Genomic DNA, 72089 nt, shown 5'->3' on the forward strand with positions numbered 1-72089 from the left:
AACTTGGGCTGTTTGTCTAGAGCATTCAGTTCAAGAGTACTTCACTTTGTGGTTATTTGGTTGTTGTCTCACTTCACTACGTGTCAATTCAAATCGAAAGATATTGACACCTAAGTACATGTTCTTTCCCTTTGCCCAAAATTTATTTTTACTATTTATCTTTGCATTAGTGGGGGATTGATGAAATTAATCCTACTTTTGTGTAATGCAAAGAGTATAGATACGTTACAAGAATATGAACATATTCATTCTTTCCAAATGAATTCTGTAACATATGGAATAATGATCCATTAATTCCATTAATTCTATTAATGTTCATTAATCTCCATTAAGTCTCCTCTTTGTAATAGCTTTTGTCATCTCCTATATAAATTGTGTCATTGGTGAACATAATACACACAGAAAAATCATCTCTTCTTTAATTTCTTAAAAGCTCTTGTTTTCCTTTCAATTTTTGGGCAATTCAGTTTGTGCAAACTCCAAACTTCAGCCACTAGTGCAAGTGTTTGGAAGTCTTGGAGGCAACAGGGAGCGATCGGGCTAAACGATTTGCACCGTAGTCGGTCTGAAATCGCTTCCAAGACAGTTGCTTGCCACGACGCAGCGTTCATCCTATAAGTTGATTCTATCCTTTTGTTCATTTTTCTTATTGATATTGTTAATATTTCCAATACTTATAACTGCAGCATGCATACACTAATTATGTAACCAAAAAAGCAAAGATAGTCTTTCGAAAAAGAACACCCCTTTTTCCATTCGAATAAGAAAAAAATTCTTTAATGGTAAAACCCTCCCTACTATTAAAGAGAATTCTATTTTTTGGGTAACTTAGGTCATCTAGTTTAGGATGAAGAATTAATTATCACCGCATTATAACCTTTTTGTGTCTTCACCTTCATGTCATCCATTTTATCCCTGGTTGAAAGTTTCACGTCATAGAACTTCTGAAACATCATTTATTTTAGGGAAAGAGTCAAATTTACCCTTTTAAAAAAGAAATTAGTATATGTTTAACTAAAATTATACTTTTCAAACAAACCTTTATGCTGAATATTTGCCCCGCCTTTGGCTAAAGAAAAAAGGATAATAAGTATTTTTGGAACATGCATCTTTAAAACCTCTTAAATAGGAGATTACTGCAAATCTCCTATTTAAGAGGTTGCCTTAAACAAGTAAGCTACTTATATTATTTTAAAATATGCTAACATTGTATTACATCAGGATCATTCATATTTATTTAGTTTGCTTATTTATCGTTCCGCTTCAAATTATCTTGATTTACTTAGATCGCTGAACATCTGTTTTGGTAAAATTTTCATCATATGAGGGGTTTGTATTCCTAGTCATAACATACTAACATACATGATGTAAATATTTGGTTTTAATTAAATACAAAAAGTATATAGGTAACTGAGCCATATTATAGAAATGTCCAACGTAATTAATTCAGAGTAGTAAAATTACATTGTTAGAGGGTAGGAATGAAAATATATCTCGAGACTGGAAAAGGTTATCTCATTAAAATCGAGTAAATTAACGTTTTCATTTTCTCCCATAGTTACGAATCTTGAAAAAAAGTACAAATTTTGCTTAAGGAAATCAAATAGAAAAGCAGATTTTCCATCTTTTTGGATCTTCAATCATCAGCAATTTCTTGGTAAGCTTAAAAATCTGCTTTAATTGTATATATTTTTTGTTTTATAATTTCTTTTCCATTTTGGATGAACTTTAAAATCTCTGCAAATTATTCTTGTGTCTTCTGTATCATGCTATGTTTTAGTTGTTGGGTATGTGTATGTGTTCTTTAAGTCACTAAAAGAAATAGGGACTTGTTGGGACTCGTGACGAAATTTAGGGGCGACCTTATTTGTTGCAACAAAGTTACATTCAGTAGCGATTTTTTTTTTTTTTTTTTTTAAATTGTTTTTATTACATAGGGGTAGGGGAAGGAGAAATGGGGAGGGGATTACAACATGGGGATTCGAACCCTCACTATCAAGGTGAAAATTCAGGTAGCCTACCAACTAAGCTACTAGATCCCTACTTAAAAATTTAAACCATTTCTCGATTTGTGCGTGTCATTCTTGCGCAGGGGCCATGCAAATCTTCTCTGTATCGTTCCAATTTTATCACATGTCCCCAAAGGGACATTCAGTAGCGACTCATGTAGTCGCTGCAAGTAAACTTTTAATGGCGAGTTATCTTGGATCGCCACTAATAGGCGTTACTAATTCTAAAAGACAGAATATTTAAAGACCCTACTAAACTCGATGTGTTTTATAAATTCCCTTAAACTAATAGCCTGTTTGGCCAAGTTTATTTTTCTCCAAAAGTGCTTATTTTATTTTTTATTTTTTTCAATAAGTGCTTATTTTAGAAAAGTGAGGTGTTTGGCCAAGCTTTTGGGAGAAAATAAGTGATTTTGGGGAGTAGCAGAAACAATTTTTCAGAAGTTAAAAAAATAACTTTTGCCCAAAAGCACTTTTTTGAAAAATACTTTTGAGAAAAATACACTTAGAAGCACTTTTAAAAAGCTTGCTCAAACACTAATTGCTGCTCAAAAGTGCTTTTTAAATTAATTGGTCAAACACAAACTGTTTTTCGCCAAAAGCACTCTTTAAAAAAAATATTTTTCAAAATAAGCTGATTTAAGAAGCTTGACCAAATAGGTTATAAGCTGGTCCTAATTACTCCTTATACTTGATTTATTTTATAATTTTTACCCCTCAAATAATAACTGGTCCTAACTAGCCCATGCACTTATCTTTTCTATAATTCAATTTGAATCAAATGTTGTTTGGCGTGTGAGAATGTAAAATAACAGTCATATCATATTAATCTGATATGTAAAATTTTTTAAAATACCATTCCCATAATGTCTAACGATTCCAACAGTTATTTCCTTCTATAGATCTTCTCTATGCCTCCATTAAAATAGAGCTACCGGTTTTTCCTTCTTTTGTTTTTTCTTTTGAGGGGTTAACAATTATAAAAAGGCCAAGTATAGGATCAATTCTTTTCCGCGGGGTAACGATTGTAAAAAAAAGTCAAATACAAAGGGTCATTAGGACCAAATATATAATAATGTAAGAGAGATCTGAATAAAATTTGCTAACACCAAATTTTGGCTCCTTATTTTGGTGGCAACTTGCAAATACTAAAAGAAAATAAAATGGAAGTGCTAATCAAAAGAAAAGAGAAAGCAGAAGCTGTATAGTAGTTTTCTTTGCTCCATTTCTCTGTACAAAGTTTTTCTCCCTTGTCTCTTGAATATTCTTCAATTTTTCACTACTCAAAACTCTCAAATCTTCCTGTTCATACCACAAAATGTGAGCCATATTTTAGAGGCCCAAAAATCCTTAATTACAAATTATCATTCCATCAGGATGTGCTCAAATTCCTTTTCAGTTGTGTATGTATTTTCAGATTTCACCTCCATTTTCTTTAACCCAGTGGATATCTTGAATTCAGTTATTTATGCAGAGAAAAGAGCTTCTCTTAGCTAAATTTAGTTGGGTTTTTAGTTTTGAAGATGTATTCTATTGGTTTTGAAGTATTGAGTTATAAGAAATTTATTAAAGTATTTAATCTGCAGAACATGAGCATTCTTTCTTGAAAGTCAGAAATGGGTCAATCTAGTTTTTCTTTTTTTGCTGCTTTATTTACTTATGAGCATTGTTTACTTTAGCCCAATATAGAGCCTGTTTAGATGGGCTTAAAAAAAAGTAGTTTATAAGCTGAAAACAACTTATAAGCCAAAAAAAATAAGCTAAGCCAAACGGGCGCAATTATTTTTTTGGGCTTATTTTAAGCACAAAATGGCTTATGTTCTTTCTTTACCCAAACGCATTCAAAAGAAGTTGAAAACAAACCTTATAAGTTCGTTTTCAAGAACTTTATAAGCCAATCCAAACGGGCTCATAGTCTACTCTTTGGACTTTATCTATGTTGTTCGGGCTCTTCAAAATTGTCGATGGGTGCGTGTCGGATTGATGAAAATTGCTTTCAGTTACTGCAGTAATTTTTTTTTTAGAATAATAAGTAGATTAGTTGTAGGATGAGTCAACTTTATTTGAACTTTATTAGGTTGTTGAGCTTTTCTAGGCTTTTGAAATTATTCTGCAGATTTTGTATTAATCAAGTTGGCTATTTAAAGCTCTCTTATGCTTAATAAAATTATTGAGAGACATATTTCAATCAACATTTTTAACCCTTTTGCTGCCCCATCTTTTAAAAAACCACACAGATACTCCAAAAGGAGTGTATTTATGAGAATCCGACACGGGTGCGGCATCATTTTGGAAAGACCGAGCAACATAGGTGTGTATGTGTAGAATGGTGAATATGAAGGCAAAAGTGAATGGTTGCATCTCTCCTTCATTGTTAAGTGGTGATAGAGCAGTTAAAATTCCTTATTATATGGGTCTGCGCTTTTCTTGACATTTTTCTATGTTGTCTGATGTAACTCTTTTCGTATCATACTTCTAGCAGTCTTTTCTATCGGAAACAGCCTCACTACCCCACAAAGGTAGGGGCAAGGTTGCATACATCCTACCTTCCCCAAACGCCACTTGTGGGATTACACTCGGTATTTGTCGTTGTTGTTGGACTCTTTAGCAAACTCTCCTTTGAACTAACAAAAGAGATTCAATATACCTACAAGGACATTCTTCTCATTGTCTTTGGGTTTACCTTTCTGGTTCTCTGCTTCACCTCTCTGTGGAGTTATGAGCATTGTTTGTGAGCTTTTCATCTTTGTAATCTGCTTTTGAGGATGTAACTTATAGAGTTATTTGCTGAAGAGTGTACTATTTTCGTTGACCTTGCACTATAAAACTAACTCGCAAAATCAGGAAGGGAAGAATGAGGAACGGAGTTACTATGATCAAGAGTAAGTGGATAACATTTGCATCATAAGTCAATGTTGAGCATGAAACATTGCACTCTAGATTTTGATTTGTAGATGGGAAGCGTACGTGCTGACTACTAAACAGATCAGGGAATTCACAATCTCTTACATTCAATTGGATAATTGCCAAAATCTCAAACCTATGGTCCTTAACCCCAAATGGCCTCTTTACTACGAAGACTGCCTACATGGCCATACTTGAGGCAAACTCCTCATATCACGACCACCATAGCCGTTCATTATCTTTGATTTGGAAAATCAAGGCTCCAAACAAGATAAAATACTTGTGTTTATATCAGCACGTCACGAACCATCATCATCTCAACAGTATTGATCTTAACATTTCTGTCCCTGTACTCTCCTATTTTCTTCTTCAATAGCTTAGGAAGCTTCAAGTTTGGGAGAATATTGATCTATAGCAGCTTTCGAGTTTCTCTTTAGTTGCCATAATACTGTTGAGATTCTTTTTCCCAACCAAAAGGTGCTTGTCTGTGACACATTAAAGTAATAGAAAGCAAAGAATCCAGTTCTTGGCTGCAAGTTGTGTAATTAGTGTTTATCTCATCTATTTGTGTTATACTTTGCATACCCTGAATAAAATGTCCTACTTTCTGATATGCATAGTGATCGTTCCCAAATTGTGTACATTTTTCTAAAGGAAAAGTATTCGCTATGCTACTCCTTTTTCACGGTTGAGTTATCGGAAAGGTTGTTTGATGAATTGGACTTAGTACATTATGGTGGGTTCTACTTTAGAGTGTCTGACAGACTCAGGTTGTGTTGTGACTAAGTAATTCATTCCAGTTTAACATTTTTTTCTATCTGAATTGAAACATATACTGGAAATAAACAATTTAGTCACATTATATACTTGATTTCATTAGTTAGTCCAGCTCATTTTGTTGCGTCCAGAGATTATTGTGTTATTTACAACACACTTACGATCTTGTATTTGTTTTGGTTATAGTTAGCCTTGCACTTTCAATTAATTAATTGATTGCTTTTTTTCCCGTTGAAAAATACAAGTGGATAAAAGTTTTATCCATCCCTATTTTTTTCGTTATCAAAAATAGGATTGATAAAAGTTGGTTGAATATTAGGAATAGAGTTGATCAAATGTATAGAGATGGAATGGAAGACTTTCTTAATTGGGTATTCAGTCAACCCAGGGTGAGCACTATGATTTGATTTCCTTGTAAAGGGTGTATGAACACCGTGTTCAAGATAAGAATCGGTATAAGAGGAGACTTATTGAAGAAGGGTTTCTGGGATTCTTATAAAGGGACTTGCACAGTGAAGTGTTAGTAGAGTTGAAAAATCTAATGTCGCATGTAGTGATGAAGTAGAAGATGATAGCATTTAAGAGGATGATATTAGTGAAATGATTCAAAATGCTTGTGGATATAGGAATGTGGAACACAATGCTCAGACATAACTAAGGCTTTTAGTCAATAAAAGTTGCTTCCTTTTACTAGCTTTTGTTAAAGCATGTCAAGAAAACTAAGGCTAAGCTATACAGAACTACAGTGATTAACAGAGTCATCTAATCATGTTAGGAGATGTTGGAAAAGAATAAAACAGACCCAAGGTAAAAGTAAAACAAGGAAAACAAAAAGCCAACTATGCAAACCTGAATCATCCTCTTAATATGAAGTATTGATGGAAGGTGTTGTTCTTGCTGTCAGAATGCAATTGATGGATATTACCCTGTGTTACCGTATGCATTGCCGACTTTTATTTTGCCTTCTTAATTCTTTGTGCATTTTAAAGAATCTGCACAATATCCGTATAACATAGATTTTAAGAGGTGATTGTTCACCGATTTCAACTAGAATGCACCTTTCTTTCTTATGTTGATTTGACCACGTGAATAGCTACAGGTTCTTGGTGATAATTATTCTTTCTATGACAAGATTCTTGGTGATAGTTGTCATAAGCGATAGTTTTGTTCTTATGTTGATTTGACAATTTGAATAGCAGTTATGTCCGGATAGTTCAGAGATTCCTTAGTATGATTGCTGATTTCTGCAGGTTCTTGGTGATTATTGTTATGATGCCTCCTGAAGGAAGAAAGCGTTGTCAAAATTTACCTCCTGACGTTCTTAGCAACCTTCCTGATAATGTAATCGATGTCATTCTGATGTGTTTGCCTTGTAAAGATGCTGTCAGGACAAGCTTTTTATCAAAGAAATGGAGGTATCACTGGTGTAGACTTAGAGAGTTGACGCTTGGTTCATCTCTTTGGAGAACAAAGAAGGATATTGCATTCCCTACAGAAAAATTTACAAAGATTATCTTCCAGCTTTTGACTCTTCGTGAAGGACCGATTACTAAGTCTACCCTCGACATTGAAAGTTGTCCATATATTGATAATTTCATATATTTCCTCTCTAGGAATGGCATTCAACATCTTGTTCTTCGCCTTCCATACAAATTGCCTTCTTCACTTTTCACATATTCGCAGTTGAGGCATCTAACTCTTCATAATTGCTCAATAGATCTTCCGTCAACCTTTCAAGGATTTGATAAGTTAGTTTACTTGGAACTTCGTAGAGTCACAATTTCTTCTGAATTCCTCGGAAATTTAATGTCTCATTGCCTGTTGCTTGAGCAATTGGCACTGGAAATCTCGGAAATTGTAAACACAACTGAAATTAATGCCCCCAAGCTGAGATCTTTTGATTTCGAGGGCAATATAAGCTCTATATGCTTAAAGAATGTCCCTCTTCTGGAAAAAGTGTCTCTGGTATGCTACGACCATTCTTCTAAGGAATTTGAAATTTTTGGTTTTGGAAAGTTTTTCGACTGTTGTCCTGCTCTCGAGCACCTCCGCTTGAACTACAACTATTCTGAGGTAGATGTTGCTTCACGACTTCATTCTTATGACTTTCACAGATAAAACTTCTTTTGGGCTGACACGTCTTGAATCTTGGTGTTCTTTTCCTAGATCTATGATGATGAACCAGACGAAGTAGCAAGAAGGCTTCCCTTTGATATTGACAGTGTCAAAACGTCTTTACCTGCTTGATATTATGATGTATGAATCATATTCGCTCTCCTGTGCTCTTTGCTTGTTGAGTAGCTTCTCATATTTAGAATATCTCGAAATGCAGGTTTGTAGTGATTTGATTCTTTTCTTTGTTTCCTACTTAGTGGCTTTCTTTTTTTGTACTTCAACTGAGAGTTTGACTTCTTGTTATCTTTCTTAGGTTTCCATCGTAGAAGATTATGGTTGTCCAGATTCCCTTGAACTCGAACGTTTTTCTGATATAGCATTTAATCACCTCAAGGAAGTTACGCTAGTATACTTTTTCGGAACTACACCTGAACTGCAGCTTGCCAAGCTTTTGTTAGCGAAGTCCCTAGTGTTGGTGAGAATGCAAATTGAACATTGGTTTTATGTTGACCCTGTTGAGGCAAGACCAGAAGTAGTGGCTGAGCTATCAAATTTTCCGCGTGCATTACCTAAAGCAGAAGTAATTTTGCTGAAACATTTTTAGTTATTGAATTAGATAGTCGATAGTAATGGTATAACGCTCTGTTTTGCCTTCTTATAGTAGATTAAGAGACTAGTGAATATCTGTTGTGAATATGAACGTTTCGAGATGGATGTTTTGATTAGTCTGCTCCGTTATAACACTGTTATTACCTGTTCACGGATACTTATTCACTGATTTTAGTTTCATGTCTGTATACTGGATTGCGACTTTTCAGAGTTAAAAGTACATTTTCTTCTCTTTTTTGCAAGGCAATTGATTCATTTATGCTCCTAAGTTTAAAGACAAGAAATGATATGTACTTTTGCTGTAAAATAAAATACTTACATTTTTTTAGATATGAAAAAAAAAAAAAAAAACACATGTTGTACTTTTTGATTTGCGATAAATGAGTCCATGCCTATTAAGAAGACTATTTGATAAGCTCAAAATCTATGGCAAGGACTCAATATACAAATTTCCTTACCGTACAAGATCGTTGTGTTGAAGCGATCTTATGAGGACATGATTCAATATAGTCTTATAATGGAGAACGTAACAACCAAAATAGGATTCATGCGTTGAAGGGAATATAGGAAATGATTTAATTTAGGCAATAGCCTTATAACGGAGAATGTAACAGCCAAAATAGTATTCATTCCAGCTGGAGAGTGCAAATCAGCTATATATTTTACGCGAGTTTGCCGCAATGCTAGAACTATGGTGAAATTATAATGAATGCATCTATTGTCATTGATGCGCAAATAAAAATATCAATTAGTAGCAGTTGAATTCCTTCCACAAAACAATTTGTATAGAAAAAAACGATTTTATAAAGGTCTCTAGTGTTTCTTTTAGATTTAAAAAAAATAAAGCTTCTACGAAATTTGTTTTGTGCTATTCTATACTGATGTCATGCATTTTATTTTGGCTTTGTTTTATGTTCATTAGCAAACGGAGGGTGCTGTGCTCCTTCATTTTGCCCTTCATATTCAAAATCTTTAAACGCTAAATTCCATAGGTTTTTGTTCGACCACAAAATTTTAAAAAAAAGCCCAACACTGCTCTACAGAAGCTGAATTACTTGCCCACATACTTATGCCTTTTACTACTTGACATAAGTATGCCTGGCTCCTATAACTTGAATTCATAAGTTTATGCCGGATCCCAGATAAAAGCCGACTTCATTTATCCCCATCGGCATAAACTTGTTAAGGATTTACTAAACTTATGCGTTCAAGGTGCTTAAGCCTTCTTTTTCGTCAAGATATATATGTATTTTTTCAAGCATATATACCAAAGTTACATGGAAAAGTATTATCTTGGCCGTAGATCTAACTCCATTTTCCTTTACGTGCGGACCAAGAAATATTTTCCCATCTTTATTTTGAATGCTCCATCACAAAAGGATTGTGGCAAATTGGTACACTAGAAGAATAGGGGGCTGGCAAATGATCTCACACATTCTATAAGTAGTCTCCAATGAATGTTTGGCTTTGGAGAGAAAATTATTTACACTACCAACCAAGAGAAACATAAGAAATACAAAAATGGCGAGCTTTGTGAATTTTTTAAGTGTAGTTGATTCATACCCTATTAGTTTCACAATGATGAAAACTTAGAAGTTTTTTGGATGGAATAAAATAGACTTTTCAAAAAAAAAGTTTGCCTTATAAGGCAAAGGGTCATTTGTTATGTCAAAAAACTACCTTGGGCAGATTGCATCTTTAACTTTTTCTTAAAGATTGTATGGATCCGGCATACACTCCCCTAGTCCTGCCTTGCGAAATTATTTTTTTTATTTTATGCTTGAGCGGGGTTCGAATTATGTATTCGCTCATCTTTCCAAGCAAAGGGCAAAATTTAAAGACCACAAATATGAAGGGCAAAATTTAAAACACAAATTTGAGTGGCAAAATTTAAAGATCACCCCAAACGAAGGGCAATCCGTGCAAAAAAATGTTAGCAAACGGAGGGTGCTGTGCTCCTCTTCATTTGTTCCCGTTAACGACCACAAAGCCCAACACTGCTCTTGCTCGCTACTTGCCCACTTAAATTAAAAATGATTTTTTCCCAAAGCCGACTTCCTTTATCGAGCGGCTCTCTGGTTCAAGGTGCTTATTCTCTATCTTTCTTCGTAAAGCAGAAGTTTTTCAAGGTTACTCTTGGCCGAATCTAACTCCATTTTCTTATCAGCAGACCAACTCTGTTCAAGAGCAAATTGGCCACCAAATGCATGTACTCTATAAGTAGTCTCCAATGAATGTTTCTTTAGAAAATTATTTACACTACCAACCAAACATAAGAAATACAAAAATAGCGTTTGTGAATTTTTTCCCCTTCATACCCTATTAGTTTCACAATGATGAAAACTTAGAAGGCATGAAATAACTTAGGTTTCCCTAACGGGTCATTTGGTCAAAAAATTGCGCAGATTGTCCTTTTTTTGGGTGGTCTTTAAATATTGCCCCTCATATTTGTTGTCTTTAAGTTTTGGCCTTCGCTTGAAAAATGGCCTTATATCTGAGGTTCTGGGTTCGAACCCCCGCTCAAGCATAAATTAAAAAAAAAATCACAAGGCAAGGCTTGAGTCGCGTGTATCTCCGGACAGATACACTTTTGTTAAGGAATAACCAAAGTCATAACGGCATACTTATGCGCTTATGGGCAAACTTTTAGTTAAGCCTTAACTAAAAGTCCGCACAAGGCCGACCTTTCCTTAAGACATAGTTTAGTTATGCCTTATGAGGCAGACTTTTAGTTAAGGCATAACTAAAAGTATGCCCCATAAGTCATAACTTTTCCTTAAGACATAGATTTTGCCTTATAAGGCAAACCTTTAGTTATGCCTTAAGGAAAAATGTTCCGCCTTATGGGGCATCCTTTTAGTTATGCCTTATGGGGTAGACTTTTAGTTAAGGCATAACTAAAAGTATGCCTCTAAGGCGGAAACTTTTCCTTAAGGCATAAACTTTGCCTTATAAGGCGGAACTTATAGTTATGCCAGGTCCGGCATAACTTTAGTTATTCCTTAAGAAGTGTATGCCGGGTCCGGCATACACACGACCCAAGCCTTGCTTTGTGATTTTTTTTTTTTAATTTATGCCTGAGCGGGGGTTCGAACCTAGAACCTCATAATTTCTACGCGAAGCTCAGGATTGTAACGCGAAGGGCAAAAATTAAAGACCAACGTTTTGAGGGGCAAAAACTAAAAGACCATCCCAAAGGAAGGGCAATCCTGCGAATTGCCCTCATTTGGGTAAGGGAACTAAAACATCTTTTTTGGGTACACTAGAGGCTAATAAATGTCAGTCTCTGTGTGCCAAGCCCAAGAATCTGGACAGTATCTTTCTAAACTAGCAAATCTTTTTTCGGTTTTCATATGCTAGAAAATATGCACATTTATTTGCCCCCTAGATATGTATGTAGTAGATTCCTTGTTGGATTCCTCAACCATATAATAGTGCCACCATCATTAACGCTATTGTCGCTTTTAATAATTGAAACAACATCGGAAACCCAATGAAGTCACCAATTTTGAAAGAATTAGACCTTGAAACACGTAATTGTGGAGCTAGAAGCTTTCATATATAAAAATCAAAATTTGAAAGTGTCGTAATGTGAAATGAGGGTGTTTTAAATATCTTGTTGATTACACTTGTGTGGAGCTTATATTAAACTTTAAGCTCAATTGGTGTTGGTTTAAAGGTTATGAGTCAAAATTTTGAGTTGGTGCATCGAAGGCAAAAGAGTTGAAGAGCAGTATATATTCCCATCTATATTGAAGTGTCCCGCATGTACATCTCTTGTATATTTCCCCTGCATATTTGTGTATCTCATACATGTGATATTCTTGAAAATGGTGTGTGATATACAATAAATATACACGATACACACATGATATGTATTATTGCAGCGATGTTTTTTAGGTGGACTTCATATTTGAATTTTGGCTCCAATCCAGTCCACATCTAATCTTCCTAAAATATTGCATATAGTTTTGTTCAGGTATATCCGACGAATTCCAACTACAATCACTCAAAAAACTAACTTTTAAAGAGGATTGTTAGGTAGTCGCTAGTAAATATCTTCGAACTGTTGCAATTTTTTAAATTTTCCCTAATTTTTATCACGAAAAAGATTCATTTTTTTTACCCATAAAGAAAGGTTGGGCAAATATATACACGCACCAAAATTTCTCCTCCTCTTCCTCCTTTAATGCTAAAAAAATCCTAGTACTCCATCAGGATCTGTATCAAAAATCTTGGTGATCACCATAACATGTTGTGCTGGTGAATCATTACACAACATGTTATGGTGATCACCAGAAAATAGGCTAGAAATCTTGATGATCACCTTAACTTGTTGTTAATGCAAGTCTCCAGACGACCCACCGGGATTGTGTGTAAGTCTCCTGACGACCCACCAGGATTTTGATCCCAATTTTAGTAAAAAGCCTATTTTTGCATAATTTTATTTATCGAGGTTAAAATTTAAACGATGACACTGATAGGGAAATTACAGCCAAATATCATTCGGTCATTACCAAAAAGAGTTATGCAACTAGTCCTGTGATGATTTGAGTCAGCAACAATCGGTCCAGTGATGATTTGAGTTCCCGATGAAAATCTCTATGAATGAGGAAAGAGACAAAGAGTGTTGCATCCAGTGACTAAATTCGTCTTTATTTTGGGAGAAAGTTATTTCGGGTACTTTGTATAAAAATGATTATTTGCATCAAAAACCCCAGTTTAAAGGATTTGGAATGCCCAAATGGAGTCCAAAAGTGAACCACCTTACCTATGCTGATTATATGATCATTTTTACATCAGCAAACGTTATTTCTTTACAACTTATAGTGGAAATCCTGAAGAAGTATGAAAAGACATCTGGGCAAAAGATCAATATGGAGAAGAGTTCAGTCTATATGCATAGAAATGCTCCAGGAGACATTAGCATTACAGTGGAGATAGCAACTGGTACAGCTGGAAAAGATTTTTCTTTTATTTATTTGGGGTGTCCTATTTATCACTGCAGAAGGAAAAAGGAATTTTTCAATGCTTTGCTCATCAAGATTATGAACAGGCTTCAGGGTTAGAAAGGCAAAATATTTTCTTTTGGTGGAAGGGCAATTCTTGTTAAGCATGTCTTACAAAGCATGCCAGTACATATGTTGTCTATAGTTAATCCACCACTTGGGGTAATTAGACAAATGCATAGGATGTTTACACAATTTTTTTGGAGCAATACTATTGGTGGTGAAAGTAGACACTGGGTTTCATGAAATCAACTTTGTGTGCCAACAACAGAAGGGGGATTGGGCTTTAGATCACTTCATGATGTTTCCCTTGCTTTGTTTTGTAAATTATGGTGGAATTTCAGAACTAAGCCTTCACTATGGAGTGCTTTCATAAGAAATAAGTAGTGTAAAAAAGAACATGCTGTGGTAGTTCAATGGAAATATGAATCTCAAACTTGAAAAAGAATGTTAGAGGCCAGAGACTTCATAGAACATCAAATTTGGTGGCAAATAAAGATGGGGAATTCACAGTTCTAGTTTGATAATTAGTCTGGATTAGGGGCATTATACTATGTAATACCGGAGGACATATATGATGATAGAATACAAAATGTTCATGAGTTTGTGGTTCAAAGGAATTGGAATAATGAAAGGTTGTCTGAAGTTTTAACAAAGGAGGTAGTTGAACACATAATAACTACAATTACTTCCCCCCCCCTCCCCCCGCGAAATGGAAAGAGGAGCTGATAAACCATGGTGGTTGTTAGATAGTAAAGGTGAATTTTCAGTAAGATCTGCATGGGAATTTGTCAGGCTAAGGGGACATGATTTGGATAAATATACATTCATGTGGGTGAAAGGTTTGCCTTTCAAAAGCTTGTGGAGATGGTGGAAGTATAAATTACCATTGGATGATGTTTTGAAGAACATGAATTTTAATATGGTATCTAGATGTTGTTGTTGTTCAAATCCTAAGGAAGAAGCAATACAACATCTATTCATCACATCTTATACAACTAAAAGGACTTGGTCATATTGTTATTCTGGTGCAGGTATTAATATAGAGGGATTATCACTACAACAACTAATTGTGAAATGGTGGCAAGCACCAGTGACTAGTAGGTTGAAACAAATATATTATGCAGTTCCATCAATCATTCTTTGGGAATTATAAGAAAAGAAATGGTATTAAACATAGGCAAATAAGAACTGGGAGCAAAGTCATATACCAGGTGTTTGCAACAATTCAGAGGCTGGTTCAGATGAGGAATCCCTCAATTAGGAACATTCCTAACAGATAGGGTGAGTTGATTCAAATAATGGAAAGGAGGAGGGCAAAGCTAAAGGTAACTACAGTACTTTGGAAATTCCCTCAATTAGGGTGGGTGCCTATGGATTGTGCTTAAGGCATGCTAAGGGAGATCTAATACATGCACAGGCCGAGGACATAGAGTATAATACTAATATAGAGGCAGAGGCGTATGTAATTCATGAAGGTTCAAAGTATTGCAAAGGAAATGGTTTCCACAACATAATTATCCAGACTGATTCAGAATTGGTTTAGAAAATATTGGCTGAAGGTTGGAAACCACCTTGAAATATTGCTAGTTGGGTGGATGAGGTAAAAGACCTAAGTAATGATATGGATGTACTTTTTACTCATACTTTGAGGGAGGCAAATAAATTGGTACGATGCATTAGCCAATCATGCTTTGGATAAAGGATCTTTTCATTGCCACAATTTTCAAGATTTGGAAATTAATACGAGAAGAATTCTGAATAGTGACAAGAGTCAAATATTCTATTTGAGAATCAGGAGATGCTAATGGTGGAAATAGAAGTTGATTGGGGAATAGGAGATCCTTACATTCAAATCCTTTGGGAGGAGAATGTGAAGGATATTTTTTCTAATTGTTTGCTATTGTTTGCATCGGAGGCATCACAAGGCAACAACAACACAAAAACAGACATAGACATGGAAAAGCAATGAACACACGAGTCCATTCTAACTTAGAAGCAGGTTTCAGCAACAAACAACAAGGACAACTTACACATAGCAAATATAGTCACAATATTAGCTTCAATTTTAATATAGACATGGATGTTTTATTTGTGGTATTAGCATCAAATGGTGCTCGTTCAAATGGACAAACATCAAATTTACACAGATTAAAATCAAACAGTGCATGTGATATATACGTTCAACACCAACATCACAAGAGAGGACTAAATTGCAATAAAAGACTAAAAGTAGGGGTACAAGGTCAACTTACAAGTTTGTGCAGAAGTGGAAGCATCATGAGAAGGTCAGAGTTAGCTCGACTGAAAATTGAAGAAGCTGATTCCATCACACAAATATGGAATTAGTGGAGATCCAAGCTCAACAAACATGGATTCAAGTCATGCATGGCAACAACAAAGCAGAAATCAGCTGGAAATTTTAAAATAAGAAAGAGAAATGAAGAACTTCATATTGAGTCCACTTACCTGAAGATTTTGCTATCCAATAATGGAATTCTAGTCATTCACCAGCGATGCACATCAGATACGGGCCAAATAGGAGCTGAGATTGACACGATCGGCTCAGATCATCATGGTAGCATCGGCGGCGATGGAGAATTAGAGAAAGAAGCTCCAATGAAGAGAGAGAAACACACACGTAAATTTATGGCATAAAATTTATTGGTTGGCAAGATCTATATTTGTTTGTTTTTATTTCCTTTTTTGTATTTAGACAATTTGTTTTTTAATTAAATAAATAAAATTCCCAATTGGGCAATTTAATTTTAAAAAAAAAGTATAAAAGAGGATTAAAATTTGTTTTATTTATTGCCAATGTATCATGTAGTGTCTGTTTTAGGCATGAAATAACTTAGGTTTCCCCTAACAGGTCATTTGGTTAAGGAAATTAAACAATTTTTCTTGGGTACATGGGAGGCTACTAAATGCAAGTCTTAGAATATTTCATAAGCTATACTGTCTATGTGTACCAAGACCGAGAACCCTATATTCTTGATAGTATCTTTCTAAAATAGCAATCTCCGGCTTTTATTTATTTGAAAATCTACAGATTTATGTGCCCATTCAATATGTGTGTAATAGTTTCTTGTTGGCTTCCTCAATCATATAGTATTGCCACCACAGCCACACCACCATTAACGCTACTGCAACTTTCAATATTTGAAACGCCATCGAGAACTCACTGAAATCACTGATCTTTAAAATGGACCTTGAAGCCCATAATTGTGGAGCTTGAAGTGTCATATGTAAAAATTAAAATTCAAAAAATGTTGATAATTGAAGGAAAATCTAGTTGATAACACTTGTTTGGAGGTTATACTAAATTTTGAGCTCGTTTGGGGTTGGTATGAAGAGTTGGTGCATTGAAGAAGATGAGTTGAAGTGCAATATATATTCCCATCTATATCTAAAGTGTCGCGCATGTACATCTCTGTATATTTTCCCCCCATATATGTGTATCTCACATATATCATGTATATTGTGATATTCATGAAAACATTGTGTGATATACATTATTATATACACGATATACACACATGATATATATATTATTGCAGTGATGTTTTCTAGGTCGATTTTGTCACGACCCAACCAGAGGGCCATGACGGGTACCCGGAGCTAGCCTACCGAGCACCACTTGTCATACTTCTTCCAATCTATCTCGGTGGACCACTTTTCTAATTATCAAATAACTCAACCTGAATAATGCCATTCTCAACAATAAAACTCGTTACGAAGCATTCTTCGATTCCACCTCAAACATATATATGAATAAGCCTGCAAGGCTACAAAATGATATACAGAATATACACTAATAAGGTCATGAAATATCTACTATCCACACATGTCTACAAGCCTCTAACTGGAGTACTGAAAATCATAAGGACGGGACAGGATCCCGCCATGCCCAAATATAAACTCAAAAGAATATACCAATAAACTGCAACTCCAGAGTAGTGGAGTGCTCCTGTATATCTGCTGATAAAGCTCATAGGGATCTGGACCCTCTCTCTGTCTAACTGCAGGCATGAACGCAACGTTCACAAAGAAAGGACATCAGTACGAATAATGTACTGAGTATGTAAGGCATGAATAATAACATAATAAAGAAATAAAGAAACGTGAGATAAAGAGATAACCTGAAACTGAATGCCTCTTAAGGCGGAGCCATCCATGCTAACTTTTACTTTTAAAACAACATCATATATATATATATATATATATATATATATATATATATATATATATATATATATATATATATATATAAATTGCCCGACCGTATGGGTACGGTGTAATCATCATTAGCCCGAGTCTGGGCCTCCCGCGTCCGGGGTAACCATATCATGCCCGCCACTAGCGATGTCTGCCCATTATCCATAAGCCGCCCACTACGAGTGGTGTCTGCCCGGCCAATTAGGCCCGGTGTAATCATACATAAAAATAAGCATGCATGAGAGCCCAATTAAAAGCTACAATTCCATCGGAGTGACGTAAGGTCGGTAACCTCCGATTATCTTATGGAATAATCATCATCACTATATCTCATCCTAAAGGAACAATTCCTAAGGTGAGATCAACAACAACGAATGAAATCAAGGAATTCATGAAATAACTCAATAACCTCACAATAGCCTCAAAACCATAATCTTTGGAATTTCTAGCATTAAAACCATCATCATCATGTTCAACATGGAAAACATCTCATCTTTGGTATCAGAAGAAGCTTTTAAGAATCATGAACTTCTAACTTTTGGGCATAAGGAGGTTATGGGAAATATGGATGGAATCATGCCTTTGAAAGAAAGGAACTAGCCTTAAGATACCTTTTGTCTTCTTAATGACTGAACGTTCTCCTTCCAAGCTCGCAACTCAATATTCAAGAGGATTTGTACTAAGGTTAGGTCATTGAAAGAATGATTAAGTTTAAACTAAAGCAACTAAGGGCTAATGGAATTTAGGCAAAGATTTTTTGTCTCATTGACTTTCTCCATATAATAAACAACTCCCGAACATCAATAGCAACATCCATAATATCATAATCAAAGGCTTTTTTCAAGTTAAGCATTGTCCAATCCTCAAAACTCCTTTTTAAGGTCATTCATAACAATAGCTACAACACAACACCATATTCACTTACATACAATACTTCCTCAACATCATTAGTACCCCCTTCAATAAGATTATACTCATAGCATACTAAGAATCATGACTCAAGTTAATTTACTAATAAAAAATATCACTAAATCCATATTTGAGCTTCATCTTCTACTTTCTTCCCTCATCCAAGTTATTCAACAACCAAATACTCTTAATAACATGAAATAGATGTAGATGTAAAACTCACCTTTTATTGTATAAGGATGAACTTTGGGTTAATGTATTTCACTTGAATGGTACCCCAACTTCAATACCAAAGGAAATCTTGAATTCTACAAACCCTAGTGAGTCTCCCCACACTTGATTCTCTTGATTTGGGTTTGTGTTAATATGATAGGGGGAAGGTTCTAGAGCTTTCAAGACTTGGGGAAAATGTGGGAAATGAAAAATAAGAACAAGGGTCATTTATATATAAAAAGAGAAAAAAATGACCCGATTCGATTATACGGCCACTTATACGGTCCCTATAATTTTATACGGTCCGTATAAATGGTCGTATAATCCCACCATGGGATAACCCCTCTCTGGAATGGTTATACGGACCATTATACGGACCGTATAAGTGGTCATACAACCCATTTTTTTCCGAACTGGCTCTCGTTGATTCATTTGACTTCCAATCCTTGTGGAACGTTATTGGCACTTATATAACACTTCATTACCCATCTAAGGAGCCCTATAGCTCCTCCACGAGACATTTCTAAATAAACATTAGCTTGATTGATGCGAAACCTTACCAAACATAACGAACATCTCACTTCCTTTGACGAATTTAGTTCCACCGAGTCATGCGACTTCAAAATCTTGTAGTACACACTTAAAGCTATCAAATACACTCCTTAACCTCATAAGGACTTCAACTTTACCTTAACCGTGCGTTAGTCTATTTACAGCGCAACAACTCGAAATTCCTGAGATGTAACAGATTTCACATCTGAATTTGAGTCCAAATTAATATATTTCTAATCTTCCTAAAATTTTGCATATAGTTCCATTCAGGTGTTTTCAATAAATTTCAACTATACTCACTCAAAAAAGAACTTTCAAATAGGATGGCTAGGTAGTCGCTAATAAATATTTTTCAGTTGTTGCATATTTTCTTTACTTTTCCCTATTTCTAGTCATTTAATTTTTTATCGCACTAAAAAAATTGTGCAAACATATACATGCACCAGAATCTCTCCTACTATAATGCTAAAAAAATTCAAGCAAACCATCAAGATTTGTGGGTAAGATCTAGTGATTATCGTAACATGCCGTTGATAGAACCTATGGGTTCACACTTTGATAGTTCACAACCTAAGAGTCTACTAAAACAGTCTAAGGGACCAGGTCCCTAAACTGTTTTCACAGATAATGATAGAAAGTAAATAAGGCAAATAATTTTACGTGAAAAATTCCTTACTCAAGGGATTAAAAATCATGACCTACCCCAGTAGGATTTCCAACTTCACTAAACCGAGCAACTTCAGATTACAACCTATTGCAACCTAGGAATTAAACTCTTAATCCCTCACCCTTACAATAACCCTATTCTAAGCAACTCTTGACTACCTCTAGCCAAGTAGACTAATACACCTTGCCTATCCCTAGATAAGTGTACCACTCAAAGGTTAAGTAGGTAAGAATTCGAGAATTCAAAACAATACACCTAGACTAACTCTAGCCTAGTGTACCACTTAAAAGCTTGTGAAGATAAACTTCTACAAGCGTTGCTCTTGAGATTTCAAGCACCTACAAACAACTTCTTAAAGAGAAGAGTAGGTTTATAATTTATAGAACAAAGGAACAAAGACTCGACAACCTAAGGACTTGAAGCATCTTCTGTTCGGTGATCCGGTCCTGTGGCTTGTTGAGGCTTTGTTCTTGAGAGCACCTTGAGAGGGGTGGCGGCTGTACTTGAGAGAAATATAATTTTTAGATTTGCAAGTGTTAGTCTTTAACCTAGCAATATGTTGTATATGTATTAGGGAGCATGTGAGAAACATGTGACCATGGATAGGGACCCTTCATCTTTTCATATTGGTCTTTAGCTACAGGTTTGACCTCAAGACGTCTTTGCACTGCACTTTGCGGTTCTGCCACTCAAAAACGGTTGTCATGTTTCCGTTCATGTTTCGTATAGTACTCGGGGACCTGATCAAGGACCTGGTCCTGGCGTGTTTGTCAAATCATCAAAACTACAACATGTCATAACTCATCAATTTCCCTTTTTTTGATGATGACAAACTTGTAATTGATGTTTCCCCTGAGAAACGGGTTCCTCTTCATGGAAAACTCTAGCATGGTGAAAGATGCAATTTTTCAGTTATACCTGTAAGACCAGGTTCCCCCTGCGGACTAGACTATCAGTCTTCTTGTTTGAACCTTTCACAACCATGCAATATTCAACCAACCATATCAAGATCATTTGGGACTTCCCCCTGCGGACTAGACTCTCAGTCTTCATGTTTGAACCTTTCACAACTGTGTAATATTCAGCCAAACATATCAAGTTCATTTGGCATCTCCCCACGTGAACATGGCCTTTAACAACTAGTAATCAAAGAAGTTCGGGATCTACATTAGTTAGTTAATCAAAGTAATGGAACTTCAATTTGTCAAAGTAATGGAACTTCAATTTGTTTTTCACCATTTCCCCCTTTTAGCATCATCCAAAAGAGATATAAGATAAGCACAAGCCTAAAGAAGTTCAAAGACATCAATTTAGGCCACTTGGGCAACTAAGAGTGAGCAGTAACAAAAACAACCAGAACAATATGAAGGAGAAAGCATATGCACAAGACAGAGTAATTGACATTGAGATTTAGCAGTAAGTTTAAGCATAAATATACAAAATAAAGTTGCCATAGTGCATATCGTTACAGGCCAAAAAGAGATTTTACAAGACTAGGACCGTCTTTTAAGCAAGAGAGGAAAAAAAAACAAAAGGAAGGGTCCAAAAGGATCGAAGGAGAGGGATTATGGGTTTGCAAGTTTGATTGGATTGAGAGCTTTGAGCATCATGTACATCCTGGCATCTGCAGCTCTGTGATTTTCCAAGATCTGCTCCTGAAGTTTTTCAACTTTTTGCTGCAGATTTACATTTTCATCCCGTAACTTAGCAACCTCTGCTGTCTGTATCTCTCTAGGACCAGATCCTCCAGCCTTCAACTTAGCATTTTCTGCTTTCAACAAGGCATTTTCAACCTGCAACCTCTCTATTTCAACTAACATTTTCTCATTTGCCTCAAGGAGACTCAAAATAGTAGAGGTGCTCCCTATTCCCCCTTTCTTTTGCACAATACCACATTCCTCCAATGTGCTTAAAGAGAACATCTGTTTCTTTATCCCTTTAGTGGCTTTCCCAGTAGCAACCTTAAAGTGATCAAAAACTTTTGCCAAGAGGAAATCATAAGGTAGACCATGCTTGCCATCTTTTTTATTCATGACTTTCATCATTTGCTCGATCATGATCGAGGGTAGACTGACTAAGTGTCTTTCATCCAAAACCTCCATCGACGTATCCCTCTTAGATGCAATACACCTTTTCTCAGCTCTGGGCAGTACCACCTTGTTGACCAACTCAAAAAGAAGCTGATATTGTGGCTTTATTTGCTTCTTGTCAGAGTATCGGTGGTCACTTGCTCTCTAATCTTGACTATGAAACTTTTGAAATCATCTGAGGCTTATATTTTTATCATTTCCCAGCCTTTTCATTCCCTCAATTGGGACAACTAGAATCTCTCCCAACTGAGTTTTATCCAAAGTGAAATCGACTTTTCCAACGTTGCACACTAAGGTATAGTTATCAGTGTCTTTGCAGATTTATAAAGAAATTTGCTACCTCTTTCTCATAGGCAAAAGCAGGCCTTGTAAATAGATGGTGCCATTGTTGAGCTTTTAAGATTGCCATCAATTCATTCAATCCCTGATGTCCAACTACTTCAGGATCAAGCACTCTTCCAAGTAGCACCTTTTGTCCTTTCAGATTCTTGATTCTCAAAATCTGATCATTTTTCCTAAGTACTCCCTGTTTTGAAGGAACAGGTCCTTTGCTGATTTCCACCTTTCTCCTTTTGGATGGACCTGTATCCTCAATTTCAATGCCTATCCTTTTCTTCGGAGATTTAGAGATTTTCTGAGACTTGTTCAATTTAGCAGTATCTTTCTTAGTTCGCAATTCCACCTTCCTTTTAGAGCTTTTTCTTTTCAGGGGAGACTCCTCTTCTTCCTTTTCCTGAGTCTCAACCACATTCACCACATCTTCTTTTGTCTCTTGACCTACTTAATTTAGCCGTTTTTACCAATTTTCTTCTATTCTTTGGACTCTTCTCTTTATCAGTCTTAAGAGTAGAGTCAGGTTGTGCTTGAGTTCTGAGTTTGATAGTGAAAGGTTTCTTGCTAGGCTATGAGAAGATTTTCTTTTTAGCAATATGCTTACTTTTGGTAGTATTTCCCTTCCCAAATAGTTTTGAGGTACCAGGTTCTCTTCCTGGGCATCCTTCTAGAGGTACAACAATGGAGGACAGGGGTACAAGATCTAAACAAATTTTCCTTCTACCGGGACCGTGGTCCCTTACTCACATACTGTTTCACCACAGGTTCCTCCGTTCCACTTCATTTTCTACCAACTTTTTCTCAATCTCTCCAGATTTCTCCTGTGCTTCCATACTTACTTTTCCAGATTCCCCTTCAATCACTTCTTTCTCAACAATATCACTTACAATACTTCGTAAAATGTCATCAAGGTTATCACCAGCATTATCTAGACAAACATTCACATTTTGACTTCTCACTTTAGCAGTATCACTACCCACATTGACTACAACATCTTCTGTATTTTTACTGGATTTTTTTACTAACTCACTTTTATTTGTTGCATCACCTGACACATCCCTTCCTATTTCAACCTCGGTATCCAAGATAACATCCCTTACAGACACCTTCACCTTTTTTTCACAACTACCAATCACAGTATCAACATTTACAGTACTTTCTACTTCTTCTGTAATGGCTAAGGGATTGGAATTTCCTGATTTTTGAGGTTGTTCTTCTAACACCCTTTCCTCAGTCTCATGCATCAACTCTTCTAACCTATAGACTTCAGCACCTTTGTTTTGACTTGACACCTCTATCCCATCATCATTATCAACTGTTTCTTCCATAAGACCAAAGAGTTGGGAGGTAGTAACGGTTTTGGCAATGATGTCAGAGTTGGGGTTGTCAGACAAAGAGGGTTTTGTAGATTTAGAGATAAAAACTTTTGATTTTTGTTACTCTTAAGTTTTAGAGGGACCAGGAACAGTTGGTTTAGGTGAAAACCCATTGGTTTTTCGATAGTAGAAATGTGACATTTTTGAGAAAGAGAGGATGATAGTAGGTCTGTTAGAGTAGGTTCTTTGGAAGGTGAGAGAGTGGGTTTGATTTCTGTTCCAACAGAAGATGAGGACTTAAGGTTCGACATGGTCTATTTTTAGCAAAAACATGGAGAGGAGAGTGGGATTTGATGGAGTGTAAGGGTTAAGCGATTTATGTGAGAGAGAAGAAAAAAGAGTGTAAATTGGCTTATAAGGGGAGAAGGAACCGATTTCTATTAGCATGATCAAAAAGTACTTTTACAACCTGGTCGGTTCAGAGAAAAAGAAACATTTGGGCTTAAAAAGAAGCGAGAACTAATGATGACATGGAACTTAGGCAAAATTAAAAAGTATGTAAATGCTTGAAAGGACTACTAACCTGAGCCATAGGGACTCGATCCCTCGAACCTTTATAAAGCGCAAATTTTTTAGGCAAAAACTCGAAGAGTGTAATGTCTCCAATGTTAGGTTGTCCTGAAATTGCCATGTGAGCATACCTGTAACGGTATAAGAATGAGTTATATATCTCCAAAAAACACTTCATGCATTGTACCTCTTTTCTCAACATAACATTCATTAAGGAGCCGTTTGATGATTTGGAACACCCACAACTTCAACTGACTCAATCTATGTAGCTCAAACATCGTTTCAAGGATTTAGAAGACATCACTGATTGCATATGCAACTCCACTCCATGAGTGTATGTTTGTTTAAAATTCATAGAGAACCCAGTTCAAGGGACTTGAGCATATCCAACAAGCTTAAGTTGTCTCTAGACAAGGAGTGGGGACCAGGTTCTTCGATAGTTTAGGACACAGTTTTCCCTTCTTAGATATATTTAAAGAAGACCCTTTTGATTTGAACTTGGTTAAATTTTAGTATGCAACAGCACATAGCGCAAGGGTAGTGGTTTCTAGCCTTTGGATACAACAAAGACCTACTTGACACTTCAGAGATTTTAACATCGTCCCTCCTAAACCTTTGTGCAAATCCTTGATTGCACTGGAGTAGGGTCCCTTTTGATGGTTTACAAGTTTGCAAACACAGAAGATGATTTTCCTTATTTGTCATCCCTTGTTCAGAGCTTTAGTCCATGAGCTGAACATCCCTCTCTTCTCTCCTCTTAAGTCATCTTTAGGAGGAACTTTTGATGTTCAAAGTGCTTGCCTTGAGAAATGAGGAACCTTATCAAGCTGAAGTGATAGCTTAGGGACCTCAGGTCCTATTTACTGAGAGGACTGGGTTATTTTGCATTTTTTCACACTTGGCTGTACCTTTTTCATTTGCTATCCTTAGCTTGAGTTATCATCTCAGCCTTACGCTCTGTCCTCCTCTGCTTTTGTGATATTCGTTCATTTTCAGAGGACTTTATTAAGACATAAATGTCCAAGGAGCAGTTCTTCATACCCTTAGAGTTGTGCCCTTCTTAAGTCTTTCTCACAATCATTGAGACAGAAGAATTTGCACTCAGATCTCTTTAGACAATTCAGCTAGGACCTTTTTGCACTAACCAACTCACAGTGAGTCCTTAGGAACAGGATCCCAAACACACATTTCATTAAGCACAAGCCTAATGAAAATACCACCTATCATCAGCAGTGTCTTGACATATCTTCATGAGTCTTGTCTTTCTTTTCCCAAAAGAGAGTGTGAGGAGTTCCAGAGGCAGAGCACACACAGATTACCCTTGTCTTATCTTCAGCACACCACTTGTTGTCATTTGCTGTTGATATCATATGGACCTGGTCCTACACATCAGTTGATTCATCAGAGAAAAACTAACACATTCAATTCTAGTGACACGCCTCCAGCACTAGTATCCTTCTCATTTACATCATTGATAGGGACTAAGTCTCCATCTGTTGACAAGATAAGATTAGCCATATTGAACTCTCCGTAGCTAACCCAACTTAGTACACTTGCAGTTCAACCCTTCAGCATGGCATGCACATTCAAATCCATGAGAGAGTGTCTTTCCGACTTTTGCTCACATAAAGAGTGCGTTATCTCTTTATGTTACCACTCGACAGACTCTCACCTTTCAAGGCTTTGAGTGAGAAAAGATTAACTATCTCTTCAATTTTGCGCTCAGAGCTGTAACATTCACCAACACGTTGTTGACTGCTCCTTTCTCACTCCAGCCCTTGCATCCAATTACTTATAGAACTTAGGAACCCAAACCAATTTGGGTCCCAAGTAGTGATAAAATGGATGAACTAGATGTCTCTTCACCTATGCAGGTAACAAGCTTTTCTTTGTTCGAGGACCAGGTCCCTATCTTCTTGGTTTGCTTTCAACATCCTCTCTGTTTCTTTGTGCAGACTAAGCTTTTGCTTTACTCAAATCCTCATAATGACTAGCATGATCATTATGAGTCCAACGCCAGTTTTCAGATCCAGAGATGCATTTTTCCTCCTTGTGATTATCATCTTCTGATCTAGCTATAAAGGAAAAGTTAGAGTTATATCCTGAAGCTTCATTATCAGTATTTATCATGTATGTCTCCCTTGCATCCCTACCATATTCAGATTCATCTGAGGAGTTTTCCCAAATAGCCAAAGCTTCCTTGACCCAGGTGTCAGCTTTCGTTTTTGAGTTGAGCTTGTCCTCAGGGACTTGGTACTTCTTTCTTTCTTCTTCGATTTTTCTGCCGTTGCTTCCTAACTTTAACAAGCCTTCAGTGATATGCATCATTTCAAACTCGTCTCCACTTGAGTCACTTTTCTCTTCTGATTTGACATATTTCTTCTTCTTCTTCTTCTTCTTCTTCTTCTTCTTCTTCTTCTTCCTTCTTTGCTTCTTGTTTTCTCATTTTTTCCTTTTTAGCTCATAAATCTTGAGGTAATTGATTAGCTCATCGAGTGTCAATTCTTCCAAATCCATGGATTCAAGGATAGTGCAAGCTTTCACTTCCCATGTAATTAGCAGCGCCCGCAGCAGTTTACGAACCAAGAGATGCTCCTCAATAACTTTATCAAGGGAATGAAGTCCTTCAATGATAGAGGATAATCTAGTGTAAATATCATGAACATATTCACTTTCCTTCATTTTGAAAAAATCATACTTTGTGGTAAGTGCCTCAATTCTGAGTTGCTTTATTATATAAGATCCTTCATAGATATTCTTGAGAGCATCCCAGATTTCCTTTGCTGTTTTGCAAGCAGCAATAAAATTATACTCTTCTGACCCATGACTACGAATAAGGATTTTCTTGGCCTTGAGATCCTTTTGTACGGCTTAACTGTCGTCAACCCCCCGGAGTTCTTTCTTTATTTTGGATGTCATCTCTTGACCCCTCGCAATCCTTGGCGAACGCAGGGGGCATCCCAAATAATGTACCCCATGGTCGGGGTCTTGGTCAAAATAAAATCCTGCGTTTTTTACTTCCACCGTTCATGAATTCTCCGTTGAACCTTGGTGGTCTTGTGATAGATTCTCGCTTTCCGTATTAGACTAGCCATGACAAGGATCCTTTTTAGGTGTTACCCTTTTAGAAAGAACACCTTTTAATACCCAGATTAATAGAACCTATGGGTTCACGCTTTGATAGTTCACAGCACGAGAGTCTACTAAAACGAGTCTAAGGGACCGGGTCTGGGCATTTCACGAGATAATGACGAGAAAAGTAAATAAGACAAGTAATTTTCGTGGAAAATTCCTTGCTCGAGGATTAAAAATCACGACCTACCGGTGGGATTTCCAGCTAGCCTAAAATCGAGCAACCGGCTTGATTCTGTTTTATTGCAACTGGAATCAAACTCTTAATCCTGCCCCCTTACAATATTACCAGTAAAGCAACTTGCGACTACCTACAGCTAAGCAAACTAGCCACCTTGCGCATCCACTAGACAAGTGTGCCATTTCAAAGGTTAATTCGTAAGCTTGACCCTGCTTAAACTTAAAGAATTCAAAACAATACACTAGATAACCAACTACCTGAGTGTACCATAAAAGCTTGTGAAGATAAACTACTGGCGATACGACGCGAATTCAAGCACTACAACAGCTTAGAGAAGATTTACGATTTATAGAATAAAGGAACAAAGACTCGACAGCCCTAAGGGCGGAAACATCTTGATTCGAGGGGATACGGCACTGGCTTGTTGAGGCTTTGTTCTTGAGAGCACCTTGAGAGGGGTGGGTGCACTTGAGAGAAATATAATTTTGATTTGCAAATGTTAATCTTTAACTGCTTGATATGTTGTATATGTATTAGGGAGGCATGTGAAAACGTATGACGGCGGATAAGGACCGCCGTGCTTTTCATATTGGTCTTTAGCTGGGTTTGACCTTGAGCATCTTCTTGCTTTGTCTTCACTATGATTCTGGGTCGGTCAAACGGCGCTGTAATTTCTCACGCGTTGTCGTGTTTGTCCTGATACACGGGGGACTTGAACAAGGATCTGATCCTTGGCGTGTTTGTCAGGCTATTAGAAAACTACAACATGCGCCTTTCGTCAGCATCATCTTTGGTGAATTTTTACACAACATGTTACGATGATCACCAGGATTAGGTCGGAAATCTTGATGATCAACATAACTTGATCTTAACGAAAGTCTCCTGACAACCCACCGAGATTTTACTTCCGATTCTAGTAGAAAAACTATTTTCCCACAATTATTTTACCGCGTTCAAAATCTAAACGGTGACACTAAAAAATCCTATTTGTGCAAATCTTTATTAACTGAGCCAAACTGGCTCTCTACGACTGTAGATCCATATATAACTCGTAAGTCGTGAATAGCCCATTTATAGCCTTACTAAAAATAACTCTTACCAGCCAAACAGTTAAAGCTTCCAAATCAAGAACCAAACAGTTTTTTCTCTGTAAATCATTTCTTCCATCAATGGCATTTCCTCTCCATTACGTATGTTTTCTTTCCCTTATTTCTTATAGTTTAATTACCCCTGAAAATCTTTAATTTTTTCAAATGAAGTGTACAATTCTCACAAGATCTAATATCTATTGATTAGTTGATCACAATGCACAATTCTGTTCAGTCTTATATGGATCATTAATTAGGATGTTACTAATCTGGGGTTGATTAATCATCTAAAAGAGAGAGAGAAAAATGAAATCTTGGGAAACTTTAGTTGATCTAGCTCATCATTTTTTTTTTAAATGTTAATCATTAAAAATAGAGAAAAAAATGAATTCCTGGGGTAATTTTAGCTGATCTAGCTAGTCATTTTTTTTAAAATATTAATCATAAAAAAAATAGAGATTTGAATTCTTGGGGTAAGTTTAGCTGATCTAGCTCATCATTTTTTTAAATATTAATCATTAAAAATAGAGAAAAAATGAATTCTTGGGGTAAGTTTAGCTGATCTAGCTTATCATTTTTTTAATTATTGCACCTTTAGATCACAGTGGCTACAGATGCATATGTATGAATACATAGCCTTTTTGTAATGTATTTATTATTATGTGTCATTTAGCTGATTAAATCTTTTTTCTTTAATGAAAAATTTGGCTGATCAAATCTTGTGTAATTTTAGCTGATCTGAACTCATCATTCTTAACTTGATGCAAAATGACAATGCACTCACCATGAATTTGTGAAAAAGGTGTGAACTTAGCATAAATATATATTTTAAAACTGTATGTATATAATTCAACTAGAAAGTAGTCAGTGCACCAGGTCAGCGTAAACTTCCATCTGTCGTTGTAATTTAGTCTAACAAAGAATGTAAATTGCTGAAGTTGGAATCTGCGTAAAATGGGTGAATGATTACTCATGGTAGAATGGTCATATGATATGTGTAGGGTTCTTGCCCTGTGGTAAAGAATATACTTCTTTTGGATTCCGAAGGAAAGCGTGTAGCAGTTAAATACTACTGTGATGACTGGCCAACACACAGCGCCAAGCTTGCTTTTGAGAAGTCTATTTTTACCAAGACTCAAAAGACAAATGCTCGAACTGAAGGTACTGGTGCTCACCCTTTTGGTTTCTCTTTGATCTTTATAGCTGGAATTGTATTTACCTAAATTTTCTTTAACCATGGATAATGTGTTTTATGTCCACTGGATCTTTTTGTTTTTTTGGCTGTGTTCAAAGTTTCTTAAGGAATAAATACCGTTCTTTTGTTTATTTGTGTACTCTGGATCTCATTTTTTTTATAGGATTCTCTACTTTTAATTGATTTGCAGCGGAGATAGCAATGTTTGACAATAACATTGTTGTCTATAAGTTTGTGCAAGACCTTCACTTCTTTGTGACTGGAGGTGATGATGAAAATGAACTAATTCTAGCCACTGTTCTCCAGGGCTTCTATGATGCAGTTACCCTTCTACTCAGGTACCATACGCCAAATCTTTATTCATGTATTTTTTAATCTTTTCATATGTAAGTATATGCTGTCTAACCTATTATGCTTTGTTTCAGGAGTAATGTTGAACAGAGGGAGGCCCTTGAAAACTTGGATTTGATTCTTCTGTGCCTTGATGAGATTGTGGATGGAGGGTAGGCTACATAGTTCTCCAATGTGTTCTCATTTTTCCAATTTTGCTTTTCCTTTCTCCAATTTTCCACAAGTGCCATCATACTGCTATAGAAACTCTTACAAGTTATCCTTTAGCAATTTTATTTTGTCATTTTGTGCTGCTTAAGTATTGCATCCTCTGGGAATAAGTATTTGCTTCAAAACTTGTCTTGCTGTAAAGGGGGCTGCATCCTGGAATAGGTTGAACAGCCAGTACAATAGACTAGTGTTAACTAGTTTCCATACTTTAGAATTTGTGAGGAAATGATTTCCTACCTTTAGCAGTATTTGGAAATGCCTTCTTCCATGGCTCAGATGGGATGCTGAGCCCAAGGAAGGTCTTCTCTTGAATATGAGATAATGGTGAACAGTGCAGATCAAAATATGTAATATGCCAGTGGAAGCAAGTGTTCTTGCAATTTCCTGTGTTGTACTTTACCAGAGTATTGTTGGGCTAATTCAACCCAAGAAAATCACTTAACATGGAATGATATTGTTACTTCGGTCAAGTCCACACGTTTTTTCCGAAAAGGCCGCACACCATTAAGAGTATCACTATACTTTATATATGACTTCTTTCTTCTTATTAACTTCCAATGTGGAACTTTGTTCGCACACACGACAATCACCCCTCAAATTAAGTTCCACATGACCATCACCACGATTCTTGGGCTTATGTGAGTGTGCCGCACTCACACCATCCCAGTATTTATGGCCATCAAAGCCCATAGGCCTTTTTTTGTGTTTGCGTCTCTAAACTATGGGTAAAGGTACTAAATCGACCTAAAGACGGGTAAAGGTAGTAAGTTAATCCCTCCGCCGTCTTCATATTCGTCCTGCCGAATCATCGACTCTGATACCAATATGTTGGGAAGAACAAGTCACTACAAATGCACAACAAATGTAGCAGTGGAAAGCACTGAAGTGTCGGACCAATCTGTTGGGAAGAACAAGTACTTGCTGCATATGCCAGTTTGTTGCTTCTCTTGGTTCAAATAGACTGGTTATTTGTTTCGCTGCTACCTTTGTCATGTATCTGTAGTGACTTGTTCTTCCCATTCAGTATTACTGCCTTTAATAGTTTTGCAAATTTTTATCTTCTTTTTGTTTGCCCTCCCAAAAGAAAGAGATGGAAACAAGGGAACGGGTAGTTCAGCTGAATATACTTCGCGAGGCTTTATCTTAATCAGACTTGACTGTTATACTCTTCCTTCATTGCTTTCTGTGGGTGGGTGGGTGGGGGAAGCGGGGGCTGAACCAGTTGGAGCGTGTGTATTGGTAATTGGCTAGTAAAGTTTTGAGTTTTTTGTTAGATTGTTTGTGCCTACTGCCCAGTGTAACTACTCCTTTGTACTACAATCCAAGTTTTACACCCCCCTCCTTGTTTCTATTTCCTGTTTTAGACAATGGACTAATGGAGTACTAGTGGTTTGGAGAAACCAGAAATTCACGTCAGAATTATAGTAAACGCAATTTGGGTCTATGACCCTCCGCCTGATGAGAAATTCTCCTATAGTGTTTTTGATAGAGGCACAGTTCTCTTGTTAGATAACGCTTGTATATGAGAATAATTAACATTTAGTTTATTTTTCAAGAGCATATTCTATGAATCCTATAAAGCTACGCCCTCTTTTTCAAACAGAAGCTCTTTACATAGGGTTCTTTTACCTTTTAACTTTTTGGTGTTTTGGAATAATTGGCAGGATGATTCTTGAAACAGATGGTAGTGTCATTGCTGGCAAAGTTGCCAGTCATAATATGGATGATGGGTCACCCATTTCCGAACAGGTAAGCAACACATTCTTAGTATTTTCTGAATCATATTTTAGACAGTATTCAACCTTTAGGAAAGGTGCAGGTTTCTTGCTGGTTGGGCAATAGTTCAAGACATCTGATTCACTGAGCTTAGTTAGAACATCTTAGGGGCCAACATATTTGAAAGGGTTATTTAAACTTCCCCAAAACCCTGCCAATATTATGAGCCATATTTATAACTCTAATTACCAGAAGAATAAAGAAAAGGCGAGATGATTATTTAGGTTGTATTCATTCAATCAATCAACTTTGCGTTAGTCCGAAACTTAGGTTGTATTTGTTACCCAATCTTTCTAAGGAGACTTATCTAACTTTTCCTTAGCACAACCAAAAGTTAAAAATTTATTTTATCTTCTTTGTTTGGAAAAAAGTCTCTCTTGATAAAACCAAGTCCAATGCAAAGTTTTCTTTATTTTGAATTGGTAACTTCTCGTGAATATCTCATGCAAAACATCGGTTGAGTTATTTCTTTGGCCAATGAACTCTTGGTTTCTGAAACCTCTCACAAACTCTAGTTGAAAATGTCATTGCCTCTTTTTATTTTGAGATACAACTGATGATGAGAGCTTTTGGTTTCTACTGTTTATCTAAAAAGGAACCCCGCTTTTTACATATTAAAAGAGCGACGTTCATTATACCTTAGAGAGATCTCTTCGCATTGTTTTGGGCGTAGATATTAACCTGCATTTTGGTGTATTCTATAAATTTTCAGACAATCAGTCAAGCTTTGGCAACGGCTCGTGAGCATTTGACAAGATCACTTCTCAGATGAAGCATCACAATGCTTGTGAAAAGAGATGAATTGAGCTTCATTCTTTAGAAGTGTCGTCCCCAAATTTTTAGATGTTTTTTCCTTAGGATGGAAATGTTGTCCATCCTTCGAGTCTATTCACGTTTTTATTTCACAGAATGTCCTCTTTCTGTTAATTTTAATTCTTTTACTCCAAAGATTATTTAGCTACTTGTAGTAGGTCAGCCATTCCACAAGTTGGATTTGTATTGACTTGTGATAGAGGCTTTGAAAATTTAATACATTTTTGTCGCAATGCTGGATTTTCATTTCCGTTTCTGTGTTCTTGTGATAGAACATGAATGCTGACAGATGATTCGTCTTGTTTTAATAAAACTTTGATCTGAACCAGAAATTATGGAGGTTTGTCATTTTTGGTGAGGTAATTTGAATCACATGAAGAAATGACATGGCCCAAGCCGTAGATCATAAAAAAAAAACAGAGGACATGAAGCAAATGATATGTTAATTAAAAAGAGTCCAAAAATGTATCAGTCCCCCATTCATTTTAAAAAATTTACAAGTTTCTGAGCAATTTTGTTGAAGTAGTTTCAACGCGTTGCTGCATGTTGACGATTGAATATGATTCAGTCTAATAATGCTATTTGTAGTGAGTTGTAGCGATTTTCTGTTTTCCATGTAAAGTTCTAATAATGTTTAGTAGCATTAAAATCTCTTAACATTCAAAGTGCTTCCGATTTATTTATCTAAGTACTCATGAAGTGTTGAAGGATGGTCAAACTCATACTCATTCCATTTACATACTGCCTCCGTCCCAATTTATGTGATGTAGTTTTACTGGACACCGAGTTTAAGAAATAAATGAAGACTTTTGAATCTTGTGGTCTAAAATAAGTCAAATATATTTGTGTGGTTATAAATAATCACGTTAAGCGTAAAAAGTAAAGTTTAAAATTAAATTATTATCAAATAGGGAAATAAGTCATTCTTTTTGGGACTGACTAAAAAGAAAAGTGCGTCAATTTGGACAGAGGGTGTATCAAACATAATAGGCTACTATTCTAAGCCAGCTTCGCTTCTTCAAGCTCCGCCTCTTATTTCAAGCTAAAATGCTAACAAGTGCATTAACACGCAATAGCTTTTGGGAGTATATTTCTCATTAACTCAATGAATATATCTAAAGTCACTTCTCTTTGTTTTGTAACATAAATTACTTAATTATTCATTTATTTATCTAATACTCCTACACACCGGAAGCTAGGATAAAGCCACCGAAATACAACTTTATATATTAAAGATTGTCTTTGTCTATTTTTTCCTTTCTTTCTTTTGTGCTCAAGATGGGTGAGTGCATGAACAAATGGAGAATACATTGACGGACAGTTTAATTAGAGACAGCAACGTTAAATATAAAATTAATATTTAGTAATCTGTTTGTGTAAGCATGAAGCTGGAATAGCTCAGTTGGTTAGAGCGTGTGGCTGTTAACCACAAGGTCGGAGGTTCAAGCCCTCCTTCTAGCGAACCTTTTAACTTTTTTAAAAAAACTTTAGCAAATACAGTATCTTCTTCTTATTCTTCATCTTTATCCTTCTTGTTCTATTGTTCTATATTAGGTTTCACACATGAGGACTTCCTTATGCGTCATCAATAATTAGGGGTGTTCACAGTTCATTTTGTATCGATTTTTAGTCAAAATCAAATATAATATATTTATCGGTTTGATTGTTATCGGTTTTAGTTCAATTATTCAGTTTTTAACAGAACATAGATATATCTACCCTTTCCTTCTTTTTTTCTACTATTATTTCTTCACATTAAACAAACAAATAAAGTGATAAAAAATTTATTAGATAAGTGTAACATTGTTTTGTTAAAATATACTCAGAACAAGTCAAATATATTTAACTATAGAGTATCTTATGAAAATTTCTATTGTAAGTTAGAATACTCAAAAACTGAAGATTCTTGAAACTTTATCTCCTATGACACAAGAAACTATGCCTTGTACCGCATAGTTCTGTAGGACAACCTAATTTGTACAGAACTATGCCGGACAAGGCATAGTTTTGTGCAGATAGCTTAATCTACAGAATTATGCCGGATAAGTTATAGTTTCTATGTAACTTTACTCGAATAGACATACTTTCTATAAACTTATGCTAGATAACTTAATTTCTAGATAAATATGCTGGACAAAGCATAGTTTCTATGAAATTTTGCCTTGTGAAATTGTTTTGTTTTTACTTTGCTAGGGTTCGAACCTAAAATCTCTAATTTTGTAGACCAGCGAATAAAGGTACGTTAACCTACAAATTCTTATTTAATGAGAAGTAGGGGCAAAAATTAAAGACCAGTCCATATGAAGGGCAATCCGCGCAAAAAAAAAAAAAAATACAAACTTTCAGATCCTTATTAACAACATTGCGCCGTAATTTCCGTATTATTTTACACAAATCAAAGTATGAAATAACAGAACATGTATGAGCAATACCTAAAGCACATAAATGATAAGAATGTTCGCTGCATTATCTCTTGTTAGTTAATTTTTCAACAATGTTTGTACTATTAATTTGTGAAGTTAAAAGACAACGTTTAAATAGCTTTTTCATGTTTAGAAAATAAAGGGAATATTTATTTATCTCATATTTTATTGTACCCCAATCTAAATTTTCCCATGATTGATAGTACTTTATTTTGGATAAGTAAAAAAATAAATGATCCTAAATTTTGGTTTGAGTTTCAGATAAAGTACGCTAGTAATTTTTGTACATCATGCAAGTGAGGTGGGACCTTAAGATAGCAGGGGCGAAAACAGAAATAATTAATTCACAAAAGGGTATTAGATAAGCAAAATTTCTACAAAAATGTCACCGAAATTTATTTTTTTTTTAAAAGGAACTCAAAAATGAAATATAAGTTATAATAGTCTTTCTCCTCCATATATAAATTACAAAACCAGAAAAAAGATTATCACATCTCATTTAATACAGTATATAACTTCCATCAGTAAGTTCCTATAAATATAAACATAAAAACTTGCTGCCACAGAACAGAAAAATGCTCTATAAATATGACTTAGTTCCCATCGTATACGTATATCCAGAATTTAGATGTTGTGAGTTCTGAAATGTATATCTAGTTCTATCTATATTTGTTTTTCGCACATATGCAGAGTTCGACCCCAAATCATTGGGTTTTGTCGAACAAGCGAACCCATTGTTGATCGGCCACTATTTACATCATTTTGTCATCCCCATTATCCTTCCGCTTTGATGCAGGAGTAAGATTATCATTCGCCTTCCTTTGACCTGCCTCTGCCAGTTGTCTAAGAAGGTTGGTGACTGTAGGAATGAACTTTGTCGCTAAAGAGAGAAATCCAGGAAGCTGCCAACACATGTATCCAAGATCAGTTAACTAAAAATATGGAAGTAAACCAATCATATTTATGTACAACGTGTTTGCATTGATTCACGTATAGACCCCTTTCGTCCAACTCTAAACAGTTAACTAAACAAATGTCGCAGAATAGAAAGGAAGGTAAACATGTGTCTTACCATAGCAGACTAGATCAAGTATAATGAACTAATGAATTGAGACGTTATTGAAAGATTACAACTTATTTGTATTGGCAATTCTAGTTTTGCATGAACTTTATCAAACAGACTACTAGAAAGTCAGTTGCAACAGAAAATTATATGAACTGTACTTCAGGACAATGGAGGAAGTTAACAACAATACTCTCTATATCAGCAAGATGGAGAGATTCGTAACCGTTATTTAGTTAAACTGCTTCTTAAACAACAAACTGAATTCTTAACAAATCAGATTCAATACTTACAGCACCATTGCGAAATTCACCAGATACGTCCAGTTGCACCCAGAGGGCTTTCACTAGTAGGAAGGCAACAAATATGACTCCCAAATACAAAGGATTTCTGAAAAGAGTAAAAACCAACATGAGCTATGGGATCACGGTGGATACACCTCATTATCAGGTGCATATAAAAGCCTATATTCATCAAACTACGGGGTATCATGACTAAGGGTGTCAAAATTAGTCCAAATTTCTTGACCCGCCCAAAATTCACAGGTTAGGGAGAGGGACATAATTCAAGATGGGGCAAAATATGTTGAACCTAAATCGAGCCATCTTGGGGTTTGATATGGGCTAAAAGAGTATATATTAACAAGTTAATTTCAACCTCCATTCAAGGGGTAAACTAAAAGTGAATAAGTTAATCTCTAGAACGAAAAGGGAGAATAAAGAATGAAATAAATGGATAGAGAAACTTCTACCCGATTCTAACAAGAAACTGAGAAGTGGTCTTAAGTGGGGCAGGTTGGGTTATGACCTGCTACTGAATAAATATTTGACCCAACTCATATTTACCCGAGCATTTTCAACGAATTGGTCATAACTGTACTGCTGTTTTGACTTACACAATCCTGGCCCTCTCTACCCATTGACGCCCTTACTCTTTTTCCATTTTTTTTTTTTTTTTTTTTTTGACACACTTACTCATGATCCACAAGTAGGAAATGATACCTCAATAGTGTCATGAATTCATTGAAACCCAGAATAAGCAAGGCGAGAATTGCCCATGGAGGTGGTAGCCAATTATTATTTCTCTTGCTGGCCTCCTGAAAGTTTTTTTAAGAAAATAATCAGAAGCTAAGCACAAAGGGGTCCGTCATTATTACAATCCTGAAGAGAAAACTTTATCTTGATTAAAGTATCAAATAGAGACGCCACAACACATGCTAAGAAAAACTGCTATGTTAACATACAATTGACAGGCTCAGAGAACCGTTGGAATCAAATTAAAAGACAACAGTATAACGTGAGTTGAAGCTGGAACTTTTCTTAAGCTAGTGATTACACCTTTAAATTGTTTGGTGCAAATGTACTGAAAAGTGTTGTCAAATGCAAAAAACATAAAAAAGAACGAAGGTTTGTTGGGACTTCAAATGAAAGAGCAATTAATGTGTGCGCTTTACTTAAAAGGTGCTAATTCTTTGGTACACGAATATCAAATCTCTGATGTTTAATGTACAAAATTGCATTAAATTTATTCCTAATCCCATTCTTTAGTATGTTCCCCTTTCCCAGACATCCCCATAAACCTTCTAGTTATTTGGAGTTTTAAATCTTCCATACTGACAAACAAATCAAGTATACAAGGAGTGAACTCCTAAAAAGCACAGAGATGTCTGCAATATGTAGGATAACGTGCCTGAGCAGCAATGGCTTGTGTAACAATATATTCAGTCTCAGTGTTAAATTGCTTCCACAACGATTTGCATTGGATTGGTGTGATCAAAGTTTTTGATGCAGAAACCTGCACAATAAAAAGTTAAACCATAAGATAATATATGACAGGTCCAACATGGAAGAGAAAAAGATTACTCAATAACAGTGTAATTTCAAGAGATGAACATCTGCATGCATCTTTCTGATCTTCCAGGTCTAAGTACCAAAATGTGAAAGGTGAATAAATGCAAATGTTAGACCAAGTAGCAAGGTTAGCATAGAAGGGCATATATAGTACTGCACTGATAAAAATTGATAATTTAGTTGATGGTTCAAAGAAAATATTCATATTGTAACCTTTTTCTTTGACCATGCTTCTCTTCTTGTAAATAACTTCTAAGAAACCATATTATCAACTAAGCAAGTTACCTCATTCCAAGTGCTAGAGGCCAGAGGATCAAGCGACTCGGTGCCTTTTTTGGTTGAAGCACCTCCATCCCCAAGAGCAACAGTCAGCATATTATCTATGCTATCACGTTCATCTTCCAAACGAATTGCAGCCATAACTGACAGGAGCTTCAAAGACTGAGGAGAGCATTAAAAAAAACAGAGACTTATGTGATATTCAAACCTTAAACAACACCCGAGAAAAAGAAAGATTAATTCAGTCATACAGCTGATCTGGCAGTTTTGGTAATAGCTCGAATATTTTCCTTTCCGGTCCAAATTCGTGGCATTGAATCAGAATCATAGCTAAATAACATTGTAAACCTGCCATGATTTTTATGTCAGTAGCATATATTTTATATCGAAAATATTCCATGTCAGAACTCCAGAACAAGATGACCAAATATCAGTACCTGTCCTTCATATGAATCAAAACCCTTCCAGCTTCTTCCTTTGCCTTTGCTTCAACTACTCCACGTGCATAATCCTTCAATCTCAAGACCATACTATCCTTTGTTTGTTCATCCATTTCAAAACCAGAAAGTGCAGCCGAAAAACCAGTGAGTGCTGTGTCAGTCTCACGCTGAAGCAGTTTTCTCATTGCTGGCCACGTATCATCACAAGCTCCATCTAAAAGACCCTCAACAGGTCCAGCTAATGCATCATGTAGTTTTGTCTGGACAAAAAATCTCATTCAGTGTCAGCATAACTATATCTAAAGATACAGTCAATCTCAAAACGATCCTTGTTATTTGTTAACATCTAAGATCAAGTTGTAACAAAGAAATATCTATTGATATCAAGAATGTTCTCCGAGCCATTCAGCTCTCAGATGGAAATGTATCATCACATTGAAATTTTTTTCCAGGCAAATGCCAAATTACTTGGATCTCAAAATCCCAGTATCAAAAATTAGCGAACGATCCAACCGAGTTTTAGTAAATGTTAATACGTACTACAAGGGCTAATATACAGTTATTGAACTTCATACCTCATAGAGAGTATTAACTTCAGCCAGCTTGGAAGTACGAGCGTCAGCGATATGAGCATCTATATCACGCTTGAGCTTATCCCTAACTCTGGACGAGTCCCATTTTGCTTGGTCAATAACAGCATCTGCGAAATAATGTATAAAGTATACTAATTTCAAAAAGCAATGTGTGGGACTAAGCTCAACATAATACACTAAGCAAATATATCAGTCACCAATGTTTGTCTTAGTTCACTCTGATAACTACAAGCTCAGCAAGGTGTTAAGAAAAAAAAAATGAGCACTTCGCTAAAGCGTGGTCAGTACTGACAGATAATATGATCTTGTCTATTGAACAGAATAAATAGAGTGGGGTTACAGCAATGGCAGGTTATTCCTGTACCTGCACATTCTTCATCAAACTGGGACATAAAAGACCCACTGCACTCACGAGCGGCCATTGCGAACCCTATACCTCCCTTTAGTTCCTTATCAAATGCTTCTTTGAATCTTTCTAAAGTATCAGATCGTATGCGTCCCAGCATAGATTGGTAGGCTGGTTGGACAAGCTACAACAGAGAAAAAGGATGAATCACGAGGTTGGTTAAAGAAAATATCTCTTCTTGGTTAAAGAAAATGGCCATCTCAAAAGGGGCATGAGCCACGATGTATGCAGCGATACCGTGCGGTACCGTGCATCAAGTTGCATATTACAGCAATTATCACCATAGTTTCATGGAAATCTTTATTGTATAGGTATAATAACGATTAGTTGATACATCATTATAAGGAACAAACTCCAGTTAGCTATATACAACCACCACCACTACACAACTTAGACACCTCAAACCTAACAAACGTGAATGTAGAAAGCGCACATACTGTCGAAGTCTTTCATCGAGAATTTTCTTCTTTTAGTCTCTAGAAAATTTAGTACATTAACAAGCAAAAGCATGCTTTCCATTTCAAGCATTCGTATCCACACACAGCGACATTTGAATGTAGAAACGATAGAAAATTATTAGGAATGCAGATGAAACTCATGGAAGAGTTTTTGAACTTTTATGTGAAGTTTTCTCTATCAAACTAACCTATACAAGTCAAAATGATCATCTTAAACGTGCCTAGTCAAGCACCGTCATAAAAACTGAAATGGTGGGAGTATAAACTTTTCTAATGGGGAGGGAAAAAGCAATGACATCAGCAGTCCACAGAGTAACTGCTATATTGGCACTGAACTAGAAAGGAATCCACCAAGTTTTGTTGGTCAAATCATCAAAACTAGAAAGGTGAGTTCAGTATTTATAAATTAGTACAGTGAAACAGGTTTTGGGGAGAGCATTGTCTAGCGCACTACCTGAAGCAATTTCTCTTCCAACTGCTTTCTCTTTGTAGATCTCACTCCTTCGTCAAAGAATGTAGCCTCTGCATCATATCTGAAAAGAAACAAAATCTTATACTCTGGTACATATGTGCTTATTATTTTCAATATGCATACAAGTTCGTAACATGTATATCAAGGAAGAAGAGCATAGAATTATGCATATACGAGACGTGATTCTGCAGAATTCCAGAATGATGCACAGGCCCAGCTTTGCATATAGCTTTAACTGTATTGTTCGTGATCCAACTAATGAAGAAATGAGAGATAGAGAAATTTGTATGGCTGAATCTATTCCATCCCAAATGTAGATAGTGGATACGTTGTTCACTGAATTATAAATGGAATGGCCTAAAAAGCGTGCCAAAGTTAACCAATACAATTTACACCCACATGTTTCTTTAGTTTCAGAATTATTCTTATAAACTGTACAATTAATTGTGATAACAATTAGCATTTTACATTTGAACAAAGATTTATAGATAATTTGGGATTAATAAATTAAGGAAACTCCCTTAAGGGAAGATAACAAGTCAACCTGGGCTCTCTTTTCTTTTTTATGTTTTTTTGGGGGAGAACGAGATTGGGCTGGAGAAGGTTGGAGCACTCTGGGCAAGATGGAGAAATAAAGACGTCAGAAAGGAAATATTATGGGAGTAGAGTACTATAGGGGTGTAAAAAGAATACGATGAGCTTTAACAACAGTTTTCAAAAGCATAAAAAATGAAAATACGACTAGAAGGATCCTGGAGAAGGGAGAAATGGAGCAAACACAAAGTGTGCATTGTGGAAAAAGAATACAAAAAAGTAATCTTATTCCACTTCAAGCATAATCGAAGACTAACATGCAGAATAGTTGGTTGGAGAAGATGAAAAGAAACGAAGAGAGAAGAAACACTGAAATGCATTCGTCAATCGGCTGAAGAGACATAGAAAACGCTTGGTTGGATTGCAGCAATGCAGAAGAAATTCCCAACTTAGCCCCTATCTTTTGTAAGATTGGTTGGGATTTCTTTTTCTCCTTAGCCCGAAGTATTTACTTATAAAACTTGTCATCTCTCTGCCTGGGAGCACTCACCTTACTTACCTAGCTCGCTTAACGTCACCTCACCTTGCTCTTCTTTAAGCAACAGAGTGCTCACTTTCTAGAACACTACTTTCAAAATTTTATTGATGAGATTATTGGGAATTAGTAAAGGAGGACTGTATGACACGCTTCACATAATTTACTCCTTTAACTAGCAGGGACGAGGCAATAGTATGAATTTTGATGTCCAACTTAACATAAGGTAGAGTTCATAATGAAGTTTTTAGACAAATTTTAGTAGAAAAACTAAGAAACGCTCAAGGAGAGGATAAACTCAAAGAAAAAAGCCCTGGTTGTTGTTTGGTAGCCAACTCGGAGAACCTTATACTCATCCAAATATTGAGTTGTAATGAGGGGTTTGTGGATGCAATTACTATCCAGTATACTTGTTTAGTATATATAATTAATGACAGGATACAGTCGAGCATTTTTGTAGCTGAATATTATGAATTCACATATTCCCTTATAAAACTACACTACATATATCCAATTACACCTATTACAACCATCAAACTAGGATTTGTTCTATTTTCCTTAAGAAAAGGAGTAGCAAGAGCAAATGGTGCATGCAGGAATGGAGGGGGTAGTATCACCAAGTTGTCATCATTATTCTAGGAAGGAGAAAGGAAAATGGAGGTTAGAGGAGGAGAAAGTTTTCCACCGCCAAGGGAAAAGATAGTGGATAGAAGGGCGGAAAAAAGAGAGAAAGAGAAACAGCTCCTCTACTTATATCCTATGGGTAAAATCATCAGTTCTATGGGCTAATACGGAGGGATCTTAATGCACCCAACCACCTATGGATTAATTTGTCCAATAAAGTCAAATGATTAATCCGCTTAAAGAGGACATCCAGACAAGAAAAAACATTAACCGAAGATGGGTTACTCTCACCCAGTTTCATATTACATCGCTAATGGCACCTTAATACTTATTACTCCAACACAATCCACCAAAAGCTATTCCTCCTACTTGAATCTGGTTGTAAAAGACGACCATTCACAACTGCTATTTTTCCTACCTTATTCTAACACCCAAAATGAGTAGCTCCCCTACTACCTCAACGAGAGGCCTAGTCCACCATCAATCTAAAAAACTAACCAACTCCATCAGCCTTTCCTTCTTAAAACCCCAATACAAAGCTAATCATCAAACTGATACAAACAGGTAATAGGAAGACACGACAAAATTCCAGGCACCCCTGCCGAAATAGTAGATTTAAATAAACAGTTACAGAAGCCAATACTTGTGAGTCTTTCCTTTGTCCTCAACTCTCTTTCACATTACAATTTCCTTCATACGTTTTTAAAAGTATACCAGGTGTGGATCCAGGCCCCTTTACAGTGAACTGTACCAGGCAAACCCAAAACCTAAGACAAACTATCAATAACACAATACCATAGCCTTAGTAATAGTGCGGTATCAAACACAATTTTGTGGTCCCCTCTTACTGCAAGAGTGCTCGAGTGCATCCTTCTGGAGGGAAGAAAAGAGAACATTAAGAAACATCACTATATAGATATACTTCCCTCAGACATAAAAATACCCCTTCCAAACGTCACTTGGTATCTGAAACGTAACCCAGCTACTTTCATGTGTATGAGAAAGAAGGAAAAAGGAAAGATATACGCATAGAGCTATAAAGCACACATTATGAGATAGTATTCTTACTCCGTTAAACAAGTGTTCAAAATTAAGCTAAGCTTCTTCCCAAAGCCCCCCACAGGATGAGATTGCACGGCCTCTTTCAATTGACACCACTCCTATAACAAAAGATTAATTATTACATGTAAATACCAATGTTCAAATTGGTTGATGGAAAAGAACATATGTATTTCACCAAATATTTAAAACAATTCAAATACCTCATTTGCAATGAAAGATTCATATTTTTCATGGGCAATTTCCTCACAGCGTACTGTAGCTACCATAACCTGTATTTAGTTTAAATCAAGCACATCAACAAGGATATAGATGATCAACTGAATTTTCAATTGAGCAAATTCAAGGTACATAACCTTATGAGCAGGGAGGTCAAGGTCCCTATTCTCCTTTATAACCTCCCACATATGCTGCGCACTAAATGAAAAGCCTGAAGCAGGAACAACTCCACGTCTATCTCCAGCAAGACCTCCAGGTGCAATAGAATGAAAGAATCGCTGTCTTAGACTAGCCACCTTTACAAGGATAAACATAATCTAGTAACCCAAAGCTCAAACAAAAGAATCGATTATCTAAGAACGTTGACAAACACTATACGCCCAAGCAAACAGATTTAAAATTATAAAGAGAGGGGGGGGGTGGGGGGGGGGGTGGAGAAGAAGACCAAACTAAAGGGAGCTAAATCGATCAACTAATTTCCAGTAATTGATTTGTGTCTACCTGCTCTTTAAATTGCTCTTCCTTCTCTTCATAACTAGAAAGAGCAACAACCTCGACCTGGACATATCAATCAATTTCAGTACATGCATATGCATAACAGAAAATCATGCAACAAGAAATTTATGAGAGATCTTAAATTAAGAGACTCACATTAAAAAATTCACTTAAAGGTGTTTCTTCATGAGCTTGCGGCTTTGGGACGGAATCCCATATCTTCATCAAATAGAAGCGAATAAAAATCAACAATTGAGTCTACAATAATATGTATACTATGAAAATCAGGGATATGATACCTTCTGAATATCTTCCCTTAAAACAGGCTCCAAGTTTTCAAGCGGAGTCTACAAATACATTGGGAAATCAACCAGTTATATAATCTTTTCAACAATCATCAGATACAATCAATGTCGGAATATCTTCAAAACCGTATGTGAGAAGAAGGAACCTACCCTTGTTTTATCGCGTATAACAAACAGCATTGTCGTTTTACGAGGACTAAATAACCGCATCATAACCTGGTAAAAATAATCAGTAAAACAGTGATTCAAATATTCAGACAAGGTAACACCTTGTATTATACCTGAAAAACAGTCTTCAAAAGAGGCTTATTTGCAGCTTGCTCACGGCCAATATCATGACACCACCTGAATTTCAAACTTTTTAAACAACTTGCCCATTTGTTTTTCTTTTTCAGGTTTTAATTTATCTAGTGCATGTAATTCACACACTAAAAGAAAACTTACATATTGATTAGCACTATATCAGAAACAGCAAGTGCAAATAGAGCAGTTTGCTTCTCAAATGTCGTGTCATCCTATAAAAAACATAAAATCTGAGTGAGGTAGGCAGCACTTGATGAGCATTAATAGTGGGAAACTCGGTGGCTACAAATCAATCGTAAAATTTGACAATTGCCAAAATAATATAGCTAATAGTGGATCCATTATCCATAGACAGATTCTATGCATAAGTAAATGATCATTGAGATAGTCATTTCAACGAACCTCTCCACGTTCTCTCCCATCGGTGCCCTCCAAATCCATAACAAGGGTGCACGGCTCAATCCCAACACACCGAGCCATCCAGATACCTTTTGTGGTTTGTGACCTGAAAAGAATATCAATAATGCTTGCTTTTATAGGATACAGAGAATGACTGTGATAAGCTAAACGACTAACCCATACCTTCCTTTATAAGCATCCATCTCTCTAAAGTTAGTACTGAATAGATGATTTAACAGTGTACTTTTCCCTGGAATAATCTCATTTGAAGTTAGGAAGGGGGATAATAATGGAGTCATTTAAGCATAAGGACAGACAGACCACCAAGACAAATTTACATTAGTTGATTACAAATTGATAATGGATGTAGAAAGAATTAATACCGCTACTTTGTGGGCCCATAATGGATACTACAGCATATGAAAGACCACATTCTGCCAGTTTAACTTCCTTTATGAAATTTTCAACTCCAGCAACATTGAAGACCCCATCCCCATCAATGAGATGGGTGGAACAACATTCATCTTTTTTATCTGAAAGCATATGTTATAAAGTAAGCAAGAACCCGACTTTTAAAAGAAGCCTTAGATTGAACCAGCATCCTTTGTTTTTAAACAAATAAAACCCACAATGTATCATAATTCTATATAGTAAGATAGAAAAGAGATCACATTTCATCCAAAAGCTGAAGGCCACAGAGTCAAGCTTCTTAAGTAAGAAGGTACATCTATCCATAAATAGGAGAAAAGATCATGCTATTCTACATTAGTTCAAATATTATAAACTAAAACATGTACATGTCCACTAATAATTAAAAACTAATCCTTTTGGTATCAAAGTGATTAAAAGTCCTTGCATAACAACATTGTACTATGATTTTTAGTGCATAACAATTCTTAAATGATCATCCCTAAGTAATTAGTTCGTGAACTAAACCACCCTCAAAGCATATGGTGAGCCTCTTCCCAGGCTAGCATGTAATGACAAAACGAAAAACAAGTCCAAGAAACAACAACAACAACAACAAACCTAGTGTAATTCCACAAGTGGGGTCTGGAGAGGGTAGGATGTACGCAGACCTTACTTTATTAACAAGTCCAAGATTAAACACTAATTAATTTATCTTCAGTGTTCAAATGTTCCCAAGTGAAAACATGCCAAGATGCAATTCATTTACATTAATTAAATCATCAAACTAGGTCCCTCCAGGGACATCCCATAGAACAAATCATCAAATTGAACATATTTCAAAGTTAGTTACATTTTGCCACAAGAACATCAATAATTGAAGGAAACCCACTAAGTCTGACAAACGATCAAGAATTCAAGATCAAATTGACATAAATCAATTATGCAAAAATACCAAGCAAGAAATAAAAATTTAATCTTTACAGACAGAGCACATTTTCCGGGGGAAAATGCTAATAATAACGCAAAAGGAATTAAACAAAATGCAAAAAATATAATGATAACTAGCATCGGATTATATATCATGACAAATTCGAATTAATGGCATCCAAAGTAAAAACAGATCATTAAAATGGAAATTGTGAATATTGGAAAAATGGAAATGAAAAGCAGATCATCAAAAAAATGTTAGGACATACCCATGTGTGAAAACTCAAAGCTTGATCAATGCCTGTAGATTGGAAATTTATTTACAATTATATGATCTATGGGTGTAAGGACAACAAAAAATTTAACCCATATTGAAATTGGTTTAACTTTTGAAAAACACAATATCCGTGTAACGATCCTTTTGGTTTCAGAAAAATAGTAGCACTTTTTCTATGGAACTTTTGAACAGGTCCTGCATGGATAACACGTCGTCTTAGGGAAATATATATATTTCCCTTTTCTATCGGACGTGACATGTGACATGTGACACTGACACCCCATATGCTTCAAAATTAGTTAATCGAATGTACTTCGTGTACGGAGATTTTTTGTGCCGATTTCTGTTAATAAAGTAAAATTGGAGAAGGAAAATGATTTTGACCCGTTATAAATTACTCCCTCCGTCGTAATTTGTGTGATATAGTTTGACTGGGCAAGGAATTTAAGAAATAAAGGAAGATTTTTTAATCTTGTAGCAATTAAAATAAGTCAAAGATATTTGTGTGGTTATAGATCATCTCGTTAAGCGTGGAAGGTAAAATTTAAAGTTAAATAGTTGTCAAATAAGAAAATGTATTATTATTTTTGGGACGGACTAAAAAGAAAAATGTATTACATAAATTGGGATGGAGGGACCATTATAATATGTAATTAATTAGCACTAAGCTTGGATTGTCTAAATATGATATTAGTGTAACATATCATTTGAAGATTTGTCGGTCTTCCTCTCGTTACTCTTATATCATTATTCGGATTAAATCGAAAAATCAAATCGAGCCAAGTCAAATTTTAATTTGGGTTTCATTTTTGTTTTTGTTTTGGATAAAGAAATTTAAAAAATTGATTTTTTGGTTTGGTTTCGGATTTAGAACATAAAAACCGAAAAATCGAAAAAACCAAATTATTACTTTAGGGAGTTTGAATTTGAGTGTTTTTACCACTTTCAAGCTTTCTTACTTAGTGGCCTATTTGTATTAGAGTATAAAATGACTCGTTCCAACTTTTAGGTTATGAACATGTATTTATATACTATTAAATATTGTGTTTTTAAAGTTTTATCTGTGACTTATCTATCTATCTATCTATATCTATATTATTATAAAAGCATGAATATAAATGTTGGTTGACCAAAATATCCTTCAAATATTGAACGACTTTTATATCCTTTTAAGTTGAAATTTTCTCTAAAACATAATTTCATATTGGATAAAATGGTAACATTAATTTTTTTCTTACAATCTAGGACTTCGAATTCAACTGAAAAATAAAAATCCTAAAACCAACGTACTCCCAATTTCCTTTTTTCTCTTCTAAATTTGAGTTAGTAGGAGACAAGGATTCCTACTTAGTCATTATCACATAACTATTGTTAACCAAAACAAATATTTCTTTGAACTCTAAGAATTAGCAAGTTCAAGAAAAATGAGACTTAAAAAAAAAAAAAATCCCTAGTTATATTAATTACTGACGTGATTTTTGGTTTTTGCTTCCTGTTAATATTTAACATGACTTGTTTTGTTTCGATAAAAACTTAAATATAAGGGTTGAGATCAAGACAACATAGGAATGCAACTACTTCTAATTTAATTTCTTGGCAGTATTGTCCATTTATTAATATTACCTTTTCATTCTAATCTTCTTATTGGGTATGGTGATCTCTTAATATCTTTAGCTTACACCAAATAAATTGAATGACATAGAAATATAATATTGGAGAGCAAAATTTTGCAACTGTTCTAAGAGACCAGAGACGAATAATAATGTTGAACGATAAAAATATCCGTAAAATATTGATCGATTTAAGTACCCTTTTAGTCTAATTCCATTATATTTTTATTCGCTATTTTGGTAAAACAAAGTTATCACGGGTAAAACAGAGTTTGAAACAAAAATTGCTTCTCAACTTCAATCCTAATTTTATTAATTGAAGACTCTTAAGCGTGTAATATTTGAATTCCAACATAGACCGTACGTTAATAGGGTTTAGGTGTTAGTTTACCTTTTACCTCTTATATTTCATATTAAAAATAAAAAGTGTCATTAAACTAAAGTATTTATTTTAAGACAATGAGTAAAACAAACATAACAATGTTTGAATAAAATTCTTAATCTTTAAAATTTTATCCGATATGTAGGACTTTGAATTTCTAATCAACTATTAACAAAATATTACTAATTAAGCTACATAATATATTGGAATGGGTGGGGTTACTTATGGGCTGGGTCTAATATCTATGTGGACCAATCAATCAGTGCAATCTATTTAATTAAAATCATACATATGATTTTTTATAATCCTATTAAAAGGAGGGACATTTTAAACCGTAAAGTCAATTGGGTGCAAAATAGGTGGAAGGAGGGACAATTTTAACCTGAAAACTAACGTTAAGCGCAATAGGGGTCCAATAGGGGGAGGAGAGCAAATTTAAACCATTTTCAATACGTTAGGGACATTTTTTACCATTTTCATTTCATGTTTAAAAGCATTGCGCATTCGTAAAAAGAACGTGTGAAATGTTGATTTGATAATATTGATGGATTTTTATATACGACTTGAAGAATTATATAATTTTTGTAAGAAAATTATTCCGTATTGGATAAAATTGATATAATTATTTTTTAGAATATATATAAGCTGAAAATTTATTAATCTAAAATACACATTTCATAATATTTGACGCAAGATATATTCGTGCAAAGCACGAACATAGAGACTAGTATTAAAAAATGTGTTTAAGAGATTTGACTTGATTCCTTCTCATTAATGTCTATAATATTTGTTCTTTTTCGCCATTCAAATATAACTATCCGATTTTGTTAACTATCTTATATGAAGCAACCGAATAATTATCAAACCGGAAAAATCGAACCGAAAAGAGAAAAATTGAACCCAACCAAACTTATTTTGGTTCGAATTGGATTGCTTCTTAGAAATTGAATACTGAAAAACCGAAATCGAATAATGTAAAACCTAATGCATACCCCTACTCTAGTATGTAAGTCTGCACGTTTCGAAATTGAATGAATAAATAATTTTATTATTGTATTTTAACTTAAATATCAACTTTTTTTTTTTTTAATCATTCAAGCATACTGTCTCGACACACATCCCACAATAACATAATGATATTTTCGTAGCTTTAAGTCAAAAGAGTTATTTTAAAATTTAGGAATCAATATTGGAAATGACTTGAGATTTAACTATCTAACACTGGTATTCCCACAATTCTTTTTAACACATTTCATTAACTTTGAACAAGAAAAAAGTTTAATTAACGAAAATATAAAGGAACAAAGGGAGATAATGAGATTAACATCTTGTTTGAATGGTTGTTGTATATTATTTCATAGCATATCGGATTGTATCATACCGTATTATTTTCACTTTTGATACAATATTTGGATAGATCGTATAGTTTTCATATTACACAATGCCACACAATAACAATTTGAAGAATTAATTTATAATACTATAAAGATAAGCAAGTAACAAGATAGAGTTATTATAAAAAAGAGTAATGTAAAAGATAAAATCGGATTATTAAATAATAAGCATAGATAAAATAAGAAGAAGAAAAATAATATGTGAACACACTAAATTAGTTGTTACATAAAATAAAACTTGTCATCCTTACTAACAATACGATATATAGTAAATTTTAAATAGCACTCAAGATAGATATCGCATTAAAGTAATATTCCTTCTGTCTCAATTTATGTAATACACTTTACTTTTTAGCTTGTCTAAAAAGAATAATACATTTCTATCTTCTTCTTTTTCTTAACAAAATTAACTTAAAACTTCTTTTTTACTCTTACTTAAATGATATATAAAGACGCAAATATTTTATGTCACCACAAGTTTCAAAAGTTTTCTTTCTTAAACTTTGTTTTTAATTAAATAATATCACATAAATTGGATGGAGGGAGTAATATTAAACAATTTAGATTAACACGTAACAACTCTCCAAACAAGCTTGTAAAGAGGTGTAGTACTTATGAAAAACGGTGAATCTTGGATTATGCATAAAACTTTCTCCTAATTGCACTCTTCTGTGTGCAGGGAAAAGAGAAGCATGGAGTTTCATATGGATCCACAAAAATCATGTATTTTCATCTCATTCTTGTTCCTCGTCTCGTCTACGCATTCATTCTATCTTCCTGGTGTTGCTCCTCGTGATTTTCAAACTGTATAAATCCTTCTTCTATCTCCCCCCTTTATTTGCACCTGATTTGATCATTTGTGTTTTCCTCTTTATTTGATATTTATACGAAAACCAATGCTATTGGGATCAGCTAGTAGTACCTGTAATCATTTCTTGAATAATTCAGGCATTTTTTTCATTTTTTGGGTGTCCATTAATTTCTATCCGTGATCATTCCTTGAATAATTGAGAAAATTATCAGTTTTGGGTGTACATTAATTTCTACATATAATCATTACATTAGGAGAGGTAGAGGTAGGCCGAAGAAGTACTAGCGAGAGGTGATTAGATAGGACATAGCGCATATTCAACTTACAGAGGACATGATCTTAGATGGGAAGGTATGGAGATCGTGAAATAGGGTAGACAGCTAGTAGGTAGGTGAGTGTTGTTTTGCTTTTCTGTGGGATAGGCTTGGTGGTAGGGTGGAGCACGGCATCTGTCGTATCTATTTCTCTTTCTATACCAATAGTATTAACATTATTCTCGCAGTTTATTGTTCTTCGATTTATGTTACCACCTGTTATCGCATTTTTTGCTGTTGTTACCGTTTCCTGTTTTGTATGATATGTACTGTTTTCCTTATTAGTTGACATGTCCTCTTCATTTCCGTATTTTCTTTTCAAATACTTTGAAATGCTTTTCTTGAGCCGAGTGATTTGTTGGAAACAGTCTCTCTACTTCCACGATGTAGGGTAAGGTCTGCGTACACCCTACCCTCCCTAGACCCCCTGTGGGATTACACTGGGTATGTTGTTCGTAATCATTACATTTTTCAGTATTGGGTGTCCAGTAATTTCTATCCGTAAACATTTCTCAAATAATTGAGGCATTGTTCAGTTTTGGGTGTCCAGTATTTTTCTACCCATAATCATTTTCTTGAATAATTGAGAAATTTTTCAGTTTTGGTGTCCATTAATTTCTACCCATAATCATTTCTTTAATAATTTGGACATTTTTCAAATTTGGGAGTCTATCAATTTCAAAGGTTTATACATTTTTGTGTTCTTGTGAATCATACTAGTTTGAATCTATTGATTAAGCAAAAATGTTTGGCTTGTAAAGTGGATGTGATAGTAGTGAATGAATTCATCTGGAGGTTCATTTGATAATTTATATCCCTGTTGATAGACTAATCCCTGGAAAATAAGTCACATTTGATTAATTTTGCTGAAGTTGAGCTCAAGTTCCTCTGGATAGGCATCTCCACTGCCTTATATGATGTCACCACGACTCTTTGTTACAACGAAGGCAGTTCCAGTATTTAGAGGCTATGGATTGCACTTGCTACATATAAAATTGTATTTTAAAATTTTCTTTAAGTTTTTTATTACGTGTATATAGACCAAGTTTGAGACAGTGAATGCATGTGTATCTATTTCCTATATGCTGATTTCCTCTGCCTTTTTATTTTGCGTTGGTCTGCTTGAATGAATGCCTTTGGCAGAATACATTTAACTCATAGCAAATGTGTTATAAGATTTTTTTTTTTTTTTTAAAAAAAAAAAAAACGGTCTCGAACTTTGAACTTTGAATGCGTGGCATCATCCCGACCCTTCAAAATTATTTTACCCTCAAATAATTTTTTTACCACTAAAATAACTCAATCCGAGCAAAAAAAATAATATGATAATTTTTTAAAAAAAATAATTTTTTTTAGAATTTAAAAAATTATTTTTAAAAAAACAGTGACTATTTTTCAAATTCAGTGCCCGAAAAAAAAAAAAAAAAAACAGTGACTAATTCAGTGTGAACTCAACAGAAAAATGTTGTATATTCTGAGCCCTTCTTGGCGTTTCTTCTTATTAAATCTGCTCGTCTTGAAGTGATTATATGTTTATCTATTGGTTTATGTCTTGAAAATCCTATGCAAGAAATATTGGGCATTGCAGTGATTTGATTGTCTCAGTTTCATCTGTTTGTTAACATGTTGTACTAGTTGCTGGAGTTGAAACATCCGAAAGAAGATCACTCGAAAAGATACTATTTTCACTTTATTTGAGAGTTGCAATATGTATAATTATCTAACAAGGCTGTTCTTATATATGTCTTTGCAGGGTGATTCCCTTAATATCAAAGTAAACAAGCTGTCATCTACAAAGACACAACTACCATATGACTATTATTACTTGAAGTATTGCAAACCTACTGAAATTTTGAATAGTGCGGAGAATTTGGGGGAGGTACTTCGAGGGGACAGAATAGAGAATTCAGTTTATAATGTAAGGATATGCTTTTTACATCTAGATTGAAAATGGCACTAAAAATGTTTGTTCATGTACTTAGTTACTTACCAGTAAACAAGCTGGGTTGTTTATAACTTGTGAATTATTCACAGTTCCAAATGAGACAAGAACAGCCATGCCAAGTGGTTTGTCGACAAAAACTTGATGCTGAATCTGCAAAGAACTTCAAGGAAAAGATTGATGATGAGTACAGAGTCAATATGTAAGATCAATTTAGTTTTTTTTTTTTTTTTTTTTTCCCCAGTTCAGTCCCGCCATGCATTATATTTTTGCTCATGTTTTTGCGCTGCCTCCAAAATTAAACTTTGATTATTCAAAATAATTATGCAGGATTCTAGATAACCTTCCTGTTGCTGTTCTTAGACAAAGGCGAGATGGAAGTCAGTCAACTACTTATGAGCATGGTTTCCGTGTTGGGTTCAAGGGAAATTATGCTGGGGTTAGTGCAACCAATGAATTACTATAGAATGATGACATAATCCTTGCTAAGTAATCTGACCCTTGATTCTTCTTCCAGAGTAAAGAGGGAAAGTATTTTATCAACAACCACTTAAGCTTTCGAGTCATGTACCACAAGGATCCTGAAACTGATACAGCTCGTATTGTTGGGTTTGAAGTCACTCCAAATAGGTTTAGATGCAAACCTCTTCCTTGCTGTTTGTATTCAAATTGATTATTCCTGTTCTTCTCTCACTTGATTTTTCTTGACAGCATTAATCATGAGTACAAGGAGTGGAATGACAAGAACCCTCAAGTGACGACCTGCAACCAGAATACAAAAAATTTAATTCTAGGTGGTGTTATACCCCAAGAAGTAGATACGGATAAGGAAGTTGTATTTACCTATGATGTTTCCTTCAAGGTATTCTTCTTATTGAACCGTTATCTGTCCTACATCAAGCACGAAACAATTATTTAATATCTGTTTTCTGCAGGAGAGTGATATAAGGTGGGCTTCTCGTTGGGATACATACCTTCTCATGAATGATGATCAGATCCACTGGTTTTCCATCATAAACTCCCTTATGATTGTCCTCTTCCTTTCTGGTATGGTTGCAATGATCATGATGAGAACTTTGTACAGAGATATTGCTAACTATAATCAACTGGAAACACAAGATGAAGCTCAGGAAGAAACAGGATGGAAACTTGTTCACGGAGATGTTTTCCGCCCTCCTATTAAGTGTGGATTATTGTGTGTTTATGTTGGGACAGGTGTCCAGATATTTGCGATGACACTAGTGACAATGATCTTTGCTGTGCTGGGTTTCTTATCACCTTCTAACCGTGGTGGACTTATGACTGCCATGGTTCTGCTCTGGGTCTTCATGGGCTTGTTTGCCGGCTATTCTTCTGCACGTCTTTACAGAACATTTAGGGGAACGGAGTGGAAGAGGATTACTTTGAGAACGGCTTTTATGTTCCCCGGTATACTTTTTGCTGTCTTCTTTGTGCTGAACGCTCTTATCTGGGGAGAGAAATCTTCCGGAGCTGTGCCTTTTGGAACTATGTTTGCTCTTGTGTGCTTATGGTTTGGAATCTCAGTACCTTTAGTGTTTGTTGGCGCCTACATCGGCAATAAAAAAGTGGTCATTGAAGAGCCAGTTAAGACAAACAAAATACCTAGACAAATACCGGAGCAGCCATGGTACATGAAACCGGCCTTTTCAATTCTTATCGGTGGCATTCTTCCGTTTGGGGCTGTTTTCATTGAGTTGTTCTTCATTTTGACTTCCATATGGCTGAACCAGTTCTACTACATCTTCGGCTTCCTTTTTATAGTTTTTCTGATCTTGATAATCACGTGTGCGGAGATAACAATGGTTCTCTGCTACTTCCAGTTGTGCAGTGAAGATTATTATTGGTGGTGGAGAGCTTATCTGACTGCTGGATCCTCGGCTTTGTACTTCTTTCTCTACTCTGTTTTCTATTTCTTCAGCAAGTTGGAAATTACGAAGCTGGTTTCAGGCATCTTGTATTTCGGTTACATGTTGATTGCATCGTATGCATTCTTTGTGTTAACGGGAACAATTGGTTTCTACGCTTGCTTCTGGTTTGTCCGGAAAATCTACTCCTCTGTGAAGATTGACTGATCAAGAGATAGCTCATAAGTTATTACGAGTGTAGTGACAAAAGGTCATGTTGATTGTTTTGTATGCCTTCTTGGTGTTAACAGGAACAATTGGCTCCTCTACTTGCTTCTGCTTTGTCGGAAAATATACTTGTTGGTGAAGATTGACTGACTATAGTATGTACTGGTATAGTGAAAGTGGTCTTACTTCTGATGATTTTGATATGTAGAAAGAAAGTCGCAAAGTTTTTTTCTTTTTTGTTGCTTCATAGGATAAAGGCTGAAATTTCCAGCCTGCCAACGACCATTTTGTTTCCGTTTTTAATTTATTTTGCTGGTTACATTGTTGAAACATTACTTGTACCTTTTAGCAATACATCTGATGGAATGTTACCAGAAATTTTGTGTACTGCAAGCTTGGAACACAGGGCTATGATTGAGCATAGTTTAAACAATCTTGCTTAGGGATCTCTTTATGTATGAAAGCATCTAATATGGTGGGATATATAGTAAAAAGTTTCTTTAACAAAATACCTAGGATCTATGTGCTTGCAAGCCAAACAAGTTCAGGTTTCTTATACTTTGAGCTCGAACAAAATTCAAGTAATCCAGCAGCAGTTTCAGTTTGCTATGAGCCCATATGTTTGGAATATTCATTGTTTTTTCCTAATAAAAATTCTCCTAAAAGCGATAAAGTGTCATATTTATATTTAAAGTCGAAATGTAAATACATGAAGGGGACATGAAACCTTATCTTGAGAATGAGCATACCAACTCGGATGAGTTATAATTATGTCAAAATGAGTTCTCAGAGTCTTGATGGAATCAGAGAAAGAGATATTAAGTGAACTTTTAAATACAAATACAGAATTTGGGTCAAAGTTACTGATTTATGTCGAACCCGTAGACAGGCTTGTAGCTCCATCCCTGGTGTAATGTCCTAATTTGGAATTTGAAGTCCATTCATCCTGCACCCCTACTGTTTGTTATTTTCACTTGGCACTTTGTAAGAAAAAAGACCTGGTAGTTCCATTAACTCCGCAAGCTTGTTTATTGCAGTATGGCTACACAGCCAGGGGCGAATCTACATGTAAGTGAGGGTGTTCACCCGAACACTCTCGGCAAAAAATTACAATGTATATATAGAGTAAATTTTCTGTATTTATGTGCATATATTAACTTTTGAACACCCTCGGCAAAAAATTACAGTGTATATTTAGCTTCTTCTTTTTTTCCGAACGCCCTGGATGAAAATCCTGGATCCGTCACTGTACACAACTCACTCTTCTTCTTCTTTTCATTTGGAGAAAAAGTCATGAATAAGGTGAAAAAAGAAGCAAGAAGGAAGACATTAGTAAGATTTATACCGTGCATTGCAGTATGTGTAAAGTGAAGCTTTAGACCCTTTTCTTTTCCATTTTCACTCTAGGAGAATCATAGTAGCTTCCACTTATCTCATGTGAAACACATTTAAGGTGCACTTTCGGCACATGATTAAGGCAGTATTTCATAGTAGTATGTCTACTTGCGAAGCTGTCAAGAAGCAACACTTTCAACAGGCAACACATGCATGCAGAGGAACAAGAGTGAGAAGAGTGAGAAAACATAATTGAAAGAGCTTGATGGTATTGCAACATCATAAAAGCAATGAATTATTGCTTTCTTACGTACATGATACATTGTAGAATTTTGAACTTCATGAAAGCAAAATGCTTTCCAAGTCTCTAGCACAAACAAAATTTGCACATTTTCTTGATTTCTCATCAAGAATCGTCCCGATGTGCACTTGGACAAAACCTCAAATGCTTGTTTTACAGTAACTAAAATGTACACAATCTTTCACCAATCATCTTCGCAATCAAGTGAACTTTGATCAAAGAGGTGTGTTGCTTAACTGTACAACTTCACCCCCAAGCAAAGCCAAAAAATGGTGGTGCCGATTTATGCATGGATGTCTAGTGGCTTGTTCGAAAAATATGTTTGAAGGAGTGGTTAAATATTTCTATCACGCGGTGTTTAAGAAAACTCACTGAAACCACTTGTATCCTCGGGATCATCAACTACAAATGGCTTCCACTGAGAGTTTCTTCAGAACATTCCGACACGGATCACCTCCAAAATTCTCTGGAGTCACCTGTACTGAGCAAGACTCTTTCCCAACACAATTCTGCAAATATAAGAATAACCAATTAAAGATGCAGATAGTTCAGATAGTTCAGACCCTTCAGACATAGCTGCTTAAATAAATCAGAAGAAACAGGTGAATATAAACAGAAGATAGGAGCTCGTTAGGAAAAACGCGGATATGGACCAATCAGTCTCGCATATTTACCCAGTAATAAACTTAAATTTTTTTGGGATAATTACATTTTTGGACCGCTCAAAATAAAAATAGCCAGCAAATGTAGGTTTTGTATATTAAGTATAATATACATATGCAAAATATACATAATCAATGTATAGGTTTTTGTATATTTTGGCTAGTGCCCGTAATTAATTTCGACCAACGGGCCAAAAATGGAAAAATCCCTTTTTTATAGCTAAACTCAATTATGAATGTCAACTCATCAAAATATGATTCATAAATACCTTTTCAAAAGCGTCATATGATCGTCGAGCATGGCAGCTCCCCTGCTGAAAGCTTCCACAAACTCCCTCAGGTGTTCCAAAACTTGCAAATTTGATTGAAGAAATCTTCTGACCAGGTGCACACCGAAGATGGGCTTTAGGTCTGAGAGGTCTGTCGAATTTACCAGATACTAGCCTTTGCCAATTCAACAACTGTGGTTGCCACTCATATATATCAGCACAAACACTTGCTATTTCTCTTTTGACTAATGTGATCCCGTAAGGATCTCCACCCCATTCCTCGAATACAACTAACAAATTTCCAGTAGGATACAGCCAAGACCGGGGTACATGGTACCTGAATTTATGATTCTTAGTTAAGTTGAGAGCTTCTCATTACAGCAGAGGAAAATCCACTAAGGTTCGTCATTACTTACCACCTTTGCGAGCCCTCTCCACAGTTAGTTAGACACTTTTTCTCATCAAACCAGCCAGTATAGTTACAGACACTACAACTACCAGATGATTTATATGCAGGCCAGTGGCGTCCGAGGCTCTGACTGTTTATCCATACTTGACCTTTGCCCATGGTATTCATATCTAACGCCAAAGGCTCATTTCCATCTGGAGCATTGAATGTAGTCTGCAAATAAAGCAAAGGGATTTAGTGGGCTTTTATTCGGGCCTTATTTATTTTTTTTTTTTTTATTTTTTTTTTAGAAGAAATTTGAATTCTTGATATGAGCCGTGTTACAGTAAAGAGGAATTTTCATAAATATCACTATTTATACCACTAATAACAAATTATGGTGACATTATTGAGTTTTCAAAACATACCAACAGTTTCTTTTCAAAACATATCATACATACACACATACACTTGCAGCCATACAGTCATACATGCATGCATACATACACACACTGGCTGCCATACATACATACATACATACATTAAAAATCTACTATAAAATGAAAATCTAGCTATTTTTTGGTAATAATTAGTGGGCTTAAGTCGTTATATCACGTAAGCCTCCCTACAGTTAAATGTTAGCACTGCCCCATAAAGCTTACTCCTTTCAGTAATGCCCATGACCTATGCTTATATACTGAGCTTTAGAAGAACCTAATTTTCCTGTCTTATTGAAGGATAACTTTTACTCTAATAACTAAAATGATAGAGAAGATATGAGTTACGCACCTTATACCAACTGAGTGGCTGTTTCTGAGCCACCAAAGAGCCCTCAACCCACTCAACAGATGGGCTACCACTGAGCGAATGAAGACTCAGGGATTCTCCTTGTAGACCAACCTGGTAAAAGAAATGAACAGTCAGGTATACAGACAGGCATCTAAGCTAACAATTTTGTTTGAACATCTAAAAAGACAAACCTTGTAGAACCATTTCTGCCATGTTAAATCTCTTGTCCCTTCGTTAAGACCATTAAGTGAAACTGGTCCAAGAACACCAGCATTCCATGTCTCAAAATGAGGGCCAACATTCTACATTCAAGTATAAGCAAAAGCATGATGAGCAAATTTTGGAAACACTGAAGTATAACTCTGAAAATCAGTTTCATTTTAGTGCAGCTCATAGAACCAAGCAATAATAAGCACGTGCAATAGAGAAAGAGGGGGTGGGGGGACAGGGACAAACCGGAAGACCAACAGCAATGCTTAGCAGAGAAATCTTGTTGACACCAGCTCTCAGATTTATACCACTGCTGAAAGTTAGTTTTGGGTTTTCTAAACTTCCATACACAGTTCCTGCAAGAAGTTTGGATGAACGGAAATGTTAAATAACAAAGTGCCACTTGACTGGGACATCATTTTTTTTTTCTTACACCAAATTGTTTCCTCACTTGGGTCGTAAATTGCATGCAATGGAAAGCCTCAAACCTCCAATAAAAATAAATAAAAAAAGAGACTAAAGCAACAATTGTACGCAACAAAAGACAGCAGACCTGCTAATTGACCATTCAAGAATACATGCAATGCATGGCCAGCAGAGAAGACCGTAAGCCATGGCCAATTTCCACTATTCAAAAATCCTTCTGTTGGATCAATCTCGACGCTGCGGGTAAACATTATTAATCATAAACATGTGAGCAATCTGAAGTAGTTCGAATGTAATTAACTTCCTTATTTTGTTTGTGAAGCACTTACTCAGTCATGTACCACAAATAATCCGATACATCTCTTGTGATATTTATCTGCTCCAATAACCCAACAACTGTGAAGGTATCGTCTTCATGCGATGCTGCCTCTTCATTATATGACTCCCAAGAGAATCCTCTACTGACTGGAGTCATCTTCATCTGAGCAATTTGAGCACCAACCTTCACATTGAATTAGCAGTGTGCTGTCAGACTTCTGGCTGTGCAGTTAGGTACAAGGCAACTTCTCTCAAGAAAGTAAAGATTATTAAAAATTGTGAGACATTTTCATCGTTATGCACTAAGGGGTCCTTTGGTTGCTGGTTTGAGTGATGTAGGTATTAGTAATGCAGGGATTAGTCATGCGTTTAGTTATGCAGGCATTACTAATTCATGTATTAGTTATTCTATCTTCTACCTTGCCTAAAATAAACATAAATTGACTCGTAACTTACACATGTTTTAGTTATGCGGGACTGTAAACTGGTAACCAAACAAGGCACTTGGTGCGCTGAATTTTATACATAGAAACTAAAATGTTACCAAACATGGTACTAGTTATGCTGATTTTAATACAGAATATTTCACTTCCTAACCAGCAACCAAATGACCCCTAATAGCATAAGTACTTGAGGAGAACAGTCTTTTTCTCACCCTTGCAGTATTATATACAGTGTTCTTGCAGTCAGGAAGAATGCTGATAGACCAGGGTGGCAAGTTATAATGCCGGTTCCCAAATGCCACTTTAGCAAAAGAGTGCTGGTTGTAATTTGCTAGGAAGGCAGCGCAGGCCCCAGACTCCGACTTAAAAACACGGGCCTGTAAGAGAAAATGTAAGTTTCATTTCACTTCAAATCTGGTAATGCTGACTGGTTTAAGAAGAAACCAAATAAATATCACCTCTTGATAGTTTCCTAATGATGTCACAGTTGGATCCGCAGATACTAAAGCTGGCTCACAAAGCTTTATTGCTCTATGCAGATCTTTCAGATGACCCCATTTAGGCTCCCGTAATAACCCTGAAGATCAAAGGGAACAAAAGTTCACTTTGGCAAAACTATTATTTCCACTTCAGTCGCTCTTCTTTTCTATCATTTATATCTTGTTTCTAGTTCTAATCATGGACTTGATAGTAAACAAAACTCATAAGTTTTTCCCAATGGTTATAGAACAAAACCAGACGTAGAATTTTGGTCCTTAACCTTCTCATACATTAAGATGTTCAATCCAAACATATACTTTACCAAAAAACATACCAAATTCATCAAGAGGTGCATCATAGTCATAACTAGTAGCAATAAATGGGCCACCGGAAGTCCTTGCAAAGTTTGTTCCTCCATGATACTGGCCAAGAAGAAGAAAAAAAAGAATCATAGAACAATGTCTAATCTTTGGATTCAGAAGAAACATACTTCTAAAATTCAAAGTCCAATGAATTACCATATAGTAATTGACGAAGGAGCCTCCCGTTTGTATAAATCTTGCGACAGCAAATGCCATATCCTCTGCAGGACGGTAAGGAACTGGTCCTCCAAATTCAGTAAACCTGCCACATTATTGGAACGGAAAGTTATCCCGCCATGAACTCTAACAAAGATGTAAAATAAGATATTATTCACTTATTTCTTATGAGAGATGTATATGCAATTACCAGGCTGTCCAGGCTTCAGTCCACATCTTGGGTTTACTAGCCTTATTTGGTTTGAAGTAGTCACAGTAGAAACCATTGCAAGTATTAATCTGACCAGGGGAAAGGGATACATTAAGGTAAAATACCAGAGAAATTTCATTTTAAAACAGAAAAAAGAACAGAAAGCCAATACAAGTTATTTTCCAGGATGTTTTACAGAATTAGTAAGAGATAATTACAGTCCAATGCCTTTCGGTGATCTAATATACAAAATAGCCAGCAGTTGTACAAGTTTATATATATATATATAAAATATACAAGTTTATATATATAGCCGATATACATGTTGTATACATATGGGAATATACATATAATATACATAATACACAAATAATATACATAAACAGTGTGTATGTTTAGTATATTTTGGTTAGCTCCCATAATTAATTTCGGCCGACAGGCCAAAAATGAAAAACTATCAGAAACAGGCCAAGTACAGTATCTCTTTGATTGTAAGTCTGATTCAGACAGGTAAAGAATGTTCTTTAGCAAAACACTAAGAAACAAACATAATCACAAGTCGGTGGATTACAAGAGTCAAAGGCCTCCAAATATTTTTTGAAGAGACAAGAAAACAGATAGGAGTGGGAACAAAAGCCACCCCATGTGCAAGGGCTAAAAGTATTCTATTTAATCCATCAACATCTAGATTGGCAACTGACAATAATTTTTGCATAAGAATATAAAATCAATGAAATTATATAGAATCAACTTACAATAGGATCAGGGACATCATCTTGCTTGCACATGATCCATGGGACACCAGTTTCAAGATCCACAGCCATTTTAGCTGCCCACTCTGAGTAGACTTTACCAGGTTCACCTAGTTCCCACTCCATAGGTCCATATTCATTTTCGATCTGTCAAAATATTTGGCCGGTCGTTCAAAAATAATTACATTCGCTAGCCAAATATAAAAGAAAAGTATACATTATTTTGCATAAAAAATGTATATTTTTATGTATATTATACATTAATATACAAAAAATATATATTTGTTGGCTATTATTTCGATTGGCGGCTATTTATGTCAATTTCTCAATTTTCAAAGACAGATATTTTCACCCAATTTACACCTTAGTTTTAGCTACAAGAAGAACCTTATCAGACAAATTTGCAAGATTTACTGGAAAGAAAGATAACAGAAGAGACTGAAATTTTTTTAACAACCTGAGATAGAATAATTGGACCACCCTGAGATTCATAGAGCTTTTCTGATTTCATCATATCAACAATCTTGGTAGTGAACTTTTGCATTGCAGCCTATATTTAGAGAAAAAATATAACACCCAAATTAGAAACAAGTCACATCAAAGCAAGACAATTATAGAAAACTGTTGCAATGAAGAAATGTTTCATATGATATCTTGATCTAACCTTGAAAGGCTCATTGTCTGTTCTGAAACTGATACCTGGAACATATTTCAACCAAACTGGAAACCCCCTGAAATTAAAACAAGTAATATGAGCAAGAACTTAACTTTATGCCTATATATGTGTATCACAAAAAATTTAATCAATACCCAAAATTCCATTCAGCACATGCATAAGGTCCAATCCTGAGATGAACATAAAGTCCTGCTTCTTGGACCACTTTAATAAATTTCACTAAATCATATCTCCCTTCAAAATAATACTGGAAAAGGGAAAAAAAAAAAAAAAAAGTAAGTTAAATAACAGCACATAATGAAACCAGTAATAATTGAAGAAAAATAGTCTCCTTTAATTTACTCACTTTCCCTTCTTCAGGCTCATGCCCATTCCAAAAAACATAAGTCTGTATTACATCTACTCCTCCTTCTTTTGCCTTCTGAATAAGATCTGGCCACATCTATGTAACCCCAAAACAAGAAAAAAATATAACAACTAAGATAAACAAACAAAAAAAAAATTCAAACACTATAAAAAAAATAGGAATTAGCGACGGACAAAATCTGTAGCTAAACAGCAAAATCCGTTGCTAATTCTATCTAGCAAAAAAATCTGTTAGCTACGAGCAACTTAGCGACGAGATTTGTAGCTAAAGCCAATTTTTTTTTTTTTTTTTTGTAGTGAAAGTTCAGTGGGAGAGGGAGAGAGCAACTAATTAAGACACCCATTTCCCAAAAATACAGTATTGAATAAAACATGGAACATCAAATCAACATGTGAAGTAAATTTTCATACCTCAGGGGTGCTTCTTGGATAATGAATTGATCCAGAAATGAGGATTTTTCTTTGGCCATTTACAATAATAGCTCTATGGTCATATGAAACAGAAGCAATTCCACAAGAAATCCATGAAAACAATAAGAACATTAGTAACATAGTCCACATTGCTATCCAAGAAACCATATTGGTCAGCATTGAGAATTGTATGAATATCTCAAGCTTGTGCCTTTACAAGGCCCTCAACTTATGCCTTCTTTATGTAGTTGCACTTTATTCTATTCTTGCAATAATATAAGTATAGAAAAAATTACTATTCCTACGTAGATATTAGGAGAGTGGTGAAGAAACAGCTGTTTTTGTTGTCTGAAGAATATTTTTTTTCTTTTTCTTTTTATGTTTATATAGTACTACTATACTTTCCCCTCTAGTACTGAGCAAGAGAACAAAGAAGAAAGAGAAATTTGCTGTCTAAAATAGTGTTACTACTAGTAGAACTGTTACTACTGACAAGGGTGAATGTGTGATAATTGAGGACTTTTTTCCATTATTATTAAATATAAGTTTTCAGAATAATGATTTTGTTTTTATGGTTATATACATTGGATCCGGAGTTTTTAAGTAGAAAAAAAAACTTTTTGCGATGGTTTGGAAGAGAAAATGTTCTTTTGTGACCATTTACTATTTGAATATAAGAAAATTAAGATTTTTGTAAAATTTTTACAAAGAAATACAAAACACCAATTGACCCGATTAAAAAGGTCAGGGTTATCAATTTCGTAATAAAATGTGAGATCATCTTATTTCGCGTTTGATCGATTTTTTAATTTTGATGTAATTAATATAGGATTATTTGTACAATAATTATGATATTGGAGCACTTTTATAGCATGCTCAGTGGAATAACCTTTTTGGGATAGTTACTTTCTTGATGAAGTAACAACATGATAAAATCGTCCTTCTTTCAAATATCTTCTCCCAAAGTCCTTTAGGAAAGTCAAGGTTAAAACTAAAAATAAAAATTTATAAAAATGTATCTAGAGCCCATTTGGATTGACTTATAAGTTGTTAAAAATAGATTATAAGTTGTTTTCGGCTTTTTTGAGTGTTTGACTGATCAGCTTAAAATCATTTTGTGCTTAAAATAAGCCCAAAAAAATAATTAGACCTGTTTGGCTTAATTTATCTAAAGCAGCTTATAAGCTGAAACAACTTATAAGCTAAAAAAAAAAAAAAAAGTTGAACTACCCCAACTTTTTTTTTTTTTTGGCTTATAAGTTGTTTTGTTTTCAGCTTATAAGCTACTTTTTTTAAGCCCATCCAAACAGGGGCGGATGTACCAAGAGCCCACCGAACACCCTGGACAAAAAATTACAGTGTATATTTAGGGTAAATTTTATATGTTTATGTACATTTATTAACTTTTGAACACTCTGAACATATATTACAGTGTATATTTAGGTTCAATTATTTTTTCGAACACCCTGAGTGAAAATCCTGAATCCGCCACTGCATCCAAACAGGCTCCTAGTCTAGTGTAAAACCAAGTAGTGTTTTGTAGTTGTCCCCCCTTAAGAAAAGAGTATCCACTTAGCTATTTACACATTTTTTTAAAAAATATTAATTTCTAGATAAAAATAAGTAATTTAACTAAACTGTTCCAATTAAATAGGTATTTAGATTTGATCACATAGCACTTAATAAGAAAAAATTTAGAAAAATAAGGTTAATTCTTTCTTGATTTGATAAGTGGACAGTCACAACAAAAAAACTAAGTGAACATTCTTTTTTATCCGAAGGGAGTACTATATATATATATATATATATATATATATATATATATTTCTACTATATTAGAAGCACCGGTTGGTGGTTCTTTCGTCGTCCGTCGTGGACCCCACCCCCCCCTCCCCCCAACACCAACATAAAAAAAAAAAAAAAAAAATTTTGGCCCCATATTAAAGCAGCCCTAAAAAAAAAAAATTGAAAAAAAAAAATTATGGCCCCATATTCAACAACATTCGGTATTAAAAAAAATTGTGGGCCCCATATTAAACAACATCAAAAGGATATTAAAAAAAAAAGTGGACCCTATATTAACAAAATCAAGAATATTTAAAAAACAAACAATGTTAAAAAAATGCGGGCCCCATATTAAACACGATGCGTATTCATAGCAAACACTAATATAATAAAGTTTTAAATACGAAAGACAAACTACAATGTTATATTAATCGTGTTTTGAACATAGTATCCCATATTGACAAAATCAAGCAATATATAAAAAAAATGAATCCCATATTAAAAAAATAAACAATGTCAAAAAAAAGTGCAGATTTTGTATTCTTAGCAAACACTAATATAATAAAATTTTATATACGGAAAGACAAATTACAATGTTATATCAATCATGTTTTGAACATAGTAAAAATTGTAAAAAATAAAATAAAATTGTGGGCCCCATATTCAACAACATCCAGTATTAAAAAAAAAAAGTGGAACCCACCACATTCAAACTCACGGGGAAAAAAAAGTGGACCCCGTATTAACAAAATCTAGCAATAAAAAAAAAAAAAAAAGTGAATCCCATATTTAAAAAAACAAACAATGTTAAAAAAAAATATGGGCCCCATATTAAACACGATGCGTATTCATAGCAAACACTAATATAATAAAGTTTTAAATACGGAGCACAAACTATAATGTTATATTAATCGTGTTTTAAACATAGTATCCCATATTGACAAAATGCTAATATATATAAAAAAATGAATCCCATATTAAAAAAATAAATAATGTCAAAAAAAATAGTGCAGACTTTGTATTCTTAACAAACACTAATATAATAAAGTTTTAGATACGGAGCACAAATTACAATGTTATATCAATCATGTTTTGAACATAGTATATATATAAAAAAAAAAAAAAAAAAAAAAATTGGGCCTCATATTAAACAGGCCCATAAAAAAAATTGTAAAAAAAAAAATTGTAGCCTATATATATTGACCCCATACTAAACAGCATCAAATATATAAAAAAAAAAGTGGAACCCACCATCTCCAAACTCACGGTAAAAAAAGTAGACCCCATATTAACAAAATCAAGCATTATCAAAAAAAAAAAAATTGAACCCCATATTAAAAAAAAATAATGTCAAAAAAGACTTTGTATTCATAGTAAACACTAATATAATAAAGTTTTAGATACGGAGTACAAACTACAATGTTATATTAATCGTGTTTTGAATGGCTATATATATATATATATATATATATATTAAAAATAATGCAAATTAATAATGTCCAAAAAAAATGCACCCCATATTAAAAAATCAAACAATATTCATGTAATTTCCAAAGTATCTCATTAAGTCAATAATAATGGATTCATTACCGCGTGCGTATCAATCCATTAGTGGAGCAAATGAAATTATTGTACAAGTAACATACTTAAAATACTTATATATTAAAATAAGATAGAATTTAATTACTTTTTCATTTTTTCCTTACTCTAATAAATGTGAAAATAATTGTGGGCCCCATATTAAACACCATGCGTATTTGTAGCAAACACTAATATAATAAAGTTTTAAATACGGAGACAAACTACAATGTTATATTAATCGTGTTTTGAACATAGTATCCCATATTGACAAAATCAAGCAATATATATAATAAAAAAAAGTGAATCCTATATTAAAAAAAAATAAACAATGTCAAAAAAAAAGTGCAGACTTTATATTCTTAGCAAACACTAATATAATAAAGTTTTAGATACGGAGCACAAATTACAATGTCATATCAATCGTGTTTTGAACATGGTGTGTGTGTGTGTGTATATATATATATATATATATATATATAATGTCCAAAAGGGTGGGCCCCATACTAAACGACACCAAGCAATATAAAAGATAAAAATAAAAAAAGAAGAAACTATATAAAGCATGGGTTTAGACCCATGTTTCATCGTCCGTTGTCCCTTTAAAAAAAAAAAAGGAAGAAAAAAAAGTGGAACTGACCACATCCAAACTCACGGGAAAAAAAAGTGGACCCCATATTAACAGAATCAAGCAATATTAAAAAAAAAAATGTGAATCCCATATTAATAAAACAAACAATGTTAAAAAACAAATGCTTAGAAAATCAAACAATTAAATCAATAATAATGGACTCTTTAGAATAAGGAAAAAATTAATTTCTACTTTGTTTCATTTTAAACATGTAAAATTAATTTAATAATTTGAATTAGAATTATCTAAATCAAAATTTGATAAAAAATAATAAGTATTTTACACCGTTAAATTAATCGAATTAAAATTGAAAGTATCAACTGATATTCAAAATATTGCTATTATTTTATCTAAAAGAGAGGAAAATAGTTTTTTTTAAACAAGCTTTTCTTTTAAAAGGTATTAATAAATTTTCGTAGCAAACACGAATAAAATAATGTTTTAGATACGAGCACAAACTACAATGTTAAATTAATCGTATTTTGAACATATATATATATATATATATATATATATATATATATATATATATATATATATATATATATATATATATATTATCATTATCTAAACACAACTACATATACATAGATACACTATAATCCGAAGTGTTGAGCCCGTGCGCAGCACGGGCATAGGCCATCTAGTATATATATATATCCTAGTTTTGATCCACTGAGTCAAATATCAATCAATAAAATTATTCATTCTCACCATGATTTTAGTATAGCTTCTCACAAACCAAACGATCCCATAGTTTCATAGTATGAGATAAACTCCAGCCAGTCAACACTTTTAAGATGGGACCAACTTGTTCCCGAGTCCTACATCTTGAGCTACTAGGCACAGGAGCCGGTAACTCATATGGATTTTTTATTTAGTTGGGTCGGATTTAAATGGAGTGAGTTTAAAAAATGAAATCAGGTTATGTTGGGGATTTCCGTTAAGACAGGGGCTATTTGAAAACTTTAATGACGGAAGAGGTATTTTTTACCCAAATTTATAATTGAGGATATTTTTAGCCCTTTTTTTCAGAGTCGAGGAGCATTTTTGACCCTTTTCCCTTACCCAAATTACTTTGATTTCTCCATAATCTAGTCACTTAATCAATACTACTATGTTAATTGAAACAATAAAGAAGATAATTCGGTTCACTGAAACGATTAATATTTGAAACCTGATACATTGTACTCCCTTTGTTTCAATTTATGTGGTACACTTTTCTTTTTAGTTTATCCTCAAGAGAATATCACATTTTTATATTTAAAAACAAATTAACATTATATGATGATTTACAGCCATACAAATATTTAAAACTTATTTTGAACCATAAATTTTAAAAGTTATCATTTTTCTCTTAAATTTTATGTTTAGTCAAATATCATCCCATAATCGGAGGGAATACTAAAATTGAATAATTAGTTGATGGAATAATTAAGTGAGAACTTCCTTTGTTCAAATTGGTGCTTAGCACCTACTTTAAACACCCAAAACATGGATGGTGTATTGGTGTGGAAGTGACGGTGGGGCCCTTTCTGCATTTTATGCGTACAGGGACCCACTCTTCTATAGTTCCATTCATTGTACTACTTTCCGCTGTCTTTTTAAAGCATCTATTTTTTTTTATTAAATCGACGCGGAGAGCTTAACACTACTGAGGACTGTTTGGCTTTAATTAAAAAGGTAAATTTTAATGCGGGCCTTTTAAGCTACTGTAAAGTACTCTCTCCGTCCATTTTTACTTGTCATACTAAAATAGATGTCCGTTTTTACATATCCAATTTAGAAATCAAGAAATAATTTATCATTTCATACTTATTTTTATTTACCCCTCAAAAGGTACAGTTAAATTTATTAGTGGTTTAAAAGATACATGAGTTAATTTGTTATAAGCAAGAAGAAAATAATAATAATATTGCAATGAAATAAGGTAAATATAAGATAAGGAAAATGATAAATAAGATAAGTAAGCCTAGGCCAAATGAGTCTCGAAGGATTCTCTTAATAAGGATGACTCTGGTAGAGCACTCGGCCTTTAAGAACACTTCGAATCCGGAACAAAAGAATATAGATGGAACAGTTTTGCTTTGGAATAGAGACTGAATTGTATAAAAGAGTTTAAGTAATTGTATTTCGATGATCTTACATTGAGCTTTTAGGCTCCTTTTATAGTTGTAAAGCGTCAGCCTTGAGCTACAAATCTATCCTAATAATAAGCAATAATAATCAGTAAATGCTATTGTTAATGCATAAATATAACGTCAGCTTCAAAATCAGACCGGTTATATAATGTTAATTCTTCTTAAATGGCCCGTACCAACTGCTTCGAGTTCTCACGGGGTCGCTTTTCCCAGTCAAACCAACCATCACTGCATTGCCTGATTTCATATGCCGCGTGTTCCTCTTTCTTCCATGCCATGTGTCAAGCTATTTTTCCATTTATACAGATAGTCCCCTCACTTCCCGGTGAAAGAAGTGATACCGGGGAAATGGATCGTTCAGACGGTTTATTCAAAGAGGCAACCGTCAAATCAGAATTTAATGCACCCCCTGCAGAATGCCGGCGACCTTTTAGTCATGACAATTGACAAAAAAATAGTCGTTCATAAAAGAGAGTGCCCTTCAAAATTCTAATCGATTCATCTTCCATTATTTGTGTATAAATAAGGAAAGTGGCCAAATCCAAATTCAATCAAATCTTTTCTTTCCTTATACGTAAAATTGCTTAATAAACTCTTCTTGCTTTCATCTCTTCCTTCATTGTTTTTCTCTGAAAAAACTCTGACATGTCTGCCTCATCATCTTACCCTTCTCCCAATCGTTCCTCTCATAATGATACTCTATCTGCTGAACGCCATTTTGGGAAAGCTCCAATCTCTCCCACAAGTCAGGAGATTGATCTTAACTCCCACGCCGCCAATGTTCTCCCATCTAGATTCAAATATCATGTGGACTTCAGTGCCGTCGATCACCATCGTCAATCAGTTGAAGAGATTGACTCTTTTATAACTACTGACATTATTCCCAAAGTTCGTGAGGATTGCAACTTCGCCCAGAAGTTGATATTGCCGCCGTTAATCATGAAACCAGGATGAACCACCATATCGAGGGTTTTTCTATGGTTTACACATACCTTTTTGTGATAGGTTTTAAACTCCCAATTCTCAAGATCATTGAACACTTCTGCTGCCGATACCGTGTTTGCATCGGTCAAGTCACTCCCCAGGTTTGGCGCCTAATCTACTGTATTCAGCTTTTGATTGACCAAGTCGGTATTGCATTTTCACTCGACCATCTGATGCACCTATATTCTCCTCTGGTCTTCCGAGGAGGATTAGTGCGCCTATTTCCTCGTGGGAGACGCAGCCTGATTAACCCGGAGGATGATTTTGATGGGGGATGGCTTCACATGTTTGTGATGATTCGAACCAGCCTACTACATCGTTCCGCTCCCGAACCGTTTCCGGAAACTTGGAATAATACACGTAAGTACTTCACATGGATATTTTTTTTTTATATACTATAATCGCACTCCTCATTTTATTCAAAACCTTTTTCACATTCCCACTCTTTTTCAGTTGTTCTTGTTGAGCCAGAGCTTTTAGTCATAAAATTTGAGTGGGTAGTCGCTCTGCTTCGTGCCTCTCCTAATGTGACCCGATCTTGGAGAAGTATAACCTCCGATTGGTGGAGCGGAAAGAGTCATGGTGAGCGAAGCTATATTTTATTAACTATGCACAACTTCACGCCCCTTCTCTTCTTTTCACTCATTTTTTTCTTACAAGCCTCCCTGTGAGAAAATCTACTACCCGGAGAGTCCCTATTCAAATAGTAGCTTTGTCTAATATTGTTAAGGCCACTTCCTCCAGCCGGAAACGCAAAAAA

General features: G+C 35.0%; 4 protein-coding genes, 1 long non-coding RNA gene, 2 other non-coding genes and 1 pseudogene across 9 annotated transcripts; 4 read left to right on the forward strand and 4 right to left on the reverse strand.

The window, feature by feature from the left end:
* Positions 1-2046: 2046 nt before the first annotated feature.
* On the reverse strand, positions 2047-2149 carry LOC132041264 (U6 spliceosomal RNA). The gene has a single exon (XR_009410966.1). It is a non-coding gene; the product is annotated as a U6 spliceosomal RNA (small nuclear RNA).
* A 4030-nt stretch (positions 2150-6179) lies between these two features.
* Positions 6180-8409, forward strand: LOC132039438 (F-box/FBD/LRR-repeat protein At1g13570-like; annotated as a pseudogene).
* Positions 8410-11942: 3533 nt separating this feature from the next.
* On the reverse strand, positions 11943-16105 carry LOC132040336 (uncharacterized). 3 transcript variants are annotated; one of them, XR_009410669.1, is made up of 3 exons: positions 15893-16105; positions 15679-15784; positions 11943-12204 (listed from the first exon to the last, which is right to left on the reverse strand). It is a non-coding gene; the product is annotated as an uncharacterized LOC132040336 (long non-coding RNA). The 3 variants fall into 3 exon arrangements; XR_009410668.1 differs by having other exon boundaries at positions 15679-15743; positions 15893-16097; XR_009410667.1 differs by lacking the exon at positions 15893-16105 and having other exon boundaries at positions 15679-15886.
* Positions 16106-28635: 12530 nt separating this feature from the next.
* Positions 28636-33287, forward strand: LOC132039965 (coatomer subunit zeta-1-like). Its single transcript, XM_059430529.1, has 6 exons — positions 28636-28794; positions 29694-29853; positions 30078-30225; positions 30313-30390; positions 32113-32197; positions 32937-33287. Exons 1-6 carry the CDS (start codon positions 28774-28776, stop codon positions 32994-32996), a joined length of 552 nt encoding a protein of 183 aa, XP_059286512.1. The 5' UTR covers positions 28636-28773; the 3' UTR covers positions 32997-33287.
* A 1137-nt stretch (positions 33288-34424) lies between these two features.
* Positions 34425-34498, forward strand: TRNAN-GUU (transfer RNA asparagine (anticodon GUU)). The gene has a single exon. It is a non-coding gene; the product is annotated as a tRNA-Asn (tRNA).
* A 1345-nt stretch (positions 34499-35843) lies between these two features.
* On the reverse strand, positions 35844-46037 carry LOC132040858 (protein ROOT HAIR DEFECTIVE 3 homolog 1-like). Its single transcript, XM_059431550.1, has 22 exons — positions 45878-46037; positions 45678-45744; positions 45498-45600; positions 45237-45307; positions 45074-45137; positions 44943-45008; positions 44787-44834; positions 44644-44706; positions 44494-44550; positions 44130-44288; positions 43977-44045; positions 43783-43874; positions 41004-41082; positions 40050-40215; positions 39668-39792; positions 39090-39352; positions 38904-39000; positions 38659-38814; positions 38213-38317; positions 37525-37619; positions 36817-36913; positions 35844-36362 (listed from the first exon to the last, which is right to left on the reverse strand). The coding sequence occupies exons 1-22, from the start codon at positions 46035-46037 to the stop codon at positions 36213-36215; spliced, it is 2352 nt and encodes a 783-aa protein (XP_059287533.1). The 3' UTR covers positions 35844-36212.
* Positions 46038-51077: 5040 nt separating this feature from the next.
* LOC132039807 (transmembrane 9 superfamily member 7-like) lies at positions 51078-56033 on the forward strand. Its single transcript, XM_059430334.1, has 7 exons — positions 51078-51301; positions 53374-53538; positions 53655-53764; positions 53893-54001; positions 54080-54192; positions 54274-54424; positions 54498-56033. The coding sequence occupies exons 1-7, from the start codon at positions 51188-51190 to the stop codon at positions 55653-55655; spliced, it is 1920 nt and encodes a 639-aa protein (XP_059286317.1). The 5' UTR covers positions 51078-51187; the 3' UTR covers positions 55656-56033.
* Positions 56034-57239: 1206 nt separating this feature from the next.
* LOC132039009 (beta-galactosidase) lies at positions 57240-64573 on the reverse strand. Its single transcript, XM_059429536.1, has 19 exons — positions 64211-64573; positions 63780-63875; positions 63568-63680; positions 63422-63488; positions 63215-63307; positions 62761-62904; positions 62006-62094; positions 61795-61900; positions 61611-61698; positions 61255-61373; positions 61009-61173; positions 60365-60537; positions 60163-60272; positions 59856-59965; positions 59591-59701; positions 59400-59510; positions 58639-58844; positions 58223-58559; positions 57240-57800 (listed from the first exon to the last, which is right to left on the reverse strand). Exons 1-19 carry the CDS (start codon positions 64388-64390, stop codon positions 57690-57692), a joined length of 2529 nt encoding a protein of 842 aa, XP_059285519.1. The 5' UTR covers positions 64391-64573; the 3' UTR covers positions 57240-57689.
* Between the last annotated feature and the right edge of the window lie 7516 nt (positions 64574-72089).

This window comes from Lycium ferocissimum, chromosome 12 (genome assembly GCF_029784015.1).
Source record: "Lycium ferocissimum isolate CSIRO_LF1 chromosome 12, AGI_CSIRO_Lferr_CH_V1, whole genome shotgun sequence".
NCBI classification, from domain to species: domain Eukaryota; kingdom Viridiplantae; phylum Streptophyta; class Magnoliopsida; order Solanales; family Solanaceae; genus Lycium; species Lycium ferocissimum.

Coding starts and splice junctions, on each gene's coding strand:
- LOC132040858 (XM_059431550.1), bottom strand. CDS start 46,037: ATGCTTTCAGATAAAAAAGATGAATGTTGTTCCACCCATCTCATTGAT. Junction 45,308..45,497: donor ATGGGAGAGAACGTGGAGAG/GTTCGTTGAAAT, acceptor TGTTTTTTATAG/GATGACACGACATTTGAGAA. Junction 40,216..41,003: donor TGGAAGAGAAATTGCTTCAG/GTAGTGCGCTAG, acceptor TCTCTGTTGTAG/CTTGTCCAACCAGCCTACCA.
- LOC132039009 (XM_059429536.1), bottom strand. CDS start 64,390: ATGCTGACCAATATGGTTTCTTGGATAGCAATGTGGACTATGTTACTA. Junction 62,095..62,760: donor ATGATGTCCCTGATCCTATT/GTAAGTTGATTC, acceptor TCCCCTGGTCAG/ATTAATACTTGCAATGGTTT. Junction 61,699..61,794: donor CCTTCGTCAATTACTATATG/GTAATTCATTGG, acceptor CTTCTTGGCCAG/TATCATGGAGGAACAAACTT.
- LOC132039807 (XM_059430334.1), top strand. CDS start 51,188: ATGGAGTTTCATATGGATCCACAAAAATCATGTATTTTCATCTCATTC. Junction 54,002..54,079: donor TCAAGGGAAATTATGCTGGG/GTTAGTGCAACC, acceptor TTCTTCTTCCAG/AGTAAAGAGGGAAAGTATTT. Junction 54,425..54,497: donor CCTATGATGTTTCCTTCAAG/GTATTCTTCTTA, acceptor TGTTTTCTGCAG/GAGAGTGATATAAGGTGGGC.
- LOC132039965 (XM_059430529.1), top strand. CDS start 28,774: ATGGCATTTCCTCTCCATTAC. Junction 28,795..29,693: donor TGGCATTTCCTCTCCATTAC/GTATGTTTTCTT, acceptor TGATATGTGTAG/GGTTCTTGCCCTGTGGTAAA. Junction 29,854..30,077: donor GACAAATGCTCGAACTGAAG/GTACTGGTGCTC, acceptor ATTGATTTGCAG/CGGAGATAGCAATGTTTGAC.